The sequence below is a fragment of the Euprymna scolopes genome, chromosome 5, assembly GCF_053919585.1.
Source record: "Euprymna scolopes isolate OS-2025 chromosome 5, ASM5391958v1, whole genome shotgun sequence".
In the NCBI taxonomy this organism is placed as follows: Eukaryota; Metazoa; Mollusca; class Cephalopoda; order Sepiida; family Sepiolidae; genus Euprymna; species Euprymna scolopes.
The window spans coordinates 2272755-2344843 of record NC_136486.1 but is presented as its reverse complement, the minus strand read 5'-3'; the positions used below and the strand labels follow the sequence as shown (position 1 = coordinate 2344843).

The 72089-nt window shown below is 33.8% G+C and overlaps 1 protein-coding gene across 4 annotated transcripts; it reads right to left on the bottom strand.

The window, feature by feature from the left end:
- Positions 1 to 12482: 12482 nt before the first annotated feature.
- Positions 12483 to 71136, bottom strand: LOC145276689 (SAP30-binding protein-like). Of its 4 annotated transcripts, none has more exons than XM_080127870.1 (11): positions 70596 to 71136; positions 56645 to 56736; positions 46792 to 46834; positions 44964 to 45052; positions 41821 to 41912; positions 39561 to 39621; positions 36772 to 36823; positions 30827 to 30885; positions 24723 to 24777; positions 22825 to 22895; positions 12483 to 12581 (listed from the first exon to the last, which is right to left on the bottom strand). In XM_080127870.1, the coding sequence occupies exons 1-11, from the start codon at positions 70978 to 70980 to the stop codon at positions 12576 to 12578; spliced, it is 1005 nt and encodes a 334-aa protein (XP_079983996.1). In that variant the 5' UTR covers positions 70981 to 71136; the 3' UTR covers positions 12483 to 12575. The 4 variants fall into 4 exon arrangements, with proteins under 4 accessions (XP_079983996.1, XP_079983998.1, XP_079983995.1 ...); XM_080127872.1 differs by lacking the exon at positions 70596 to 71136 and adding an exon at positions 56908 to 57153; XM_080127869.1 differs by lacking the exon at positions 12483 to 12581 and having other exon boundaries at positions 22681 to 22895.
- Positions 71137 to 72089: the final 953 nt, after the last annotated feature.

The window sequence follows — 72089 nt, the reverse complement described above, 5'->3', positions numbered from 1 at the left end:
GGGTGGATCTACATAGCCCCCACCTCTACTTGTCCTGTCAATTCATACCCCCAGCATGACATCAAAATTTGTCAAGTCTTGTGAACCGTTCCTGATGTAATCATCATCACAGAATCGTCGTTACACGCTGCTGTCTTGGAAGCTGAAATTCATATAAGGGGATATGCCACTTTCAAATTTGATAGAGTCAATAGAACGGTGGCAGTGTTACATGAAATCATCCCTCAAACCAACCGAAGTCCCTTTCCATTCAGATGCCTGCCAGACAATGAACTACGATGCTTTCCTGTACCACAATTCTGTCGCTGCAGTTACGCTTCCCATACTGGCCATCTATTGATCTCCCAAATCTTAACTTACTGACGATCAACATCTCTTAGATGCCAAAGAATTAACTTCCTGAACACATGATGACTGTCTTATCATCAGTGACTTCAATGCACCTAGAATTGACTTGTTTGCCAGATCATGTATGCCCCAAGCAACTGCCTTTGACCAAAGTCTTTTGTCAGAGGATTGCTTCTTGTTCCAGCATGTAAACACCTGTTTTCTTGGTGGAAATCGACCACTGAATCTTGATCTGGTTTTTACGTCATACACCCGATCTCTCTCAAACGCCACCACCCTGCCACCTTTAGGGTTGGGGAATCACTGCATCCTGAGTTTCAGCATACTCACCTTCTTCTCCCCTCCTCAATCAAGCGTGTTCTCAGCTACCAATATACCAGCTCTTCTTGATGCTGGAAACACTATTGGTTGGCATGCCAGGAGCTCATTGACCTCAGTCGAAGACCTCTGAACAGTGTTTATTGATACAATTGCCTGGATCACAGAACTTACTGTACCTCTGAAGAATCTATGACAAGCCACAAGCAAACCATGGGTGACGAAAAAGGTGAAAACAAGGATGTAGCTTGGCAGGATTACAATCAGATACCACCTATGCATAATACAAACAACAGTGAAACCATGCTGCCTACACTGAGAGGCAAAAGCGCCTGAAGTTTGAAGAGCATATAGCCAACGACACTAACCGAAAATCAAAAAGCATTCTTTACACATGTCCAATGAAATGCCCGCCTAAACAACCAGATTGTCAAGTTTAAGACAGACTAAGACAGACCAAGCGATTGTTGAAGACCCTATTGAGCAATCTGCCATTTTCGCAGCAACCTTCTCAACTATCTTCAGAACAGATGATGGCAGAGAATCACCACCGTTTGACTGCGATGCTCCACCTTTGCCGCAAATCGAGTTTGACGAAGAAGACGTTGAGTCCTCAAATCACTTGATGCAACAAAGGGTCCTGACCCAGACAATGTCCACCCCTGAATCCTCAAAGAGCTCGCCGTTTTCATCTTTACTCCCTCACATGCGTTTTTAACCTGTCTGACTACCAGCATCGTTCCCAATGACTGGCGTGCTGCTACAATCAGCCTTATCTTTATAAAGGATAATAAAGAAGACCCGTTTCACTCACCTCAAGTGTCTGCAAAGTCATGGAAGTGTTCTGAAAAGAGCGATGATGTCTCACTTTCAACGGAGCGAGCAAATTTCTCAATCTTCATGCTGAAGAGGTCTTGCCTAATAAATCTTCTGGTCATGGAGGAGTCGCTGATGAGAATTATGGACAAGGGAGACACTGAAGACATTGTTTTTCTGGACTTTGCCAAAGCCTTCACCTCTGTAAATCATCGTTTACTTCTCGTTAAGCTCCGGGCATACAAGTTTCATCCTGAGGTTGTGTGGTGAATGGCTGCCTTTTTGATATATATAGTGCAACATGTGGTGTGCTACAGGGTTAAGTCATCTGGCCCGTGTTATTTCTCATCTTCGTCAATGACTTGCCTGAAGTGATTTCTCAGCTGTCTTTCCTCCTGTTTGCTGATGGTGCCAAAATTCTTTCCCCCCTGCAGCAACTATGAAGAGTTCCGGCGTTGCTTCCATGAAGTCTAGAGATGGTCACTGGACTGGGACTTGAGTTTAAACATCACCAAGTCCAACCATATTGCAGTGAGCAGGCATCCTCCAACTCCTCCATTCCCCCTTGATTTCCTACCTGATGACTGGCTGCTGGTGTTCATCAGTCAAGCCAAGGATCTTGGAATGATTGTGTATTCCACATATTCATGCTCTGAACACTGCTAACAAGGCCAGGGTTGTCATGTTCGTCATGTGTCATTCCTTTGTTCGTCTCACTCTCTCCATCTTCCATCCCCTCTACACCTCCCTGGTACACCCGATCCTCGAATACAGTATACAGGCCACATTGTTTATTACATGAGGAATGTCCAGCATTTCAAACAGGTTCAGTGCCTGGCAACGAGAATGGTGGCTGACCTCAGATGTCTATCCTATGAGTAATGTTTAATGGCTCTAAATCTTTTTTCACTTGAGCGCAGGAGGGTTCGAGGTGACCTCATCCTCACATATATCTTCCAGGGATGGTGCAGCCTAGAACGCGACCTGTTCTTTACCTCTACTCCAAATCACAAGTTCAGAACCATAGCACATGGTTCTTCCTCTGCATAGTTTCTCTTTGTACATAGCCCCTATGTACAAAGAGAAACTATGCAGAGGAAGAACCATCAGTGGCAAGAAGTCCAAGACGATTGGAAACAATGCCGAGATAAGCGGAGAGCACATACAGCATCTGGAAGTCCCAATTGGTGACCCATTTAGTACTGACCAGGTTCAACATTGCTTAACTTTGGTGATCTGACGGGAACCAGTATATCAACACGATTCTGCCATATGTTGGGGGACAGCTTGTTGCCATTTGAGTATGGTACCCTTGTTGTTCCGGTTACGAAAAGTAAATTCGTGTTATAAGAGGGAGAGAAGGAGTACCGAGTAAACCATTTACTTTTTATGGATGAAAGTTGTATGCAAAAAACGAAGACCAGCCAAGTATACTTGTGAGGACTGTTCAAATGTTCCGGAATGACAAAGATATGGAATTTGGTAGAAGTGTAGTACCTTGACATTGAAAAGGGGGAAAAATTGTTAAAAATGAAAGAATAAAGTTTTGAATGGGGAAATGATAAAAGAGGTTGGAGAATTAAACTATTAGGTTGTAATTTTGATTTCAAATGATGTATTTTCAAATAAGTTTTTGTTAGAATACCTTTACGTTATATATAATTTTAAAGAGTGTTTTTCGCTATCGTTTAAATTTCAATAATTTTAAAACAATTATGTCTTCTTTTCAGAACATTGAATATAAGATGGAAAAAAAGCAAATTCGTACATGAATGGTAATATTCATTACAAGAATAAAAAAGCATTGGAAATGCAAAAGGATATAGGGATGGTATGCCAAAAAGTATACAAACAAGATAGCTATGAATGGCTAGGCACATGGAAATAGAATTGCATCCAAAGTATAGCCCTATAGCTTTTCTCCAATCTTCATTCCGTGCCATCATTACGGTTGTAAAAAGCTATAGGGCTATACTTTGGATGCAATTCTATTTCCATGTGCCTAGCCATTCATAGCTATCTTGTTTGTATACTTTTTGGCATACCATCCCTATATCCTTTTGCATTTCCAATGCTTTTTTATTCTTGTTAATTAGTATTTTTACTTACAGTCTTATTTTTAAACTTACATTCATGATAGTATTGTCTTTTTTAGGAGGCGGCTCATTGCCACCTCCATTAGTAGCAGGTCGCTTCCTGCTGGGTTTTAGGTCTTTGGGTTTTGGGCCTTAGGAGTTGCCTCTTGGTCCTCCATCGGTTCTATATTACATAGAGAGTGCTACCGCCTCTCTGATAAAACAGTTAGAGTATTATAAAGTTCTAAAATGTTCATACCTTCACTATTAAATTTTTCTTGGTTCATTCTTTGGCGTTTTTGATATTTATAATAGTTTGTGCATGAGGCAGCTTTTTTCCCCTTGGGATCCCTGTTATACTGTGCTTTTGAGTCAGCACGTGAGGCAGCCTTCTTTTTTTCTGGTTCTTTGTTATAAAGAGCACGTGAGGCAGCTTTTTTTCCCTCGGAATCCCTGTTATACCGTGCTTTTGAGTCAGCACGTGAGGCAGCCTTCTTTTTTTCTGGTTCTTTGTTATAAAGAGCACGTGAGGCAGCCTTCTTTTTTTCTGGTTCTTTGTTATAAAGAGCACGTGAGGCAGCTTTTTTCTCCTCAGAATCCCTGTTATACCGTGCTTTTGAGTCAGCACGTGAGGCAGCCTTCTTTTTTTCTGGTTCTTTGTTATAAAGAGCACGTGAGGCAGTTTTTTTCCCCTCGGGATCCCTGTTATACCGTGCTTTTGAGTTAGCACGTGAGGCAGCCTTCTTTGCCTCAGGATTTGCATGATACTTAATTTTTATTATTTCAGCATTTTTCTGATAGTATTCTTTTTGCTTAGATAATACCTGGACTTTGTTTTTTTTATAGTCTATATTTCTCTGAGCTTTTTTACTACGTGCTGACTTTGGCATTTTTTATTAAATGTAAACATATAACACTTATGTGTATCTTACTATAATATCACTTATCTTATAGCAAGACAACTCTCGTAGAATTGAGATACTGCCCCGTCACCAATAGTTAAAGTGTGGAACGGTATATACACCAATAGTGTAGTTATCTTTATATGAAGTCTTAATCAGTGACAGTGTGAGGTTACTTGGTTAATTTATTGTAGTTTATTTTAGAAAACTTACTTGTTTTTATTAGTAGATTGTGTATAGCAGCCACAATATCTAGTTATTTTTGTGGCTAGGGCTTGGATTTTGATTCTTTTTGGTCAGCTTTCAGTGAGTTCTTAGAAGATGACTTTCTTGCAGTTTCTTTTGCGGTTAATTTAACTTATTTCCTTTGGCGTTTGGTGAGTTCTTAGAAGAACTGGTCTGATCTACTTTTCTTAGCGAGCGAAGAGATTCAGCTGCATTTAACAATGGTTGCTATAGTGTATTTTTGCGCATGCGTGAGAATTTCAAGTTTCCTCCTTATTTTTAAATAGTTTGACAGTAGTCATGTGTCTTTCTGCCAAGAGCGACAGACGTCAGTGTTAGCCGTGATCGTCTAGAGGTTAGGACCCCACGTTGTGGCCGTGCTAACCTAGGTTCGAATCCTGGTCACAGCATTGACATTTTGTACATATTTTACAGTCCAAAATCTGAAGAATTATTTGTTTTTATAACATTGTTTTTTGACGTCGTACTTGCTGATAGGTTACTCTTATAACAATTTTGATCAACTGAGATAAAGATTTCGTGGTTTCATTAACGCTGGTGGGTTACTGTTTAAAGAAAAAACCTTAACGTTCACCTCAAATATTCAGCGTCCAAGAAATATAGGCCACTGGCAAACTGGAACGTCTGTGAGCATCCGGTGTATTATTTGGAGCTGTCCCTTTTGAGAGAAGTTCCGTGTTCAAAGTGATCTGTCTACATTGGGTATATAGTGTTTAAAACTTGTTATTACACGTAATCTTATTTAATTATGGAGTTAGCTAAAAAGCGATGGGTCACTGCACTTCTCCGTGTAAAGAGCAGTCGATTGATGCTTGAACTGTTGTCAGAGACCGTTCGTACACCGAGATACATCGTCTCAAAAGAAAGAAGAAAGCAGAAGAAAGAAGAACAATTGGCCATTTTTGTACCCCTTTTTTTTTTTGCTCTCTTTTGACATTTTAACCGACGTTCTGACACTCGCTGGATTCGTAAGACGCTTCTCTGTAAGAATATGTGCTTTTTGAAACTTATAAGTTGATTTTAGTTGAGATTTGGATAGTTTTATTTTGTAGGCGTATATAGGCGTGTACGGGCCATCTCTATACAGAGAGTGCTACCGCCTCTCTGATAAAGAGTTTCTGTATTTTTGCTTTTGTTAATGAAGTTAAATTCTAAATTAATTATTTTGTCACCATTTTTTTCAGAACATCATATGGATCGGATTGTCCAAACTCTTTTCATCTCCAATGTGATTTGCACATTTCAGTCGATGTAACCTTTTTTCAGGCACATCTTATCAAACTCAGGAATTTATATGAAATTTCAAACTGAACCCTTTATTTAATTCACATGGACATGTGGAACAACAAATAAAGGTGTTAAGTAACAATTTTAAGCAAAAATCTTTTTGAGTAAATACAAACCAAAAATAAAATAAAAATTTGCTTAAAATTTCTACCTAGTCATGGCAGACACAATTATGGATTAAATAAAACCCAAGATTCCATATAGATTTCAGAGTTTGACAAGATATACCTGATAAAAAAGAACAAGGGTTACCTCAGCTGAACCATTGTGAATATATCCCGATGCAATTCTCTAACTGCATATTTTGCATTGTCGAATCTAGAGGAGGAGGAGGAGGATGATGATGATGATGGAAGAAAAGGAATCTGCGTTCTTAACAGATAATCAAAATGATTCCCCACCCCCTCACAAGATGGATAGCTGAAGGATTTAAGTGGAAACCATAAATATATATTTCCCAAGCAGTGAAAATTTGGCACTTATGTTTTAATTGAGAGACCTCCACAGAATCAAGGCAAGTGATCCGTCAAGTGGTCAGTTAAGTTGTAATTGAACGTGAGGTCCTTTGGGAAAAGCATTCCAGGACTGATGATAAAAGAAAGACAAAAGAGAAATGGTTATTTCAAGATGAGAACTGGGGCTCATAAAATTGGACTTAAAAGAAAACAGTTCTTGGGTGGCCCCTAAAGTGGTTGGAGTATATATAAATTCGGTGGGCCGAGACAGATCTGGGTGAACATGACAGCTGAAAGTGAAGAAGTAAAAGTTGCCATCCATGGGGCATGGATATTTATTGCTTTTACCAAAATTGTAATAGTTTTGTCATGACCACAGAAAACCCTTTTTTTTCCATTCGATAATTTTGAAGGTCGTCTTTTTATTCCTTTTTTTTTTTTCTCTTCTGCGTCAGGGCGTTCAGAGTTGGTGGGAAATACTTGAACCTTCCCCTACCTTTATAAAGTGGAACGTTACTGTACCCAGCAAAATGAATCAGCTCCGATTGGCTGGTGACCATTTGGGACCTGTATTGAGAAGGCGGAGTTACAACTATCCAATTCCAATATAACGGAGACATCTGAAGCAGAGAACGCACACACACTGCCACACATCTTCGGTGGGCATCCCCCCACCCCTCCCGCCGTTCCCATTGCAACCTGGTTGAGAGTGCCTGTTTTCTTTTCTAAGTTGATCTTTTTTCTCAAGTGTAAACTGACGATAACGAAGAACTTTGTTAGTAAACGAATGCCAGCCCCCCCCAGAATTTGTACGAGTGATTAATGCGTTGTGTACATAATATTTGTAAGATTTAATGCAATCATTATTTTACGTCATGAAAAAAAGTTAATCCTTGATTTTTTTTTGTTTGTTTCGGAAACGTCGTTGCTTGGAAGTGCAGTCTATTTTCATATCGGCCCTGTTGACAGTTTGGACGCCAGACCAAGACTGGAGACAAGTAAGTGAACCATGGCGACAGCGACAAATCCTACCGCTGGACAAAATAAAAGTGATGGCACGGGGATAGGAGCCAGTTGCACCCTTCTTTCAAGCCTGTGCATCTGTTCCGGTCTTATAGGGGTTACACAAGTACATCCAAGGATGGAGTGCTGTTGTCACATTTAAGCAAGAGCTTTTGGAAAGGTTTTATCCTGCCTTGACAGAGTCCAAAATAGACTCCATAGCTTGGTGAGGGATGCCCTTTTCTCTTCCCTGCAACCTCTTTCCCACAGAAGAGACATTGCTAGCCTGTCTCTGCTTTATCATTATTTTCATGGCAAGTGCTAATCTGAGCCCAATCCATGGTCTCCCTACTTACCAAACTTTTGTGAAAAACACTCGTCTATCTTCAACTACAATAAATAATTTCCCCCACTTTTTATCTGCACCTAAACCTAAAACGTATATTCTATGAACAAAGTTTAGAACTGCACACCGGTGAAATTCTTCCATTTCCCTGCTATCCAGCTGACAATATGTTTGTCTTCAAGTCTAATGTAAACAAGTTACTGATGAGCCGTCCCCTTAAGTAATTCAGTTTACCAAATTTCCACTACTAACAATTACTAAGATATTTTCCCATTGACTATCATACACTCATTAACCCTTATCCTTGAGTAGCCTCCAGGTCTTGATAAGTGGTGATTCCTTTGTAAAAAAAAAAAAAAAAATTCCCTATAATAGTATTATCAATCCTCATCTCAAAAATTATTGCAATAGTTTTACCATTACTTTAAGTGTAATGAGAATGAACCAATCAACAGTTTTAGAAAACGATTGAATCAGTATTTTTTCATGTCGAAACAAGAACTGAATGAAAAATCTTTATCTGGGAAAGCTTTTTTATGCTGCCATTCTTTTTTTGATTTTAAAGAATGATTTTTCATTAAAGAGGTTATGGATCCACATAATAGAATCGAAATCATTGGTAATTTCACCTGAGAGTTTTAAGGCATTTGCAGTTTTGGCACTTATAACAGTAATCATCTTGTCTTCAATACGTTTTAAAGTCGTTAGATATATATATATATATATATATATATATATATATATATATATATATATATATATATATATATATATAAGATTATTATAAGCTCTATCTCCTATTTGGTTTTATCAAGCTTTTACATCTGGTTGAGATTACTTTATAAATATTGATTCTTTAATATTTATAATTTACTTTAGTTTTGCCATCTTGGATCATTTTGGTAAACTTAACTGTAATTCATATATATATATATATATTTCAGAGGAAACATAATTTAATTTAAATCAAAAAGATCAAAGAAACAAAAAAAAGATTTGTAGACAAAAGATTTTGAAACATCAGTTGGAAATATTTACTGATTTAAAACCACCTGAACAGTGAGAATTATATATATATTTTTTTCTCTCACTGGTTTTCCAACTGAAACCAATTTCCCTCTTTCCTCATTCAATTCTTAGCTTTTAATTTATCATTCTGACGTTTCCTCTTAGAGGGTCAGACGATAAGGCCTTAAGGAAATTTTAACAATTCCACCTGCCCGTTTTTTTGTTTCTTTGATCTTTTTGATTTAAATTAAATTATGTTTCCTCTGAAATTTCTCCTTCCATTTTGCTGTACCAAGAATTTACTTATATATACACACACACCCACACATAATTAATTTTTGGTTTTCTTTTCAATAAATAATGCTTTGCATCCATCATCCAAGGCCTCTCGCATTATCAGAGACACGCTTCTATCACTAAACACTGTATTAATTCTGAAAAACGTTAATGCTGCAATATTTTTAGCATTATGTAAGAGTATACCACCATAAATTTGTGTGATTATATTTCTAAGCATGTGTGATAGAACAAAACAGTTTTGTAAAAATGATTAAATCTTGTTGAATTCTGCAGTATTTCTTGTTTTGTGTCAAAACAAGACGCCCATTACATTTCTGTTGATTGTGACTGAATTATTTGCCTGGAAAACTTTTCTGACCGAATTTATGCATTTTATTTTGCTTGGAACTACATCTTTGTATTTTATCGTACCAATTAAAACGGCACTCATCTTAGGCGACTTGAACCAGCTACCTCCAAGTCGCATTATTTGAAGAAAGACTTTACATTCGAGACATTCTATTTATAATTTTTTTTTTAATTACATTTTCACCCCAAACAAGGCAAATTGCCACTTTGGTGTAGGGGGCTACTATCAGGGGCAACAACTACTGGGGTACTATATAGGGATTTGGGCAGCAAGATGTCGGTTCACGTTACACTTGAACTTCTGCACGTCAGTACTGTTGGGGAAGCAGGGACCTGGAATGGAATTCCAGAGTCTAGCGGTTCTGGGGAAGAAACTATTGGAGTAAAAAGATCTTTTACATCTAGGGATCTCTACAGTGTGGGGGTGGGATTTTTCAGCCTGTCGGGTTTGTCGAGGGTGCTCACGTCGTGGGGGCACAAGTGATTGCAGTTCGTCAGAGCATTCACCACTAAAATACTTGTAGAAAAGGCAGAGGGATGCAACATTTCGTCGATGGGACAGAGGCTGAAGCTTAGATGCCAGTTCAGGGCCTATCAGGTTTGCAACTCTCTTTTGAACCTTGTCAAGGAGCGAGAGACTAGTAGCAGATGCACGAGCCCAAATGTGACAGCAATACTCCATACATGGGCGAATGGTGGCCTTATAGAGGTACAGGATACTTTCGGGTGTTAGTAGTTGTCTAGCACGGTAGAGAGAGCCCACCTTTCTTGCAGCGGCCCTAGCAATGCCTTCAATGTAATTGTTCAAACTCATGTTTCCTGTGAACGTTAGGCCAAGCAGTTTGAAAGATGTACTCTCAGATAGAGTCGTTGGCCATTGCTATAGGTGGTAGAGAAGGTTTCTTGTAATTATTGAATGAAACTAGTTTAGTCTTGGCGGCATTGAACGTGACCAACCATTTTTGTCCCCATTCCACTACAGATTGGAGGTCTTCCTCTAGTGTTTCTGCCATTTCTTTAGAAATGTGTTCATTCGTCTTCCTGTCGTGCCTGTTATAGAGTGTAGTGTCATCAGCATATATACCCATCTCAGAGGCAATTTTGTCGGGGAGGTCATTTATGAATATCAGGAACAATGGAGGTCCAAGGATAGACCCCTGGGGAACTCCCACATTTATATCATATTGTTTAGATGTACGACCGTCGAGGACAACCTGGATTTTTCTCTTATCTAAGAAGGATTTAATTATGTTAAGTATTCTACCAGTGATACCGTATGATCTAATTTTCCTGAGGAGACCCTCATGCCATACCCTGTCAAAAGCCTTAGATATATCTAGAGCCACCACTCTGCCCTCCCCCACTTTGTCCAGTGAATGGTATATACGTTCAGAGATTAGTTAGGACGTCTGCTGTGGAACGGGCTTGTCTAAATCCATATTGTTGGTCAGTCAGAAGTTTAGCATCTGTAAGATGACGGACTAGAGCATGGTTAATTAATGTCTCAAATATTTTGGCAAAAAGTGGGAGGAGGCTAATGGGGCGATAATTTAATGGGTCAGTCCTTTCGCCAGAATTCTTGAATACTGGTACAACAGAAGTAGTTTCCAACAGCCCAGAAAGCATGTCATGTTGAAATATGATTACAAAATATTGAAACAAAATTATATTTTTGCATCAAATTTGAAAAATGACCAGTATTTTCTCTACACGAATCAAAAATGACCAGTACACGAATCAAAAATGACCAGTACACAAATGAAAGCATTAATATATTGTCAAAATACAAATTACCAGTTTCTGCTGATCGTGACTGAATTAATTCTTTGCTTGGGAAAGCTTCTCTAACCACCATTTTTTTTTTTTGACTAGAAACTACATTTTATTTTGCCGATCAAAATGGCACTCATCCTAGGCGAGTTGAACCAGTTTCCTCCAAAGGAGGGAGTTTCATGGGAATATGAAATTCACAAGTGGCCCTCAGTCGCATGTATTATTTGAAGAAAGACTTTACTCTCAAGATATTTTACGTATAATTTTTCTGCCATGTTTAAGCAATTGCACTAAAATTATTACAATACTCTTCTGACAACTGTTAACGGAAGATAGAAAACAACCTTCATTCTCGAGTGGCTTTTGGCCTTGTTAAGAGATAACTCATTAATAGAATATTTTTTAAATTTGTTAAAATGAATGAATCCCCATCGTTTTTAAAAACCAAACTATGAGGTGCCTTCAATAAGTTTCCAGACTTTTTTTTCATATGGGCACTTTGATTGATAGTACACTCATGAAGTTTTAGTCCCCTTCAAAGTAATCTCCTCTGGCTGCAATGCACTTGTTGTACTGTTGTGTAAGTGTGTCAATGAACCTTGTCACAGTCTCTTTCATTTGGGACAAACTTTGTGCAAATCTTCCGCATCTTCAGTTCCTCATGATTAATTGTGTGTACAGTTTCCACACTAACATCAAACTGCGCACTTATTGACTCTATAGATACACAACAGTTCTTATCCATAAAATTCTTTATTTGGCCAATCAACTCTGGTGTTCTGACTTCCTTACTTCTCCCATACCCCTCATTATCCCCCATAGACTCCCCGACTTTCTTGAATCTCTTATGCCATTCAAAAACTGATGCTTGATTCATACAAGATGGTCCAAATGCAGTCTGAGGCATTCCATACGTCTCTATGGCATTTTTTTCCAATTTTAAAACAAAATTTTTTTGCATATCATTTTTCTAAAGAGTCCTCATGTCCAGATTTCATTTTTGAAATTCACCAGCTGTGACAATCAGGCTTTAGTAAGATGTATTCCAATTCCTTTTGTAGCTGTTCATTTTAACCTGAAATCACTTGCAAAAATGGCTCACAAAAAAGATGTATAGCAATAACATACTGAATATTCAAGAGTTTACGACAATTTTAAATGCTTGTACAAAAAAAAATTCTGGAAACTTATTGAAGGCATTTCATATGTGGAAATGAATTTTTTTGTTCATGCTTTTTTAAAAAAAAAAATGCTTAAAACGAACGTCAACTGTTTATTGTAACAAAAATGTAGACCAACTGATGTGGGAAAACTTCAGCAAAGTCTTTTGCCATGAAAACGAACAGGGCATTCATTTCTGCAAGTAGAAAGAAAATGTCAGAAAAAAAAAACCAACAAAAGAAAATGGGAACGAGGTAATGGGGAATCGAAACTAACATATTGTTTACAGCAAAATCATGTCCTCTCTCGATGCAAATACTGTTGGGTTTGTTTAAAAAAAGAATGCATGTTCACATGAAATAGAAAATTTATAGGTCCGCTATGCTTCCGTTGTTATTATTCCATAGTTTGTTAAAATTCAGTTAAGAATAGAAATTGCACAGGTTCATCACACTTCAGTTGCAAATAGAAATTGGATGCATTTTATTTATACTAGCTTGGGTACCCGGGTGTTTGAAGGGGTGTGTCGAGCAAAAAAAAAAAAAAAGTCGTAGTAGGCTGGCTCAAACGCGTGACGCGAAGGCGGAAAAGAAAGTGAAATAAAATCTGACATCTTACCACTACTTCATAACGCAATTGCAAGTTTGGAAGGTTAAAATTAGGCAAAGTGAATCAATCAATACGATCACTTGCAAAAATGGCTCACAAAAAAATCAACCCCTCCTTGTAGAAAATTGTCCAGTTGAGGGTGAAGGAATAAATGTGTTTGGCCAAATTTTTCGATATTTGCTGTCCGAGACATCGAACTTCAAAATGATACCAATCTCATGAAAATTCGTCGCCTACATTTAAACAGACAGGTGAGATTTATATTATAGATGTACAGTTATTTCAATTTGAGACTGTTTGTCGTTCGTACATTCAATGGGTGATATTTGTTTTAAATTGCATTTTTATCGCCCAACGTGCAGAGGAGATGACACATTTTATTTTTTTTAATCTTTCTATTCCCTTCATTAAGCGATGCTCATAAAACCGTCCGCAATAGACAGAGGCAATTAAGCTAATCAGCAAATGCATAAAAATTGAGCATATCACGTCGGATAAAACAGAACTCCGAAAATATGATATTGCTGCATACTCATCCACACAATTCTGAAGCAAATTATGATTATCTCATATTTTCTTTTCATTTAAAACACAATTTACATTTTTTATTTTTTGTTTAAAGCAAAAACCTTTAAATGATTAAATGTACAAGAATTAAAAGGCAATGCTCATTAAATTTGGTACATATTAGATGCCAACAAGTGGTTGAATAGTTTCTTGCAAAGAATATGAAAAGAGCAAACTGATTTCAAATCCAGTTAGAATTATATTTATGAACGTAGTAGGAGTAGTTTAAACAGTAATGTGTAGACACAGCAACCGAGGAAAAAAAATGGCGATTGAAGTTTTGTAAATGCTGTTTATGACAATGATTTCATGTGAATTGAAGAAATAACAATATTTGAACTTGTCATGAAGTTGGTTGACAATTTAGAAATTATTTAAATAGATTGTCAAGCATTGGTTAATAATTTGTGAAATTCTGAAATCTGTTGTATTGAACTTTTATTCACAGGCAATTGATGGTTGGAGATGAAAATGCTCAAAAGATAGATTTCATTGTTCAATAGAAAAAAATGTGCTTTCTGAGCGACTCAAACTTTCCCAACAAACAAATATCTTTAGAATCTAGAAAGGATGTAAGGATTTCTTTTTGTTTCAGTTTTTACTAAACTTTCACAAAAAAAAAAAAAAAAAAAAAAAAACACTCGTCTAGCTGAAAGCACTATCAATAATTTCGCCCACTCTTTATCTGTGCCTAAATCTAAATGTAGATTCCATGAACAAAAGTTTTTTTCTTAGAAGTGCAGGTCTGTGGAACTCTGTTCCATTTTCCTGCTTTCCAGCCGACTACAATATGGTCATCTTCAAGTTCAACATGAACAAGTTCTTGATGAGCCGTCCCTTACTTAAGTAATCCAATTTACCAAATTTCGACTAACAATTGCTACAATATTGTCCCATTGACTACTGTACACTCATTAACTCTTATCTGGGCTTTGATAAGCATGGACTCCTTTGTAAAAAAAATAAATAAATAAATAAAAAATAACCCACAGTGGCCATTTTCTTTTTAGGTTGCTGCATTTACACATTACTGTTCAAACCTAACGATGTCACTCCTCACAATGAATAACCCGCACAAGTGGACTATGTATAGGACACTCAATATTCCTACAACGCTGACATGCAGACCATCGCACACATTTTCATGGACTATCCCTTGAACAAGGTGTGTTCCAATTCAGAGCTTATCGCTACCACGGACACTGCCCGATTACAAATCCCGACACGGAACAAAAAGTTATAATGATGATGACTGACAGTGATTCTGTTGAGAAGGGAGGAGACTGATTATTATTTTGTAGACAACTGTATTATGAACCGCAGCGATCATTATGCTAATTAAATTAAGCTTACTGTTATGAAAATTAAAATTAAGGTTTAAAGTTAAAAAAATTATTTTTCAAGTGCGTCTCGAGTTTGTTTTATGCTCTTTTCAACCTTCTTTGCGTCGTCGTTTATTTTTTTATTAGCATGCAGCTTAAGGAGCATCATCGGAACTGGTAGATCCAAGCCTGGAATCTGAATGCATGGAAACATCTGTGAAGATTTATTTAAAGCAAAAGTTTTATAGAGGATGCCCACCCCTCGCCCAACACTTTTTCGTGATCAACACTAAGAGTATCACTAACCAAGGTCAACAGCACTTGACCTCTACCAAGAAATAAAATTTTTCATTTTTACAATTCAGCAAGTTTCATATTTGATGTCTTATAGCATATCAACCCTATTATTTTTTTAATTGTGCTGAAAACACAATTTTTAAAAGTGATGAAACAAGATCACTAGCAAACAATCAACTGAATATTTACTATCATTTTTACCTATAGTCAGGGGTTCATATCTACCATGACAGAATGAATATGAAAGTGAAAAATATAAATCTGACTGAATTTGAACAATTTACCGATTCATTTTCGGTAACAATTAGGAAACTCATCTAAAAGTGTAATCACTCAAGTATTAGTTTCTAGAGGTTATCAAGATTTGACAATAAAAAGTTCATTTTGTGAACAAAAAAAAAAAAATGGATATTTTGCATGGGAAAAGGAAAATTTGTGTTTGACCCTTTCTTTCTCTTTCAAATTGTAACAGAGAATACTTGTAGAATTTAAAAAACAAAAAGAAATTTGAACTTAGTAAGTGAACTGTGTGTATAATGATATACACTTGAGCATGTATGTAAACGTATATCGTAAAAGTCTGAGAAACTTACAATAGTAACGTTTCCCATTCATATGTCGAAGGCTTTGTCAGAAGAAAGGTTGACAAAGACATATGAAGTTTTTCAAGTTTATTTTCCAAATAGTCGATCATATATATATATATATATATATATATATATATATATATATATATTAGTGACACATGTTTTGTCATCTACGACTCATATGAGTGGCTGAATCTAGCGAGATTCGAAATCGGGACCCCGTGATAAGAAGCCTAAACCTCTTCCACTATCTCGCACAACTACTAATGTATCATGTTTTTACGTAGATGTTGTTTATTTGTTTTCGTTAGTGATACATTTTTGAACGAATTCAATTATTTATATGAAAGTGCATTTTTACCTAAATGCGAGTTGGGAATAATTTTCCCTTTGACCAATTTGGTACCCCCAAATGGGGAGCAGCATATGCATTGTTTTTTAAATATAATTATCCACTGAAATTATATTTTAAAAACAATAATATCACTCCCCATATGGGTGTACTAAATTGGTCAAAGGGAAAATTATTCCCAACTCGCATTTAGGTAAAAATGCACTTTCATATAAATAAATAAATTCATTCAATAAGTACCGCTAACAAAAACAAATAAACATCTATCTATCTATCTATATATATATATATATATATATATATATAAATAAACATTGTTAAAGACAACTTTTGTTTAGTTATACCTTTTGAAGTTTTTCTGATTTTTTTGTGTATGGATCAAAGGTAATTAACAAATGTCCCATAGTTAGATTTTCCTCTACGATCAGAGTTACTGAAGCATGTCACAATTTCTGCCTTCACCTCAAAACCGGACACTCCTTTCCTCCCCACTGTACAAAAACAGTCTCACATGCATCAACCATTCCTACTACTATTAACCACCATCCGCCTGTCAGCGCAATCAAGTTTATACATTTTCTTGATGATGTCTTGACGAAAGACGAAAAGCAAAAAGTTGCCATATGCTTCAGCAGCTCTGACAGAAGAGAAAAATCTAACTAGGAGACATTTATTAATACCTTTGATTCATAAACAAAAGCCATCATCAGAAAAAGTCAAAAAATAGTATAACTAAAGCTCTCTATTGTCTTTAGCAATGTTTGTTTGAATGAAAAAAAAAAAAAAAAATGCTGCCTAAAATAAATACATATATATATATATATATATATATGGCCAAAAAAAAAAAAAAAATGTCATGCACCATATTGATATTTTCCTAAATGATTAGAGCTAAATTCTTCAATATGAATTAGCGTGACATACTCATCATTCCACTGTAGACAAGATATCATAATTATAAGAAAAAGAAGAAAAAAAATCTATAAAAATATTATATGCTGAATTAATTCCCTTGATTTATAAAAATACGGAAACGTGAAGCACATATGTAACATAGTGCATATGAGCGCGTAGAAAAGTATCAGCAGCAGCAAAGGATGATTGGCTTGCGAAGAGATTAGCAGCAGCAGCAGTCGATAATGGCACATATGCCAATTAGGAAGTGTGCACGAGAACAAAAAGAACAAAAAGGAGAAAAAATATGCACCATGTGGTCAGAGAAAGAAAGTCGACATCAAAGAAAATGGACATGTAAAGTCGAAGACAATAATGCAGGCGGAAGAAAAGTGAACAAATGGTAAGATGGACGATGGCGAGAGACTAGAGAGTAGAAATATTTTTTTTAACGGTAATAAAATAAAAACTTTTCTTAAACTCAGATTTTTATTTATTTATTTCCTCTTGTTTGTATGTAACGGCAACGTTACAATATTATTATATTAAACGTTACAATATTATATTAAACGTTACAATATTATTATATTAAAGATTAGATCCAAAGGAAATAATGCAATAGAATGACAGTATAGATTTGGAATGGTTAATCATGTTTGTTTAAATTGTTATCTTTTAAAACAACGCATTTCAGGTGAAAACATTACGTACTTACGTGACAAAATTAGAGTAAATTCCAAAAGTTATGAAAAATGAACCACTAGAATGATAATTACAAGTAAAAATAGAATTCATTGAATTATGGAGTTTTATTATATGGTTTTATGAGGAAAAGTTGTGCAACTAATTCAGTATGATAAACAAGGGATGTAAAGCTTAATTTGAATCGACAAATTAAGAGTGCGCCATCTTTAAAACGAATGCATCACTGTAGTTGTCTTTTTTTAAAATACATCTTCTGTTGGATGAGTTTTTGTCAAATCTGTCATGACAAATGAGTTTAGTGTTGGGACGATTAATCGGAATCAGGAAAATTTATGCATATTTTCCAATGCCAAAAACGATTCTTTTAATCATCTTTTTTTATTTGATTTTGTTTAAAAACAAAATCTTCCACTGTTAGTAGTAATAAGAAAACAATAAATATTTATCGATTTTGAACGACTAATAATACTAAAATCTATAGATCACCTACCCCCACAAGTGTGTTTTTACGTTTGAGAAAATATATGCACACTTAACATGTATTTTTACGGTAATCAAGAAAAATGACTTTATGGTTAAATATTTAAAGATTTATAAAGAATTGGAATCAGTAATTGTATTGAAATCGGGAAAAATATTGGAATCGTTCCACCACTATGTATGTAATGTTTTTACCTGAAATGCGTTGGTTCAAAAGATCACCAATATAAATAAGCACCTGGTTAATATATGGAAACAAACTAGATTAAATAATGAGACACGTGTAAATTTATTAATATTTCAGTTTTTTGATTAAACAGTAATTATGGTGGAGAGCTTTACATGATTAAAGCAAAAAATATTCTGAAATTTTTTTTTTGATGATCAAATATGTTTTATCGAATTCAAAGCATACAATTCAATATTGTTTGGTTTACAAGAAACATTTGAATTTGGAGGCAAAAACAAATTTCTTCAGATGCTGAATTGCCTGACGTATGGATCATTCAAACTCCCAATTAGGTCTTCACATTGTGTACCGTGACCGTTACAAACAAATGAAATAAACATCTGGATCAGCATTTCTTTCTTTTTTAAAACATTTATTACCACTTCTGCCCCGGTTTGACACCACTTAAAGCCTCTTATTGCCACATGTCCATCTAGCCTGGCTACATTTCTCCTTCTTCCGACCATAACTGGCAAATTCTCGTCCTCAAATTTACACATCCATTTTCTTCGACCCGCACTTTGCTTCTGTCAACCATGTGGTGCATTTTTTTCCCGCCTCACGCACACTTCCTAATTCACATATGCACGTTTGTCAGCTGCTAATTTCTTCCCAAGCCAGTCATCCTTTGCTGCTCCTGATATTTTCCTATAAGCTCCTATGCACTATATTACAATTGGCTATCACCGACATTCGTCATTAGAACTCAACAATGAAGTAAGGAAAAAAAAAAAAAAAAGAAAATATTTGATGTAGACCTGAGTTGATCAAAATATTTGATTTGTAATATTTTCATTCACTGAAAAAAATATTAAATATGTTTTCAAATTGATTTCTTATATTTTTCAATTTTCCAATGTAGAAATATTGGATTTATTACTTATACACTGGTGACCAGCATTTTCTCTATGCAAATTAAGACATTAATATCCATCTCCATTTGACAAGAGAGGAGGATGGTGTTCATCGTTATAGCTTGACAATGAAAAAAAAAAATAGAAAAACAATGTCTATAAGTGATGAAGGCTCGAGTTGGCCAAAATCTTTAATTTATATGGTTTTCATTTATTGAAAAAATAAAATAAATCTAGCATCAAATTTGGCTTCAATAATGATTTCTTGTATTTTTTTTTTTATTAAACAATGCTTACCAATGTAGAAACATTGAAAAAAATATATATTTTTGCGTCAAATTTGGCTTCAAAAATGATTTCATATATTAGAATTATGAAAAAATTCAATTTCTTAGAAAAGTGTTTTTAAAATTGATGTTTTTTAATGTGTGTCAGCCATAGTAAAGCTCATTTTTAATACTAATTTAAGTCCGCACATAAACATAGTTTTATAGCATTAAGTGGAATTATTGGCTTGAACCTTGAATCATATTTCAAACAAGCTGAGCATGCAGAGTCCCCCTCCACGAGTGAAAAATTTACTTTCACCATGACTAATGTTTGTGCAAATTTTTTAAAAGTCCAAGGCATGGGTATTGAGAAAAGTATGAACGGATCAACAATTTGGGGGCAATTTTACCCTTATAATGCCTCCTTTGGGGGGGGGGGGCATTGGCGTAACCATAGTTACCCTGGAAAATCCATTTTGCCAAAACTTACTTTCACCATGACTAAAAAGAAAAGCATGAACGGATGAACGAAAGTAAATTACTAGGTTCAATCTCTCGTTTGTCAGGAGACCAACAACACACCTACGTGAAACGTTTGATTCACTTCATAATTCAGTGTCAGTCGACTCGAGATTCAAATTCAGCTCAGTTACACATCATAAAATGATTAAAATGGCTACAATTTTGAACTCGTGTTCAAAAATTCAGAGCATACTTTTTTTTGATCACTATTGTTCTAGGTCTATTTCATAAGAAATTTATATGGCAAAAAAATTTTTTCATTTGTATGGAAGGTAAAAAAAAAAATTTTTTCATTTGTATGGAAGGTAAAAAAAAAAATTTTTTCATTTGTATGGAAGGTAAAAAAAAAATTTTTTCATTTGTATGGAAGGTAAAAAAAAATTTTTTCATTTGTATGGAAGGTAAAAAAAAAATTCATGAGGATGAAAATAATAAAACGTTCATAATTTTTATCATTTGAAAATGTACATCCATCCGCACATTTTTACTCGTATATATATATATAATGTAAGTGTTAAGTTTTCTATTGAGCGGTTGATTGTGATAATTTATTGATGTACATGATCACGAAACAGATACTATAATACACCATCTCCAAAAATGGAGAAGGTAATGCCTGGGAGAATGGTATCATGAGCACAGAACAGATGCTACACTACCATCTCCCTATCTGAACCGAGAAGGAATAAAATAAGTACATTAATAGAATCCTATACGGCATAATCACGTTGACACACCAAAGTTAAGCAACATTGATGCTGGTCAATACTAAATGGGTGACCAGTTGGGACTTTCAGGTGCTGTATGTGCTCTCCACTCATCTCGGCATTTTTTCCAGTCGTCCTGGTCTTCTCCTTGCCACTGGACTCAAACAATGCCGATTCAGGAGAGGTGTGGTTGGGGAGTGCGCGACCCTTGCCTCACAATTACACGCGCTACTGCCCCATACAGGGGGCATCCTTTGTCTTTCGAGACTTAACGGAAGCATGGAATAGAATCCTAATCCAAGCCAAAAAAAAACATAACCTACAATTTTTTTTAATAAAATCATTTCCCCCATTTGAACTGAGTAAAAATAAATACATTAATAGAAGTAAATAACCCATAATTTTTTTCTTTTCTATTTCAGAATATAATAGAAAACCTTGTGGACAACATATTCTCCCGGAACATGTCATGGTCAACCAATGAAAAAACGTTTTGCATGAACACCTATTTTATCAAAAAGTCATACACTGTATTTTCAGAGAAAATTTCAATGTAGCTCTACACCATCAAAAAGCAAAATTTTGATCGGTTCAGAAATTCATAGCGTTCGGAATTGTGCAAAATCTAAATTATAAAAGTCTAAAAGACATTTATTTGGAGAATGAGTGTTGAAACAGAAAGAAACCTTGATTTTGTTCAGCGTTCAGTATCGATGTGTACAACTTTGCCTCCAACGGCACGGTGCCCATTTGGAGCATATTTCAGACAGAAAATTACTTTTATGCAAATCAATGAAGATAACAGAAACAGTGAAGAATTATCAAACCCACTTAGCAACAAAATCACACCCCTTCACTTTTGAGGTCCCTAAATGCCAGAAAGCTTTTTCACTCTAATAGTTTCTTCCCTCGAACAGCTAAACTTTGAAATTCCCTCTCTCCTACCCGTTTCCCTGACCGTACTGATATGCAAAAATTTAAATGTAATGTAAACCAACATCTTATCTTTCTCGGGCATCATCCCAAATAGTAACCCCTTATGTCCAAGTCTCTTTCTTGGATGACCACCTTGTCACGGTGAAGGAGCTAGTGTTTCAATGATCCCTAGAGCTATGCTGGCGGGAGCGAAAGCACCTGGCAGGGCCACCCTTGCTAGAAAGGTCGACAGAAACCAGACAAAGAGTGATCACTGGTCCTCCAGGTTGGGGGTTAAACATAGGGTTAATGACTCTTTCTTGTAAAACAAGTATGTTATGGAAATGGCATCAAAGAGAACCCCTACTTCAGTATGTGAGGGTGGGGGCATCTGAGTCAAGTGAAATTCGTATGAATGCTGGTGGCCAAAGTCAAGAAAAGGAGAGGAAAGCTATGCAGCATTCTTGGGGTTCACTGACTAGGCTGGCAGAGGTGAAGGGGGATTTGTTGCTGCCCAACACCCCACAGGGTGTAATGGTTGATGATGATGTGATATGCCTTGTTAGGGGTGAACGCAAGGAAAAAAAAATATCATATATAGCAATAAATGCTAAAGTTTAAGCCTAAAATGTTTCTTGAAATTTTATAAATGTTGATTAAATTAAATCAAGTTTATATGGGTTCTGTTCTTTCATGGGGTCACCCTGTAATAGTATAGTTTTGGCTTCAGACAGATACCAAATCTCCATTATTAAAAGATGTAGCTTAGTACCTAGTCTTTAGAAATCAAAAGAAATGCTGAAAATCTACATTTATGGGGGGAGGGGCTGTTAAAAAGAAGGGTGGAGCCAGACAACTATTGTGCTTATGAGTATCGTTGTTGTCACGATGATGAAAAAGCAAACGTGTCATCTCAGATCCGATGAATATGGTGCATGACATTTCGGCACAATTTGAGTAAAGATTAAAAAAAAAAAAAACTGCAATTTTTGATAAAATGACAAAATTTATTTTGTCTTCATTATATTGCCAAGGGCAGGTATAACTGTGCTTTTTGTACCAGTGGCAGTGGTGGTGAGGGCCCCCCGAGCCGGGTTTAAAATAGCCGTGGTAACACCAGGTTGACGTACAAGTGCGGCGGCAGCTGCCACAGCTGCAGGACCCTGTGGCTGGGCATCCCATTTCGTCTTTCGTTTTTTCTCTGAAAATAGACAAAAATAGAAGATTTTATTGATTTTGACTTTCTGTTGAACGAACAAGAATTTCTTTTAAAAAAGATGGTGCTCCTATATTATAATAACGGAAAAAAATACTGAATTTCAAGTAAAACTAATGTTATCTATGTAATAGCCATATCGCAAAAAGCAAGAGATCCAAAAATTATTGAAAACGGCAAGGTAGATAAATAATTATTCATGAAAAAAGAAATTGGTAAAATCTAGCGATTTGGTTTCAAAATCTACCAATTTGAATTGGAAAGTTAACAGTGGAGGTAATTAAGATTTAATTTTTCGCATATTCAAATAGTTATTAAAAAAAAATCAAAATTACAAACATTTAAATTATTTTTTAAAAATTCACAGATTATGCATAAGTTATGTTTATTTTTGTTTTCTGAATAAATTGTCGGTTTTCAACTGAGTTACCTCCCCTTTTGCTTAAGTCACATGACCCAATATGTCCGACCCAGCATATAAGCTTATTGAACGTTTTTTTTTTTACCCTTATTTGAACTGTTTTTCATGAACAATTACATAGGTACCAATTGTTTTAATTGAAGTTAAATATTTTTTCGTTATTATAATACAAAAGCACCAAAAAAATATTCAATAAAGATGATTTTTCTTAAATCTATGATCATCTGTAAAGCTTTTTTATAATGTTGAAAATAGATTCACATTCAACCTCTAATTTGCATATTGCATTTAGAACAGGACATTTTATTAATTATTTATTTAACTGTGACTTCTTTGCCAGCTTTTCCTGGACCTCCTAATTATTTTTATCAAAACGACTCCAGGATGAAAGACCACTGCCTTCCCAAAATCAACTTCTATGGCGAACTTTCCATTGTCACGGCCACAAAGGAGCACAAAGAAAATACAAAGATTGAAGAAACGTCTTGGTGCCTGTCACATCGACTACTGCCTGTAAGTCAACCCTTGCAGCAAATAAAAATAAAAATGGAGTCACAAAATATTGTCCAACAGTTTTAAAATACCACTTGATTAAATTAAATACTGGTAGTAAAGTTTATAATTTAACATAAGGTTGATACTCCGACTGTTCACCTTAATCGAAGTAACTCCAGTATCTTACATGCTGACTAGCAAATCAGTGTACTAAGATGGAAAACATTGGAGTTTAACAGATCCAAAATTTCATATCAAAGAAAACTTTGCTAATAGTTCGACAAAAAAGAACTTTCAAAATTTAAAGACAAGCAAAACGTAATTTGTTATTTAACCATAAAATGAAAACATCTTCCAAAAATCATCCAATTTTAACAAAAAATTACTATTAAAAGGAAAACAAAATTCTGTTTTAGGTTATTTCAATGACTTCATTCCCCATTGCCTTCATTTCAATGTTGAATTAAGTTATTATTATATCCATAGTTGAATTAAGTTATTATTATATCCATAGTTGAATTAAGTTATTATTATATCCATAGTTGAATTAAGTTATTATTATATCCATAGTTGAATTAAGTTATTATTATATCCATAGTTGAATTAAGTTATTATTATATCCATAGTTGAATTAAGTTATTATTATATCCATAGTTGAAATAAGTTATTATTATATCCATAGTTGAAATAAGTTATTATTATATCCATAGTTGAAATAAGTTATTATTATATCTATAGTTGAAATAAGTTATTATTATATCCATAGTTGAAATAAGTTATTATATCCAAAGTCAGAATTCAGTTACCAATAAAAAAAATTAAGACAACTCTTAATAATAAAAAATGATATTAAAAAAAATAGAAATTTAAATGTTAAAATAAAGTTGACCACTTACCAACAGGTCCGTCAGTACTTGATGGTGCCTTTTTTGTGCCAGTGACAAATTCAATCTAGAAAAATAAAACATTTAAAGTCAATTTAGATTTCAACGACTCAATGTTGGGTAGGTATAGCAAGTAGATAATAGATGTGACTTAATTTATTGCAGTTTCACAGAACATCCAAAGTGATTTCCTTATGCATCTAACCCTTTATGACTTGGTTGAACTAATTTGTTCAATCGTAAATAGATGAATATAATGGGAATTGATTCAAACACACATTGTACGTATTAGTTCAGTATCAGGGTAGATGCCAACTACCTCCAGATTGCAACTGTCCATTGCTTACATTCAGTATGCCGTCATCTGTCTCAGAGAGTGGAGGATTTTGTTTGTTGACAAACACTTTTTTCAAGCACTGTGGATAATAATCAACGTAAGTTTATGAAATGCAAAAATACTCAGTGTTAGTTTAACAATTGAACTTTATAATTTTTTCAGTTTTAAGACAATCATAGCATCATTACCCTTAAAACTAAAACTAGCCTGGGTGTCTGGTGTTGCCCGGGTGTTTGGAGGTGTATGTTGAGCAAAAAAAAAAAAGTGGTAGTAGGCAGGCAGGCTCGAACCCTTGCCACGAAGGAGGAAAAGAATGTGAAAAACAAGCTGTGTGTGCGTGCTCCCCCTCTGTTGCAGCATGTGAGATGACGCCACAAAAAATAGTGAAGAACTGATGAATGTGAGAAGTGTGAAGGGCCAACGTTGACTTCACGTTTTCGCCAAGTTTCAGAAAAATCTAATAAATGGGGCAAAAGTTATGGGTTAAAAAGTGTAATTTTTTTGCAATTTGAGGGCATTTGTGACAACTTTTGAGCTCCTTGGAATGACGAATCCCAGTGAAAATGGACGAATGGTGCAGTTTTAGGCCTTAACACATATATATTTGAATTCAGCACCATGGAAAACCACGATATAGACATACATATCAAGTTTTTGAATAATATGAAAAAAGAGCCCCAAAAAGGCATGTTTGTTTTAGCCTTAAAAGTCCCAGAGGGACGCAAACCAGATTTTTGCCAGGGTCACCCATACTAAATTTATATTAAGAACAATGGCCTACACATTTTGGCCAAGTTTCAGGAAAAGTTTTTGATCCATCCTTTATATTTTTCTTATTAAACTTGGCCAAAATGTGGAGCCCATTGTTCTTAACATAAATCCAGTAAGGGTCACCCTGGCAAAATTCTGGTTCGCGTCCCCGGGGACTTTTAGGGCTAAAAACGCCTCTTTTTGTGGCTCTTTTAATATTTCTCAACAAAATCTTGATATGTCTGACTATATAGTGGTTTTTCACAGTGGTCAACTCAAATATACATGTGTTAAGGCCTGAAACTGCACCGTTATCCATTTATACAGGAATTCGGCGCCCCAGGGACTCAAGAGGTCAAAAATGCCCCAAAATTACCAAAAAGGAAGGGATTTTTTTTTAAGACACTTATATATAGCTTACCAAGGAACTTTGTTTGGTGAGGAGCTTGCTACTTAGACTTAGCGTTATTGTTAGGGCTAAAGAAGGCTTTAAGAGGAGGAGGCTTGCCACTCATACCTAGGGTTAGAGGTAGAATTAAGGGAGTTTTTTTTTTTTTTGTTTTGATTTTTTAAGAAGGCGTTTGACCACCATATTTATGGTTAGTGGGTCATAATTATTGGCTTTTGAAAATGCTTAGCCTTAGATTTTGGACATCAAATTACTTTTCAATATGAAATTTATTTTTGTTTGTCGTAATTTATGTTAAGGGGTGTGAAACTTAAGAATTACGACAAATAGACAAAAATAAATTTCATTTAAAACAAGCGACGTCACGAACAGAAAATGTGACATTTGGAAAACTTAAGTATTTTTGCCCACTTATTTAAAATATATTGGAAGTGTGGGGGGGGGGGTACTGCTCGCACACGTGAAGCAAAAAAAACAATCATATTTCACATTTTTGTTTTTTGGGGTTTTTTAAAACAAAACACTGTTTAATGCACCGTTATAAACGAATGCAATGGATAAAAGTGCACATGTTACATATTTGTTTTTCAATTATATTTTTAAAATTTGCCCCAAAATAACATCGGGTTGCTTCAAAATTATATATTCTGACAACCGACTAGCTCTAGTTAAGCTAATTATGTTCTGATAATATGAGCTCCAACTAAATATGTAAGAACATTTTTTTATATTCATATTTTCATTTTTTTTAATTTTTAATTCGTTCTGGAATAAAAAACAAAACAAAAATGTTTGCTTACTGTAAAGTAATTAATATCAGCGATAGTATTACTGTCAGTAATACTATCGCTGATATTGCTGCTGTTGCTTCTACAGGTCGTTTTTAGATACTTTTTAAAAATAGAATGATTTTTTTTTCCAGTTATCATGATTTTAAATTGCTTGGTACCACAAGAGAAAGCCAGTTACATTTTTATTTTTAATGGATAAATGTACTAAAAACATTGATATATTTAACAGTGGGTGTCCGAAGAAATTATTTTTTTTTTAATTTTCCAAACTCGTCATGTTGAAGTCTTTTTTTAACACAACAAAAAAATGAGTTGTCAAAAGAATTTCGAACAACCGAATCTATTAAAAGTGATATCTCTTCTAGTTAATTTCCAAATTTCATGATGAAATTCTTAAGAGAAACGTGGTACGACCACTTACAAATGGGGGGGGGGGGGTCATTACAAAATTTTACCGAAAACGTTGTTTTATGATGCTAACATTTTTATCACTTTATTTGCTTAAAACTCTTAAAATATATAATGTACATTATTATTTATCAATTTATTTGAAAGTATATTCATTTTCGAACAAAATGTTGGTATTTTGAGGACAAAAGATGCTTTAGTTTTTAAAATATGACGATTTTAGAAGAACCCCCTTGAAATCTGTGATTATCCAAAGCATTTTTATCGTCCGTGTGCATTGCTAATTTTATCATTCATTACTACGAGCAGTGGAAAATTTTGCTTTAAACAAAATCAAATAAAAAAAAATACAATTAAAAGAATTGTTTTGGCATTGGAAAATAGACACAGATTTTGAGATTTCAATACCTCCCAAATTTTCAATTTTTCCAATTCCTGGTTCCAATTAATCATCTTAACACTAATATATATACCGTATAGTTTGGTATGTAAGGCGACCGTCAGATAAGACGAGGTGCAAAATTGGAGCAAATTTTCATAAATTTATCATATATCAGTTGTATAAGACTGCTGAATCATAAAACCATGTTTTTTTGTTTTTTTTATTGCATTTTCACCCCAAACAAGGCACATTGCCACTTTGATGTAGGGGGCTACTATCAGGGACATAAGTTACAGGGATACTGTGTAGGAAGTTGGGCAGCAAGATGTCGGTTCATGTTACACTTGAACTTCTGCATGTCAGTACAGTCGGGGAAGCAGGAACCCGGAAGGGAATTCCAAAGTCTAGCTGTTCTGGGGAAGAAACTACTGGAGTAGAAGGCTCTCTTGCATCTAGGGATCTCTACTGTGAAGGGGTGGGATTTAGCTGTTTGTCAGGGATTTACGTCGAGGGGGCACAAGTGCTTGCAGTTTGTCAGAGCATTCACCATTAAAGTACTTGTAGAACAGGCAGAGGGATGCTACATTTCGTCAATGTAACAGCGGCTGAAGTTTAGCTGACAGTTCAGGACCTATCAGATTGGCGACTCTCTTTTGAACCTTGTCTAGGAGCGAGAGACTAATGGCAGATGCACCAGCCCAAATATGACAAAAATACTCCATACATGGGTGAATGATGGCCTTATAGAGGTATAGGATACTTTCAGGCATTAATAGATTTCTAGAGAGAACCCAGCTTCTTCGCAGCGGTCCTGGCAATGTTCTCAATGTAATTGTTCCAACTCATGTTTCCTGTGAACGTTAGGCCGAGGAGTTTAAAAGATGTACTTTCAGATAAAGTCATTTGCCATTGTTCTTGGCGGTAGGGAAGGTTTCTTGTAATATTTGAAGGAAACAAGTTTAGTCTTGGGAGCATTGAAGGTGACCATCCATTTTTGTCCCCATTCCACTACGGATCGGAGGTCTTCCTCTAGTGTTTCTGCCATTTCTTTAGATATGTGTTCATTTGTTTTCCTATCATGTCTGTTATAGAGCTTGGTGTTGTCAGCATACATACCCATCTCACAGACAATTTTGTCAGGGAGGTAATTTATGAATATTAGGAATAACAGAGGTTCAAGAATAGACCCCCTGAGGCACTCCCGCATTTATATCATATTGTTTAGATGTACGACCGTCAAGGACAACCTGGATTTTTCTCTTACCCAAGAAGGATCTAATTGTTATGTGTTCTTCCAGTGATGCCGTATGATCTGATTTTCTTGAGAAGCCCCTCATGCCATATCCTGTCAAAAGCCTTAGATATATCTAGAGCTACCGCTCTACTCTCCCTCGCTTTGTCCAGTGACTGGTATGCTAGTTTAGCCTAGGCTAGAGATTGCAACACCTGGTATCTTATGAAATATTGGTTTTTAAATATGATTTTTAACTTCAAGGGTTGTCTTATATGCTGAAATACGATTATATATATAATATATATACACACTTATATGCTGAAATACGATTATATATATAATATATATACACACTTATATGCTGAAATACGATTATATATATAATATATATACACACTTATATGCTGAAATACGATTATATATATAATATATATACACACTTATATGCTGAAATACGATTATATATATAATATATATACACACTTATATGCTGAAATACGATTATATATATAATATATATACACACTTATATGCTGAAATACGATTATATATATAATATATATATACACACTTATATGCTGAAATACGATTATATATATAATATATATATACACACTTATATGCTGAAATACGATTATATATATAATATATATATACACACTTATATGCTGAAATACGATTATATATATAATATATATACACACTTATATGCTGAAATACGATTATATATATAATATATATACACACTTATATGCTGAAATACGATTATATATATAATATATATACACACTTATATGCTGAAATACGATTATATATATAATATATATACACACTTATATGCTGAAATACGATTATATATATAATATATATACACACTTATATGCTGAAATACGATTATATATATAATATATATACACACTTATATGCTGAAATACGATTATATATATAATATATATACACACTTATATGCTGAAATACGATTATATATATAATATATATACACACTTATATGCTGAAATACGATTATATATATAATATATATACACACTTATATGCTGAAATACGATTATATATATAATATATATACACACTTATATGCTGAAATACGATTATATATATAATATATATACACACTTATATGCTGAAATACGATTATATATATAATATATATACACACTTATATGCTGAAATACGATTATATATATAATATATATACACACTTATATGCTGAAATACGATTATATATATAATATATATACACACTTATATGCTGAAATACGATTATATATATAATATATATACACACTTATATGCTGAAATACGATTATATATATAATATATATACACACTTATATGCTGAAATATGATTATATATATAATATATATACACACTTATATGCTGAAATACGATTATATATATAATATATACACACACTTATATGCTGAAATACGATTATATATATAATATATATACACACACGTTTCATTTGATTTATTTTGGAAAGATCCCTAGATGCTGAAAAGAGTCTTCCAATGTGAAAGTTTCTTCTCTTGAACTGATAGACTTTGGAATTCCCTGCCTTTTCCTGCTCATACTAACATGCCGAAATTTAAATGTAATACAATCAGACATCTTGTTGCTCCATTCCTTACATAATTCCACTGTAGACATGGTTCCAAATTGTAGTGCCTTACATCAAATTGGCTATGAGCATTGTTTCAAGCGAATAAGAATTAACAAAAGAAAAAAAGAAAAAAGTGTTCTCAACCTTTTTTAGTAAAAGATTTCAAGTATTTAAACTTACTTTTGTGCGTTCTTTTCTTTCTTTTTCACGTTTTTCCATATCTAATTTCTGCATTTTATCTAAAAGAAAACAAATCAATTAAAAAACATCTTTTACCAAATATTCGAAAACTCTTTGGTGCATCGTTAGAGTGAACATGTTTTATTACTCATTCAAATCATCTAACGGTAATGTTTACAAGATTTATTAAATAAAATTATTTAACGGTAATGTTTACAAGATTTATTAAATAAAATTATTTAACGGTAATGTTTACAAGATTTATTAAAAAAAATCATTTAACGGTAATGTTTACAAGATTTATTAAATAAAATCATTTAACGGTAATGTTTACAAGATTTATTAAAAAAAATCATTTAACGGTAATGTTTACAAGATTTATTAAATAAAATCATTTAACGGTAATGTTTACAAGATTTATTAAATAAAATCATTTAACGGTAATGTTTACAAGATTTATTAAATAAAATCATTTAACGGTAATGTTTACAAGATTTATTAAATAAAATCATTTAATGGTAATGTTTACAAGATTTATTAAATAAAATCATTTAATGGTAATGTTTACAAGATTTATTAAATAAAATTATTTAACGGTAATGTTTACAAGATTTATTAAAAAAAATCATCTAACGGTAATGTTTACAAGATTTATTAAATAAAATTATTTAACGGTAATGTTTACAAGATTTATTAAATAAAATCATTTAACGGTAATGTTTACAAGATTTATTAAATAAAATTATTTAACGGTAATGTTTACAAGATTTATTAAATAAAATTATTTAACGGTAATGTTTACAAGATTTATTAAATAAAATCATTTAATGGTAATGTTTACAAGATTTATTAAATAAAATCATTTAATGGTAATGTTTACGAAATTTATTAAATAAAATCATTTAACGGTAATGCTTACAAGATTTATTAAATAAAATCATTTAACGGTAATGTTTACAAGATTTATTAAATAAAATCATTTAATGGTAATGTTTACAAGATTTATTAAATAAAATCATTTAATGGTAATGTTTACGAAATTTATTAAATAAAATCATTTAATGGTAATGTTTACGAAATTTATTAAATAAAATCATTTAACGGTAATGCTTACAAGATTTATTAAATAAAATCATTTAACGGTAATGTTTACAAGATTTATTAAATAAAATCATTTAACGGTAATGCTTACAAGATTTATTAAATAAAATCATTTAACGGTAATGTTTACAAGATTTATTAAATAAAATCATTTAACGGTAATGTTTACAAGATTTATTAAATAAAATCATTTAATGGTAATGTTTACGAAATTTATTAAATAAAATCATTTAATGGTAATGTTTACGAAATTTATTAAATAAAATCATTTAATGGTAATGTTTACAAGATTTATTAAATAAAATCATTTAATGGTAATGTTTACGAAATTTATTAAATAAAATCATTTAATGGTAATGTTTACGAAATTTATTAAATAAAATCATTTAATGGTAATGTTTACAAGATTTATTAAATAAAATCATTTAATGGTAATGTTTACAAGATTTATTAAATAAAATCATTTAACGGTAATGTTTACAAGATTTATTAAATAAAATCATTTAACGGTAATGTTTACAAGATTTATTAAATAAAATCATTTAATGGTAATGTTTACAAGATTTATTAAATAAAATCATTTAATGGTAATGTTTACAAGATTTATTAAATAAAATCATTTAACGGTAATGTTTACAAGATTTATTAAATAAAAATCATTTAATGGTAATGTTTACAAGATTTATTAAATAAAATCATTTAATGGTAATGTTTACAAGATTTATTAAATAAAATCATTTAATGGTAATGTTTACAAGATTTATTAAATAAAATCATTCAGCTGTAAAAATGGAGAGGACATCAGATCAAGTTACACCATCACTACAAGAGCACACGCTATTTTCATCAGTTTAGAAGGATGAAATGACCGATAATTGCCTAAAAAAATCTGCATCCTAAAACTTGCAAAATTTTTAAAATGTTGGTAGTTTGGTTGAGGTGGATGAAATAGCAAGTATTTTTAATGCTCTTAATAGAATTAAATAAATAGGAAAAATTTATTTCTTACTTCATTATATATACAATTTACTTTTTATGTATTTAATAATATTTAACAAAAAACAAAAAAACAAAAAAAACGAGTTGATTAGGGAATCTTAAGTAAGATGCGCCTGCCCCCAGTGAGTTTGTGGATTATGGTGAGTGAGAACTCTAGTTATGATTAGCATTGACCTACCAAAGATGCGGTGACGAGGATTGTCAGACCCCCTTTCCAATTTTTGAGTGGTTTTGCGCCTAATATTTTGTTGTGTTGTACTTTTCAAGAAAAATAAAAAATATATAACTTAAAGCTAAAAAGTTTGTTTTTTTTAAATAAAACATTAAAATTAAAAATGTTGTAACTTTAATATTAACTTTGATTAAGTGATGTTTTTTATACACCATATCTATTTTTTGAATATAAATGTTCTGTTTAATCAAACATTTTTTTGGGGGGGGGCACTTGTCCCCATGAAACAACAAAAAATAAAGAAAGATTTACATGATGTACATACTCGTGATGGAAAAGACATTGTATCCCAACAATCACATAAATTGATCAAATAGTTTTATTTTTAAATAAAAAACAAAAAATGTTAAGGCTAAGGCTAACCAAAGAGTAACTGCCTCGCGATGTAATTTGGAAATCTGTCACAAGAAAAAAAGCATTTGTCCCCATGAAAAACAAAAATAAAAAAACTGTATAATGTGTGTACTAATGACATAAAAATACCATCATCAAAAATCATGTAAATTGGTCAGTTTTATTTTTATAAAGAAAATCATTTTAAGCGAATTTGAGTTTTGCCAATTACCCCCCCCCCACCTCTCCATGTAAATTATGGCTTTTTAAAAAATCTTGCAAGTTTAAATTATTTCAAGTCATCTCCCTTTTTTCCTTCAATCTGTTTTCAAAATTGCTCATACTTTAGCCATAAAATTTGATTTTCTTATCTATATATCTATAAAAGTGAGAATATGCGTGTGTGAGGATACTTCTCAACCTATATACTCAACGAGTTTTTAATCTACAGACTTGAAATTTGGTATATAAGGTATTCAGACATGTGGAAAACTTTTTAATCAGTTTTCATCTGAAAAAAGGGATGCTAAGGGGTCAAAATTTAAAAATTGGTACTGGGGGGGGGGGTTATAGGATTTTTATCTGTTTGTCAACTGTTTCACGACTCTGCATGTGCGAATCGTTCACATTATGTTAAGATTAAGTAGATTTGAAAACACTTTTTAAAGATAGGGACAAGCTGACATAATGGTTATCGTACTTGACTCAGTCTTTGAGCTTTACTTTCGATCTTAGTTTGAGTATTTTTTTTTTTACTTACAAGTAGTAAACTGTTTAGAAAAAACTTAATACTCGCACAAGTTTCAGTTTATTTCCGTTTTTCTACTTTGTTTTTTAAAAGAAATTTAATGTCATTTTTTTTTTTTTTATTACATTTTCACCCCAAACAAGGCACATTGCCACTCAGGTGTAGGGGGCTACTATCAGGGTCAGCAACTGCTGGGGCACTATGTAGGGATTTGGGTAGCAAGATGTCGGTTCACGTTGCACTTGAACTTCTGCATGTCAGTAAAGTTAGGGAAGCAGGATCCTGGAATGGAATTCTAGAGTCTAGCGGTTCTGGGGAAGAAACTACTGGAGTAGAAAGATCTTTTACATCTAGGGATCTCTACTGTATGGGGGTGGGATTTAGCTGCCTGTCGGGTTTGTCGAGGGTGTCTACGTCGTGAGGGTACAAGTGCCTGCAGTTCGTCAGAGCATTCACCATTAAAATACTTGTAGAACAAGCAGAGGGATGCAACGTTTCGTCGATGGGACAGAGGCTGAAGCTTAGATGCCAGTTGAGGGCCTATCAGATTGGCGACTCTTTTTTTAACCTTGTCTAGGAGCGAGAGACTAGTAGTAGACGCACCAGCCCAGATGTGACAACAATACTCCATACATGGGCGAATGGTGGCCTTATAGAGATACAGGATACGTTCAGGTGTCAGTAGTTTTCTAGCACGGGAGAGAGAGCCTACCTTTTTTGCAGCGGCCCTGGCAATGTTTTCAATATAATTGTTCCAGCTCATGTTTTCTGTGAACGTTAGGCTAAGCAGTTTGAAAGATGTACTCTAAGACAGAGAGACACTGGCCATTGCTATTGGTGGCAGAGAAGGTTTCTTGTAGTTATTGAAGGAAACAAGTTTGGTCTTTGCAGCATTGAATGTGACCATCCATTTATGTCCCCATTCCACTACAGATTGGAGGTCATCCTCTAGTGTTTTTGCCATTTCTTTAGATATGTGTTCATTTGTTTTCCTGTCATGCCTGTTATAGAGTGTAGTGTCATCAGCATATATACCCATCTCAGAGGCAGTTTTGTCGGGGAGGTCATTAATAAATATCAGGAACAATAGAGGTCCAAGAATAGACCCCTGAGGCACTCCCGCATTTATATTGCACTGCTTAGATGTTCGACCGTCAAGGACAACCTGGATTTTTCTCTTATCTAAGAAGGATTTAATTATGCTAAGTATTCTACCAGTGATACCGTATTATTTAATTTTCCTGAGGAAACCCTTGTGCCATACCCTGTCAAAAGCCTTAGATATATCTAGAGCTACCGCTCTGCCCTTCCCCGCTTTAATACCGAGCAATGCTGGGTACATCTTCTGGTTTAAAAATAAAATTACTTGATCAATTTATGTGATTTTTGGTGTATGATATTTTCATTTTATTAGGAGTACATATATATCATACAGATTTTTTTTTTTTTTTTTTTCAGGAGGGGTGATTCTGGACAAGCACCCATTGTTTTTTTTTTTGTTAAACAAAGGTTTTATACTAACAAAGTATTTTGGTTAATAATTCAGTCAACAAAACAATTTTGAACCATGTTTATATCTCCCGATGAAGATTAAAATCAAGAAATATATGCTAATAAAACTTATGCCTAGAATCCTTACTGAAATTTTGAACAAAATCCACTAAACAAGTCTGTGAATCTTATGGGATCTTCACAAGAAAACTGAAATTCAGGAAATCTCATTTAATTATTGTTAAATAAGTACAAACAAAATTATGCACAAATGATAAATATTTTAATTTTCGGTGCTTGTCCAAAATTCTCCCTATACAAAAATAAAATAAAGATTTTCATGACAAAAAGAAGATATTCTATTCCAACAATCACATAAACGGATCAAATAGTTTTTTTTAAATAAAAAACACAAAAAAAATGTTAAAGCTGATCAAAGAGCAACTGCCTTACAATATAATTATGAAATCTGTCATAAGAAACAAGGGAGATAACTCAACATAATTCAAACTTGCAAGATTTCTATTATAATGTTGACAAAGTTCTATTAATCACTTAAAAAGTAGTTTTATTTTTATAAATAAAACTACTTGATTAATTTACATGTGTTTTGAAATGCAATAATTTCTTTGTGTCACGGGTACATATTTCATACAAATTTTTCTTATTTTTTTTAATATAGGAGGAATTTTGAACAAACACTTTTCAAATTACATTCATATTATTTCCGCTAACAAATTTCTAAAGAAACTGAAATATTGGAAATAGTTATTAATTGATGTTAAAATCTGATCAAAATAGGAGATAGTTGAATTTCCACAATGGGCCTCTCGCCTCTCTTTGTATAAGACTAAATTAAATATAGCCCACATTACCCACCTTTAAACCCAGCAGATGTGTTCCAAAAGATATAATTTAGATCAGAGTTTACAGTACAAAAAACATATAAATATACCAAACTTTAATTATGTAGAGATAATACAGTTTTTAGTATAAATATATGAAAAAATAAATAAATAAAAATAAATATATGATACTTACCTAAAGAATCGTATAATGATTCAGAACCCCACACTAAAGGATCAAAAATTTCCTATAAGACAAAAAATAAATCACATGATGAAGAGTTCAAATTTTATGTTTTCGAGAAAAGAAAAATTGATCCATGAATCAAAACTATATACAGGTTTCCCATTTCATTTACTTAGACAACATAAATTGGCAAGCAGTAATACTGCTGCTAATTCAATCCTCTAAATTTGGAGTTGTATGTAATCTCTCGATTATGAGACAACTTCTTGTCTGGTTTTCAACTCTGCAACACAATTTAGTCGTAATCAAACCAAAACTATAAAAAGTGTAAAATAAAACAAAATTCTTAACATCTCATTAAAAAACATTTTACTTATAAAATTAAATCCATCACAATGCATTTTGGTTTCTTTGCATGGAAATGCCAGTTTCATTTTTTGTGAATTGAAAAACATTTCTTTGAAATGAATTACTTTGTGACATTTTGAAATTTGGAATGAATTTGAGAGCACTTAAACTGTCAAATAAAAATTCATTTCTGATTTTATAATTATTAGCAAATCCACACGTATTAAATATTTGAAAGTTTCCGATTAAGATTTGCATCAAAGAATTTTATAGCAATTTAAATATTAACTTGATAACAAAATTAATAACCGTTAAATGACAGACTAATATTTAAAGTTTATTTCAGCCATAGGTTCCATTTTACAAATTAAAAGAAAACATGTGTCACATTAAAGAAGCTCCCTTTTGGGGGAAGCTGGGGCCTCTACATTAATAAACCTTGTGCCTAACTGTGCTTGTGGGGAGGCAAGAAAGAAATGTGTTATTATTGAAAAAAAAAACAAAAAAAACCTAAAAAACACAGCTTCAGTAACTATTGTCAATCAGGTAGGATTCAAGGCAAGAGGAAGAGTTGTTTATAATATTCAACCAAGTCAAATCAAACTGAGACCCGAGATTCAAAAGGTCAAATCCAAAAGAACTCGTCATCTTTATGATACTATCGCCTCCCCGGGAGGGTTACTTGGTTGAGAAACGTCTTGGGAACGCAACCAGCTCCTCGGGGAATAAACGATATCCAACGACAGGCACATGTTGGAAACATCAACAAAAAACGGGCCGATATGTCATATGTCTGGCATAGGTTGCTTGTTGTGTGTTCATTGCGTCGGTACAGGCAGCTTTCTGTTGTCGCATTAATGGGAGGAACCGCAAGCTGAAATCGAACACTTGTACAAAAATAGCAAACAAATGCATTTTTATAAAAAATATATTATTTATTTAACAGTTAACAAGTAGGAAGCATATTTAGTTGCCAAACTACTATGTCCCGCGCGTGCGGGGTGCAAGCTTCAACTGTTTTTACAATACAATCATATTTCAATTCTCGCTTTCTTCATTGAAAGAGAGAGAAATAGTGTGAATGAGAGAAATAGAGAAAGAAAGAGAGAGAGAGAGCGAGAGAGAGAGAGAATGAGAGAGGGACATGAAAAGAGAGAAGAAAGGAGTGAATGAGAGAAATAGAACAAGAGAGAGAAATATGCGTTTTACGCAATATTTTATCAAATTATAATGTCAACATAGTTTAACTTTTGTGGTGCACTGGACTCATAAGCACCTGCCAATCTTCGTGTGCCGACAGTTTTAACTTTTAAAAAAAATGTGTCCGCACTGAAATGTGTGTGTGTGTTTGCCTCCACATAAGTGCAGGCCAAGTTAGGCATAAGGTTCATTAATGTAGAAGCCCCCCAGCTCCCTCTAAAGGGGCTATATCATTGTGTCCCATCTTAACAAAATTAAACAATGTTCAAACGTAATGAATGAATGTCTCTTTCTTTCATTCCCTTTCTCTTTTTCTTTCGTTCACTCTTTTTCAATGAAGAACTGAATTATAATTGTATTGTTTTTAAACAGTTGAGGCGTTGGACTTCGTCGAAAGCAAACATATAGCAGTTTGGTCTGGTCACAAGTGACAACGAACGTGGGTCGACAATCACCTAAGTTCAATATGCTCCTCCAGTGTTAAATAAAAGAATATTTTTATAAAAATGCCTTAGTTCACTATTTATACAAGCGTTTTATCTGCAGCAACAGCACTCATTTCAGGAAAACGGTCCTTGCCATTTAATGCCAACGATGGAAATGCTGCCTGTAACAACGCAACGAAGACTAAAGAAGTGATCCATACCAGCCAGTTATAGCCGATGCCATCTTGATCCATTGATGTTTCTATCATGACATCGTTTGATATCATTTATTCCCCTGGGGAGTCCGTTGCCATTCCCAGGACGTTTCTCAAGTAAGTAATTCTCCCCAGTAAACAAATATGAGATATAAGAAACTACAGATTGTTGTGAATTTTAATTTTTACTGTTGCCACATCTGGGCGGGAGCTGCTTGGCACGCCCTATCCTGCATGTTTTCCAAGATGGCAACCAACATGCCTGACAAAGGTCAATGATTACATTGCCCAAAACATTGCACAAATAACTCAAGATGATAACAATAGTCCAATCAAAACAATATTAACAAAAAAGATGTTTTTTTATTAACATGCCAAGCATGAGTGAAAAATTTACTTTCACTTTGACTAATGTTTGTGCAAAATTTTTAAAAAATCCAAGGCATAGTTATTGAGAAAAGTGCGAACAGATGAACAGGAGTAAATTACTAGGTCCAATCCCTCCTTTGTTGGGAGAATCTTTAGGAAAATAACAAAAAAATAAAGAAATGAAGAAAATGTCAAAATAACAATTTTCATTGAAAGCAATAAAAGGAGTTAAAAAACTTACTGGCGGATAATTCGTTCCCTTTTCGTTGATTTGACAAAATTCAATTAATTTCTCATAAATACTGCAATAAAAAAAACATTTAATAAAATGTTAATACTTAATATTTTTTATAGTAAAAAAAAAGTGTTTATAAATGTCTTAAATATTAGATTAGTAAACTTGTTACTATATAAAACAGGTGGTTAAAAAAAACAGAAAAAAAAAACAGGAAATGTAAGTTCAGTCAGTGTTAATTTTCTGAACTAGAAGTTAAGAATACTAGACTGATTTCTACAAGTGGATATGACATCGTATGGTGAGAGTGAGAGAGAATAGTTTCTTGTTTTTTTAAATTTGATAATGCTAGCATGAAGAGTTAGAAATTATTTAAACTGATTTTTGGAGTCCGAATCTAAGATTTGCTCCCTCATATTACATTCTTGGGTTATTGTTAAATACAGACAAGTAAACCCACTAGTATATAAAACGATTCGTTAAAAAAGACAGAAATGAAAGTTTGGGAGGCCAAAGTGGAGTGTTGCAACTGATATCTTTAATTTCCCTAGATATCAGTTGCTCAGCCACCAGGATCCTTTTCTGAGTCATTACGGGTCGCAACCCACGGCCAACAGGTGGCCCCTTTGAGAGGCTTTTACTCTCTGCAGGGGGACAGTCGGTATTCTAATGCCCCACCGACGGGGTTGGGAAGTAGGGAAGAAAGAAAAAAAAAAGGGGAGGGGAAGGGGAAAGGGGCTGTTGTTTTTGTTTTTGCAGAACACAATTAAGTTTTACAAAAGAGAAAAAAAAACAGAAATTTAGTGTAGGTGCATTTCATTTCAGGAAGCCACTAGACAGCCCAATCTGGTAGTACCAGACATTAGTGTTTGAATGAGATTATATATATATATTGAACAGCAGGAATGATTCTTGTTTGTTTTTCTTGCAATCCATTTTTTTCCATCTGACGGGCTAAAGTTTGAACGTTCTGTTCAAGTGTAAAAGGATATTTACCATAGTTGCAAACGTTTTTAACTTCCATGAGTCGTCTTCAGGCAAGTGATGAAATTAAAAATTATGTTTGGCAAATTTATCGAAAAATCGTTTAAAATCATTAAAAGTACTTAAGTGTGCTTTCCCTCTCATATTGAGCCTGACAGATGGTCGGTTTGTTCATATGAATGAGCAGGATTTCAATGATTAGGAGGCGTAGGTTACAATGTGAGACGCTTAAAATGGCAGTGTTTTTTGTTTATATATCCTTTTCTTTTCCATGTTTAAGCTTAACCATATTACTTTCATTTTTGGGGTGTCATGTGCTACAAGGGGTTCGTAGATAGAACTGTGATGACAACAGGTGACATGTTAGCCATCGAGATATACAGGTTCTAGTCATGCTGATGTAAGAGTTGTTTTTGAAGACACATTCTCTTATAGGACATTTTAAAACATACACGATGTTGCTAGTTTTTAGTAAATTGTCGTCAGGTGTAGAATTATTGCTTATTTGTAATTGAGTTGCTTTAAATTTTTATAACAAATGATAAATCGAAGTTTAGAATTTTTGTTCAATGGTGGAAATGTGTTTATATACTATTTTTTTTTCATCGATTTTATAATTAGTGTACGTTCTTATTTTTTATTACTATCATTATTATTATATTTATTATTATCATTTTGTTTTCCTTTGAAGATTGTAATGTTGGGTATGGGGCAGTAAAACCAGCTGCCAACATTGCCCTGCTTTTTATTGAAACCAACCGAGAGCTCTTTTTAGTATCCTCGCTGTTCCCTTAAGTGCAAGTGTTTTTGTTATGGCGACTAAAATGTGTTTAATTTGTTGATCAACGATATAATTTGGGAAGTTGTTATTAATCATTTTTATGTCAGAGTGTGCCTTATAAAATATTTTGTTAGTGGATATATATATTACAAACACATTGATAACTACAGACGAGATACAGTCTGTAGAGCTAAGACAGGTGTCTTCATGGAGTCATCTTGAGAATTTAGTCACAACTAAACTAGCCTTTACTAAAATAATGTGAGAAATGAACATAGCAAGGGAAATAACTGTTTAAGACTCATAAAGAGTTATGTCCCTTTCCTGATAATGTAAACTTACCATATATTTTATTGCTTAAAATTGTATTTCTTTTGGATAAAAACTTCCAAACACTTATCTTTTTTAACCAACCGACAATTCACATAAAAAAATGAAAACACAAAGTAAACATTTCAACAACACATTAGAATTTATATACAAAATCTCAAATAGAAATACCTGGGATTCCTAAAATCTTTTCGTTGCTGTATTGCTTGACTTAAATTGTGACCTTCTTGTTTTGAATTAATGTAGTAGTTTGCAATTTTCTCCTGGAAAAAAAAAAAAAAAAAAAAATTAAATAAAAATATTGTCTAGATTTTAATAATTATTAAAGTCGGAGAAAAAAAAAAAAATTTAAATCAGTTTTGTTTGTGGAAATTTTACCTCTAATTATACACACACATACTAGCAGGCCGCCTGTCATTGCCCGGTTGTAAAATACGCTTTAATATGATGACTCGTGCACCACCACTGAGAATCAAAACTAAAACATTTATCTTGTGATTTACTTTTTCCTTTGACGTTAATGCCTCAGCTATGAAGATATGTTTGCTGCAAGGCTAAAAATTAAAATATGAATCAATAGCCATTACGTTATGCATGCATATTCGTAATGCCATCGTTCAACCTTCACCTGGCAAATTCCATTTTTTCAATTTTCATACTTTTGCACAGATTTTCCCCTGCTAATACCCTATATATTAAGTTTCATGTCTGTAGACCAAAAACTGACAGGAGTTTGTTAGGCAAAACTTTTTAAACAAATATATATACGAATACATAAAAATATATAGAAAGAGTTTTGTGTTTACGATAACCTTTTTACGCAAATATTACGCAAGTATAAATCATGTAGAATATTTGCATGAATATAATTACACGTAATAGTTAACTAAACATGATCATCCCATAAAAAAACAAAAAAAATACTAATAGGGAATTAATTAAAATGAATGTTTAAAAGAATATGCAAATTAGATCTTTCGCAGATGAATGCAATTCCACGACCCATATATAACAAAGTTCTATTTTCTTCTTAAATAAATAGAAAAAAGGGTTTTTAATATGAATATCAATACATAAAATAAAAATTATAGTATAGATAGATATTAGGTTGATGTGAAAGTTCTTGCAAAATTTTTATTTTCAATATCAACTGATGTATTTTCAAACAAGTTTTCATAATAATACCTTTACTTTATATATCATTTTAAAGAGTGCTTTTTGCTCTATCTAATCGTTTAAATTACTATTGCTTTAAAAACATTGAGTCTTCTTTCCAGAATGTTGAATACAAGATAAAAAAAAATCAAATTTGCACAATTCTCTTATTTCAATTCAAGCTAGGCTGAAAAGCCGCTGAAACAGCTTGTGATACCAATGAAGTGTTTGGCCCAGGAATCGCTACTAAATATGGTGGTTTAGGAAATTTTGTGGCGGTGACCAGAGTCTTGAAGATAATGAGCATAGTGGTTGGGCATTAGATGTTGACAATGATCAATTAAGAGCCTGAGTCAAAGCCAATCCACACACAACTGTTCGAAAACTTCTGAATTGGACATAATGTATACAACAATTTCCAACCTCTTGAGAAAGATTGGAAAGACTAAAAAAAAAAAATTGATGAACGGGTGTTTCACAAATTGAACAGCAACCAAAAGAAACGTCGTTATGAAGTGTCATGTTCCTTTTTTTTTATGCAACAAGAACGACCCGTTTGTCGACTGGGTTGTGACTTGCAACGAAAAGTGGGTTTTTTATAACAACCAGCGATGCTCAGCTCAGCAGTTAGATGCGGACGAAGCTCCACAACATTTCCTACAGCCAAAGTTGCATCAAAAAGAAGGTCATGCTAACTGTTTGGTGGTATATTCAACCAGTTTTATCCACTAGTTTTTTGGAAGCAGGCAAAACCATTACGGTGAAGTACTGTCAATAAATGGATGAAATGCATCAGAAACTCCAACAACAGTCAGCATTAGTCAACAGAAAAGGCCTCTTCTCCTGACCATGCCCAGGTTTTAAAACTCTGCCTCATTCCCAATACTCTTCAGACCTCTAACTTACCATCACTTTTTCAAGCATCTCGACAACTTTCTGCATGAGAAATGCATAACAAACCTAAGCAATATCAAAAACGCTTTCAGCAACTTCATCGCCATCAGAACGCAATATTTTTTCATTACTGACATACACTTGTTTTGCATTGGCAAAATTGTGTCGATTCTGATGGTGCTTATTTCGATTGATAAATTTTCGTTTGAGCTGAGATATGTTCATCTGAATTTAAAAGTTAAAAACTGCAAGGACTTTCTTGTCAATCTTATATATGTACTTTTTATTTGTTTTACATTTCTATGTCGCTACACATTCATGAACATGTTTCGGTCAATTAGTTATAAGTGACTAGTGACCTCTTCAGGCGACATTGGTTATACAAAAGTAAAGTCCATAATCTTGCTCTAGTTCGGTATTAAGCAATCTTGTATAAACCTTGTTAAAACTTCATATATATATATATATATATATATATATATATATATATATTTATTTATGTTGTTTTAAGAAAGAAAAACCGAAGAATTTATAAAATGGTGATCAACGTTTCGTCCCTATTGCAGGGGACATCATCAGGATATCAAAAAGGAAAAATGCAGAAGATATCCTGATGATGTCCCCTGCAATAGGGACGAAACGTTGATCACTATTTTATAAATTCTTTGGTTTTTCTTTCTCAAAACAACATAACATCAACCATCGCTGATATTTTTATTTTATTTTTACTCATATATATATATATATATATATATATATATATATATATACACACACATACTCGGGTTTTTTTATATTCAAAAGTAATGGACTAATGAATTCAACGAGGTTGTTAGATAGTGCTCAATAAAAAGAGCTGATAATACTTGTTTATTGTTATATAAACATGCTCACATCCCGCTGCTACAAATAGCCACTTGTTTCAATCAAACAACAGATATCATCAGGCAGCGACTTGACTATTCAAAAGTTCAACGAATAAAGATTATTCATTGAACTTTTGAATAGTCAAGTCGCTGCCTGATGATTGTAGCAGCGGGATGTGAGCATGTTTATATAACAATAAACAAGTATATATATATAAGGTTTGAGGAAAAAGAAGAGATACAGGTTATAATCGAGATATAGAGAAGAATAAACTGAGATCTAGAAATTACAAGATACAGATTGCAATCATCATATTGTGAATGTAAAGAGGTTGATTTTTCAACATGTATCACAGAAATGAAAAAATAACCCACAAAATCTAAAATGGTTTGATTTACCTGCAACGATCGAGAACATCGTCCAGCTGGTTCGGGTGGTATCTGGATATCCTCAGCTAACATATTTTGTACACTCCGCGATAAAGAAGCTTTAAATAGAAAAAAAAAATGAATAACAATGTGACTTACACATTTTTTTATTTACTGCTGTCTCTACTTGGTGTTTTTTTTTTTTTACATAGACAAGTTGAAAGTTATATTTAAATGCTTCAAAATTTCTATTAGATTTGCAAGAGTCGATGTAATTCAATATTTTAGTTAACTATTAAGCAATGATTAAAATGGCCAACATCATCATCAGCATCATATTCAGTTGAATGACCATTTTACATGTTGGCATGTGTTGGACAGCTTTCAGAAACTGACTTCCAAACTAAGATATCTTTTTTTTTACTCAGGTTTAACTCTAACAAGGTATATCACCACTTGGACGAAAGGAGCTACTATTTGGGATCATGTAAGGAAAGATTAACAAGATGTTGGTTTACATTACATTTAAACTTCTGCATATCAGACAGGCAGTGAAGCATGTAGCAGGAAGGGAATTACAAAGTCCAGCTGTTTAAGGAAAGAAACTATTAGAGTAGAATGCTTTCTTGCATTTAAGGACCTCAACAGTGAAGGGGTATGATTTTGTTGCTAAGTGGGTTTGTTAGAGATATGTACGTTGAGGGAGCACAAGTGCAATGAGTTATGACTTGTTTACAAACCAAAATGCATTCTTGATGATTTAATTTTGTAAGATTTTAATAACTTTACATTGTTGCATAAAGTTAATAAAAAATCAAGCTTGAATATCTCCCCACCCCCCAAAAAAAACAAGTTCATTTTTTTTTTTAACTAATGTATTTGTGAATGTGATTAATAAAAAAAAAAAAAAAAAAACATTTTTTATATATTCATAATCGAAGGCCAACATCAATCCAACGACTTTTAGCTCTTCAGACTAATGTCCAACAAACTGAGTTATTTGTCTGGCAAAATATAAAAAAATATCCAATGAATGCTTGTATGACAGATGTTTCTGCTGGCCGACACAGATACATCAGAAAAATAAAAATCAAGATAGTGTGGAAGGAGAACGACAGATAATAGAAGTGATGAATTATTTTATTTTCAAAGTCCATTTTATGATGTGTATATAAAAGAATGACAAAAATGGATTAATGATTTTTATGCTGAATAATGAATAAAACTGATGCAGATGAAAGCTGTTTCTTCCAAAATAATCAAATAATCTATCAAATTAAATATGGAAATTTTTAAAATCCAAAGAAAAATATTTCTTGATAAAAAAAACAATCATATGGAGACTATGAACAATAAAAATAAATGTAAAAATTCATATCAAAACAGATTTAATTATTCGTATTATTTGGATTCTTCGAACTACCGTTCTCATCTTGAGTGTTATTTGCACATTTTAGTTGCTGTAACCTCAGACTTTTTTCCGGTGTATCGTGTCGAATTCTGAAAGATACATGGCATAGTGGATAAAGTACTTGGTAAAATTCAGTTGTAAGTTACACTCTTCTGAGAAATGAAGGTTAAATCGTTGATGTGAGCAACATTCAAAATACAAGTGCAACTTAAGACTTCTATCCAGTCGTGGCTGTCAGAATGAGAGCATGTTACCCCCGTAGATTAAATAAAGGGGTTTGTTCAAAATTCCATGCAGATCTGCAGGTTCACTGAGACACACCTGAAGATCGTCGGAGGTTACATCAATTGAAACATTGTGCAAATAACACCCAAGATGAGACCAGAAGTCCGAAGAATCCAAATAATCCAAATAATCAATGCTTATCTGGAAAATTCACAAACTTACACGCTTGTTCTGGTTTGAGTACTGAATCTTTATCTTGACTTATCTGAAGAAAAAAAAAAATTAAAATTAAAATGTCAAGAAACAAACGATGAATTTGATGTCTATTTAGAATTCAACTTTACTAAAAAACAAAAAAAACAAAAAAAATATGGAAAAATGTTTATGGCATACACACCCATCACAGAACGAAGATGTCATATTCCAAAAATCACATGCATTGATCAAGTAGTTTTATTTTTAATTAAGAAAATCAAATTTAATGAGTATCTGAGAAGTAACTGTCTCACTCGCCATTATGAAATAAAAAAAATGTCAAGAATCATAGGGAGATAACTCAACAATAATTCATATTTACGACCAACGAATTTCCATTAATTGCTTCAAAATGATTTTCTTTATAAAAATAAAACTACTTGATTAATGTACATAATTTTTGGAATATGACATTTCTATTCCGTGATGAGTATATACATCATAAAGATTTTTCTTTAGTTTTTTTTTTTTTTTTTAATTAGGTCGAATTCTATAAAAAAAATGAATTTTGTTTAAAATGTTTGTTTTTAATAAACAGAACAACTGAAAAGGAAATAGTAATATATTTCTAAATCATATTACATTTTTATTTATAATTTTAAAATATATCTTTCATGAAAGGTTGCCTAGAAAATGAAATAAATTCTGTAAGAAAATACATTTAATCTATGCTGGGATGAGGTTTAGGTTTCTTAACTGCTAATAAAATAGAATCGTAATACATAAAATTAAAAAAGCCAGGTCAAGACATATTCATTTCAAAAATAAAGTAAATAAATATTTTGTTCCTTTTCAGTTTGGGATATAGAAAGAAAGAGAAAGAAAGGATAAAAAATAAAAGGAATGTGTCCGTGTACATCGGTGACGGAGTTATGAGTAATCGAGCACAACCAAACCTAACAGCATCCATTTTGCCACCAGAAAAAAAAAAAAAAGAAGGAAAAGACAAAGAGTTGGCAGGCGACATACAGAGAGACAATTTAGCAGCTTATGTGGAGTCTCAAATCACGACAGAACAGCCGAACGAAGGAAATACATGCAAATGTTCTGTGCATCGCATGACACCAAGTATAATACTGAGGAAATCTATACCCCACAACAAATTATACAACAACTAACGCATATTCTTGTATATATTTGTTAAACGCCCTGCCTATAACAACTTTGATTTTTTTTTCTTTTTATCTTACCCTCATATCTATTGTAAAATAAATTTTGTCTATTTTTAGATATTCAATATTGTGTTGGTCTTCGGATTTTTTTTTTTTTTTTTTACAAATGTTCGTCTTTTCATATTTTACTCACGTCTTCTGGAAGAAATCCATCCCCTTTTTGTTCGATATACATGTATGTTAGACCTGAGGATCGATGTCTTCTTTTTATTCTTTTTGTTACGTAACGATCTTCGCTGCTTCTAACAAGGCAGGAGTGTAACAACATACACACACAGAGAATATCAATTCCTTGCACGTTTCAAAAATGCATGAAAATGTAATTTCTAACTATTTTCGACATTTTTACATTTACTATTCAGAGTTTTTAAAATATATTGTCATGGCAAATATTAAAAATTAAATTTTAATGTTTTTGCTAATAAGTAATATATACATATATATACATAACATTTGCCAATCTTGTTCAGATGTGTCCATCTAATTTAGAACTTCTATGCCAAATTCAGGAATCTGTATAGAATTTTGAATAGAACTCTTTATTTAATATTCAGGGGAAGCTTGCTCTTGTTCTCAGGCATTACCAGGTAAGCAGTTCATAATTGTTTTCTAATTCAGCTTGAGTATTTTTTTACTTACTGTTAAGTTTGCAGGTTGAAACAAGTAACGTAGAAAGCAATACAAATGACGACTCAACAAACAAATGTAGATCAAATAAGAAGTGTATTAGGAAAAGATATATTTACAGGATATTTACATAATGGTGTCAAATAAGAGAGTCTTTGCTGGAGAAACATATCTGCTCTCAGCGGCCTTCGGTGGCTTCTGGTGAACACACACTCAGACTAACCGAGTCTTCCTATTTATGTGTAATTACTATCCACATATGCAAATGAATGTGTGCAACCACAACACTTACAAAAAGTGAACTATTTAGAAAAAACATAATACTCGCATACACGTCTCAGTTTCTTTCCGTTTTTCTTATTGTTTTCTTTTTTTACTTAATTTCTTTTTAAAGGAATTAAACGTTACATTCAATATTCATGGCATAATAAAAAAAAAATTTGCATCAATTAAAATATAATATTTGTGCATATCTTATGACCAGGGTCATGCTAATATATATAAAAAGCAAAGATTATATGTACAAGTCTCTCCATATCAGTTGACAAACAACTTATTTAAAAATTTGCAAGTTTTTATGCAAGTTTTGAAATGATTACCAAATTTTGTTGTTATTTACACATCAGTAAAAAAAACAAGATTCCCTATTTATTTATCTTCTCAGAAAGACAAAGTTATATACCAAGTCAATTTTTAACGTAGGTGAAAATGTAGCTCCCAAAGAAAGGATACTAGATTGTGACAAAAATTTTAATTGCCTCAGTCTCAAAGGATTTCTTTTTCACTAAAAACAGAAACAAAGTGTAATATAAAACAGATCCTACACTTTGCTTTGAACCAAGAGTTTTTCCTAAATATAAAATCCAAAATAACAATATAAACAAGAAGAATGACACAGTAAAATTCTAATAACAAACATTATTTTATTAATAAACTAGCTGAGGTACCCAGTTTTGCGTGGGGAATACTTACCAATAAAATATCAGAAAATTTTAAATAATTTATTTGGACGTAAAATAAATAATAGATATATTGGACAATTCATTTAAAATGATTAGTATTGGGACAATTAACTGGAACTTTTAGGGGTACTGGAATCAATATTGGAAAAATTTGATGCTGAAAATGATTCATTTAATTCTTTTTTATTTGATTTTGTTTAAAGCAAAAAGTCCCACTGCTAGTAATAATAAAATAATTATTTATTGATTTTGTTTAAAGCAAAAAGTCCCACTGCTAGTAATAATAAAATAATTATTTATTGATTTTGTTTAAAGCAAAAAGTCCCACTGCTAGTAATAATAAAATAATTATTTATTGATTTTAAAAAACCAATAATAGAAAAAAATCTATAGATCATCCCCTACAACTTTGTTTTCACACTTGAGAAAATATTTGCACATTTAACATGTTTTTACTGTAATGGGGGGGGGGGGGCATAACAACTCTATAGTATTATATTAATGAATCTTGCTTTCTTGCCTGCTGGAAAACTGCTTCTGTGGTACCAGTTTTCAAGAACTCTGGCGAAAGAACTGACCCAGCAAATTACCGCCCCATTAGCCTCCTCCCACTTTTTGCCAAAATATTTGAGTCCATAATTAACCAAGCTCTAGTCCATCACCTTACAGATGCTAAACTTCTTACCGACCAACAATATGGATTTAGACAAGCCCGTTCCACAGCAGACATTCTAACTGTAATCTCCGAGCGTATATACCATTCACTTGACAAAGCAGGGGAGGGTAGAGTGGTAGCTCTAGATATATCTAAGGCTTTTGACAGGGTATGGCACAAAGGTCTTCTCAGGAAAATCAGATCATACGGTATCACTGGAAGAATACTTAACATAATTAAATCTTTCTTAGATAAGAGAAAAATCCAGGTTGTCTTCAATGGCCGTACATCTAAACAATATGATCTAAATGCAGGAGTGCCTCAGGAGTCTATCCTTGAACCTCTATTATTCCTAATATTCATAAATGACCTTCCTGACAAAATTGTCTGTGAGATGGGTATATATGCTGATGACACCACGCTCTGTAACAGACACGACAGGAAAACAAATGAACACATATCTAAAGAAATGGTAGAAACACTAGAGGATGACCTCCAATTTGTAGTGGAATGGGGACAAAAATGGATGGTCACATTCAATGCTGCCAAAACTAAACTTGTTTCCTTCAATAACTACAAGAAACCTTCTCTACCACCAATAGCAATGGCCAAAGACTCTTTATCTGAAAGTACATCTTTTAAACTCCTCGGCCTAATGTTCACAAGAAACATGAGTTGGAACAATTACATTGAGAGCATTGCCAAGACCGCTGCGAAAAAGGTAAGCTCTCTCTACTGTGCTAGAAAGCTACTAACCCCTGAAAGTATCCTGTACCTCTATAAGGCCACCATTCACCCATGTATGGAGTATTGTTGTCATATTTGAGCCGGTGCATCTGCTACTAGTCTCTCACTCCTAAACAAGGTTCAAAAGAGAGTTGCCAGCCTAATAGGTCCTGAACTATCATCCAAGCTTCAGCCTCTGTCCCATCGATGCAATGTAGCATCCCTCTGCCTGTTCTACAAGTACTTTAACGGTGTATGCTCCGACGAGTTGCAAGCACTTGTACCCCCTCTACGTAAATACCCCTGACAAACCTGACAAGCAGCTAAATCCCACCCCTTCACAGTAGAGATCCCTAGATGTAAGAAAGCCTTCTACTCCAGTAGCTTCTTCCCTAGAACCGCTAGACTTTGGAAATCCCTGTCAGATTCCTGCTTCCCCAACTGTACTGACATGCAGAAGTTCAAGTGTAACGTGAACCGACATATTGCTGCCCAACTCCCCACCTAGTACCCCTGTAGCCTGTGTCCCTAATAGTAGCCCCCTACATCAAAGTGGCAATGTGCCTTGTTTGGGGTGAAAATGTAATAAAAAAAAAAAGTTAAATATTAACAGATCTCTAAAGAATTGGAATCGATACTTGTATCAGAATTGAAAAAAATATTAGAATAATCGCATCACTAAAAATGGTCATTGATTATTAATCAATTGATATTAATTGAATTAAAAGACAGTATCTCTTGTGTGTGTGTTTCTCGCCTATACCTATACATAACTATTTTTTTTGCTCCCCAAACAAAAGGAGGGTGCACCTTTAAAATCACCCTTGACCATTTGTACGTTTCTTAATAATTACGCCTTGGAATTTTAAAAAATTTTGCACAAACATTAAACATGATATGAGTAAAAAAGTAACGAATGGATTTTCCGGGAAAACCCCAGTTCCCCCCCCCCCCCCCCGGGGTGCCTTTTGGGTTAAAATGGCTAAAATTGACACTTTTGTGCTTATTAAAAAACATTGATGCCTTGGATTTTTATAAAACTTTCTGGAAAGTTGTAACTAATTTCTATATAATTTTGTTTGTCTATACTTTGCAATAACTCTTGGGTGTGATCTAAGGGCTATTCTAGGGCTAAAAAAAGCACTCCATTTTTGGGACTATTTTACCATATTTGTCCAAAATTTTCTGTGTATGTCTATTTAGCAGTTTTGCAATATGTTAAGGCCTTGACAATTTGGGGGGCTAAATGGGGGGGGGGGGGGTTGGCAATGATAGCACAGATTTCTTTTTTGCATGGTGCAAAACTCAAATTTAAATATGTTAAGGCCTAAAACTGCACCGTTTGTTCATTTTCATTTTAGGCCTTAACATCTGTAAATTTAAATTTTGCACCAAAAGAAGAAATAACAAAACATATGTCTAGCCCAAGGGAGGTAACTTCACAGAAAAAAAAAACCTTCTTCCCTTGGAGTGGTCTCCCTTGCATTGTGTTTTTCTTTTTAAAAATGAAAATAAACGTGGGTATCGATCCTCTGTTTCATAAAACATATTTTTTCACTAATATTAACAATTAGTATAAATATCCCGAATAATTGAGTTATAGGAAAACCCTAAAAAAATATCCTAGTGATCCCTGAAATTGAACTTTCTTTATGATCTACAGACCCACCCTCAAAGCCACAGTTCAAATTCTTGCAATGCAGAGCTAACCCCTCTTTTGCTTAGTAGAGAAAAGGAAACATGTATTCAACACCGAAGCAATGAAAAGATTAAACTCATTTTTTGTATAATTTTGTAGTATTATAATTTTATACGGTTTCCACATTGAATATTAAAGATGAGGGTACCGGATTGACAGTTCCTGGCTGCTGTTTCCGACTGATAGTACAGCGGCCCTAACTCTTTGGTAGCGCTTAGAGCGGCTGCTCCATCAACAGTTGTAAAATATCGGGATGTTTGTAGTGCCATGTCGCGCATGGAAAGGGACCCTGCACTCATTCCCGGTGGGCTTTCCTGAGGCCACAATCCTGTGGGTGAGGACAGCTGATAGTCTACTTGTATTGCATGTCTGGTATTCTGCACAACTACTTGTCCAGCACCCCCTCACTCACTCACCCTAACTGAAACTTTTAAATAAAATAAAATGAAATGACAGCTCAAGCAAAAGTTACGTTTAAACCAGGACCAAACTCAAAGAAAACCAACCTGCCTCCTCCCTTGAGGCTTGCATTTACTAATATCCGCGGGCTTAGAACTAACTTAGATGATGTTGAGTCATTTCTCCTTGTAAACACCCCGGATATCTTAGCATTGTGAAACTAACCTTCACTCCTCCATTCCCTCTAACCACTTTAACATGCCTGGTTATCTCCCACTCTACCGTAAGGACTCTGACAGACATATGCATGGACTTGGAGTCTATATTCGTAACACCCTCCCCCAACTAGAGAAATAAAACTAGAATCAGAGGACCAGGCCTTTATGTGCTTCAGACTAAATATGCAACACAATATTAGCTACTTGTATTTTCTCTACCGCTCTCCCTCAAACCAAGACTGTACCCTAATAAACAAAATCTCAGACAGCATAGATATAGCACTCTCCCTCGATACTAGCGCACAAATACATGTATTTGGTGACTTCAATGTCCACCACAGTAACTGGCTAGGATTCTCTAATCACACAGACGTAGCTGGTAGCGCAACACATAGCTTCTCTATATCCCATTCCCTATCTCAGTTGGTTACATTTCCGACACGTTTCCCAGACCAGCAAGATCAACATGCCTCACTTCTAGATCTCTTTCTGACAACGGTTCCCAATGACTGTACAACAAATGCCCACAGCCCACTCGGGAATGCTGATCACGCTGTGATAATGGTAGAAATCACCCTAAATTCTCGCCCTAAAACTGAAGACCCACTACTCAAAACAACAAGGTATTACAAAAAGGCTGATTGGGAAGCCATCAGGGAGCTCATCAGAGATGCCCCATGGCAAAATATCTTTACTCTTCCAGCGGAACAGTGTGCAAATGAGACCACTGAATGGTTCAAAACTGCTATTGAAGCACATGTTCCCACAGGGAAATTCTTTAGCAAGCCCCACTCTCCCCAATGGTTTACTTCTGCTTGTGCAGCTGCCATTTGTCAAAGGCAGCATGCATTCCGCAGATTCAACCGACATAAGTCCAGCTCAAATAAACAGAAGTTTATAGAAGATAGAAATAATTGTAAGAGAGTGATAGAGACAGCTAAGACAGATTACTCTGAAACCACCAGAAAACGCATCGAAGCACAGAAATTAGGAACCCGGGATTTTGGGAAAATCTACAACAGCGTAGTAAATAATGGACAGTCAACTATTCTCCCACTATCAAACGATCATGAGGTTGCTTGCACGGCAACTGACAAGGCTAATCTGCTTGCCAGTCGGTTTGCCTCAAACTCCACACTGAACTCGGTACACCACTCACTCCCTGATTTTTCTCTGCGAACAGACGTCTCACTAGACGATTTGAAATGCTATTATAAAAAACCTAGACACCTAAAAAGCGTGTGGACCAGATCTCATCCCGGCTGTGCTATTAAAAATATGCTCTGCTGAGGTTGCTCCAGTTCTGTCCAAACTTTACAATAAATGCCTTAACGAATCTTGTTTTCCGACAACTCTATAGTATTATATTAATGAATCTTGCTTTCTTGCCTGCTGGAAAACCGCCTCTGTGGTACCAGTCTTCAAGAATTCTGGTGAAAGAACTGACCCACTAAATTATCGCCCCATTAGCCTCCTCCAGCTTTTCGCCAAAATATTTGAGTCCTTAGTTAATCAAGCCCTAGTCCAGCACCTAACAGCTGCTAAACTCCTGACTGACAAACAATATGGATTCAGGCAAGCCCGTTCAACAGCAGATATCTTAACTGTAGTTTCTGAACGTATATACCGTTCATTGGATAAAACAGGGGAGGGTAGAGCGGTGGCCCTTGATATATCTAAGGCTTTTGACAGGGTATGGCACGATGGTCTTCTAAGGAAAATTAGATCATATGGAATCACTGGAAGAATTCATAATGTAATTAAATCCTTCTTAAGTAATAGAAAAATCAAAGTTGTCCTCGACGGTTGTACATCCAAACAATACGACATAAATGCGGGAGTACCTCAAGGGTCTATCCTTGGACCTCTATTATTCCTGATATTCATAAACGACCTCCCTGATAAAATTGTTTCAGAGATGGGTATATTTGCCGATGACACCACTCTCTATAACAGATATGAGGGGAAAACAAATGAATACATATCCAAGGAAATGGCAGAAACACTAGAGGATGACCTCCAATCCGTAGTGGAATGGGGACAAAAATGGTTGGTCACATTCAATGCTGCTAAGACTAAGCTTGTTTCCTTCAATAACTACAAGAAACCTTCTCTACCACCAATAGCAATGGCCAAGAACACATTACCTGAAAGTACTTCTTTTAAACTCCTCGGCCTAACATTTACAGGGAATATGAACTGGAATAGATACATTGAGAGCATTGCCAAGGCTGCTGCAAGGAAGGTTGGCTCCCTCTACCGTGCTAGAAAACTACTTACGCCTGACAGTATCCTATACCTCTATAAGGCCACTATTCGTCCATGTATGGAGTACTGTTGTCACATCTGGGCTGGTGCATCTGCTTCTTGTCTCTCGCTCCTAGACTGGGTTCAAAAGAGAGTCGCCAACCTGATAGGTCCTGAACTGTCATCTAGGCTTCAGCCTCTGTCCCATCGAGATGTAGCATCCCTCTGCCTGTTCTACAAATACTTCAATGGTGAATGCTCTGACGAACTGCAAACACTTGTACCTCCCCGACGTAACTACCCCCGTCAAACCCGACAAGCTACTAAGTCTCATCCCTTTACAGTAGAGATCCCTAGGTGCAAGAAAGCCTTTTACTCCAATAGTTTCTTCCCCAGAACTGCGGGTCTTTGGAACTCCCTTCCGGGATTCTGCTTTCCCAACTGCAACGATATGCAGAAGTTCAAGTGTAATGTCAACAAACATCTTTCTACTCATCTCCCTTCATAATGACCCTGCTAATTAAGTCCCTGATAGTAGCCCCCTGCTTCAAAGTGGCACTGTGCCTTGTTTGGGGTGAAAAAAAACAAAAAAAAAAAACGAAGGAGTCATCACTTTATGAGACTTTAAACATTTATTCATAGACAACTAGCAGGCCACCCAGCATTGCTCAGTCGTAAAATATGCATAAATATTATATTTTAAATGATACCTCTTATCGTAAATTGAACTCATTAATAAGAAAAAATTAAAATAAAATGGTGAGGTACACTGGGGCTTGGACAGAGAGATCATTTGATCTGTAGTCAAATGATCAACCACTAAGATATATCCCCAGAATATAATAAATCTTTTTTTTTTTTAAGAATTAATTTGCTGAAATTTTATTATCTCCCTTGGGCAGTGTAACGTAAAATATTACCATGTAAAAATTATTATTTTTATCTATAAGAGAGAAAAGCTTTTTTTAAGAATATATTTTTTCAATTTATCAGATGGATTTCTGTACAAAACATATTTAAGAACACTGCCAGACATAAATTAGCTTAGTGTGAACTTTGAAAAAAGATAAGAGTAAAGATGAACAGAAGTGTGTTTGAAAGGAATTTCAACTTACAACTAAAAACTTTTCCGGATCAGGATCTGCATCACTGTCGTCTTTCTCGGATTCACTTTTATCTTCGACATCTCCATATGATACTAAGCGGGCTGGAAAGAAAAAGATTTTCAACAATTGAAATCAATCAATAACGCTGAATAAATTCTTTATTTTATCTTTAGAAACAGCAAAGCAGATATTACTCCAATTTTCAGATCATTTTATTTATCAGTAACGCAAACTGGATTGTTTTTAATAAGCGATAATCATTAAGAACGTACCAAACATTTTGTAGCTAACGATTTTCGCCAACGAGTTGATGTAAACAGATGTTAACGTGGCAGAATTAACTGTTTATAGATTTGAAATTAAGCCGACTGAAATATAACGAATCTGGTGATAAAGTAAACCATATTTCAATATGTCGTTTTATTGGCAGGAGTTGGGCGTTCAGAAATGTCTTAATGGCGCTTTTTACATGCATAGAATGAAGGAAACTTTGCGTACAATGTTTATTCATATAATACGATATGAAAAGAAACGTCATTCAAGAAACAACAAATACATCAATCATCTTTGAAGTAACATCTGCAGTGAGTTTGGATTGCAAACATTTTGTTTCACATTCGTTTAAGCATCTAATATTAATTTATTTGTCTGTACGTCCAGTGTCACAAAAAACATTGCGAATATTAATGAGAAACGAATTACCTACCTTTATAGTTGCTCTTTATCAGTTAAAAATCATTAAAATCATTTCCTTTTCAAAATGTAAAAAAATTGGCTGCCTATTTACGGTTTCAGAACAGAAAATATCTACAAAGAGGACATTTTGTAAAACAGGGAGAGATAGAAAAAAGACAGATAGATAGATGGATAGATAGATAGATAGATAGATATAGAGAGAGTGTGTGTGTGAATTTAGGCAGCATGTTTTCATTTAAACACACATAATATAGCATCTAACATTTTCATTTAACTTTCTTTTTTTTTTAAAGTTAATTCTGCTTTTCGTATAATCATTCTTATCTGTTAAATTGTTGTAGAAAAGATCTGTTGGTGTCTTTTTGCATTACATTTTTTTGCAAGTACATTCAACTATTTTATTTTTTAATTAAAAAAAGTCATGTTGAGAGGAACTAAGTTTTTTATTATATTTTCTTTTTGAATTTTTAAAAAATGTGAGTGCATTGAGATCTGCTCCTTTAAATTTATATTTAAAAAATTATTAAAAAAAAAAAAAAATAATATATTGTGCGTTGAATTTAATTTAGATTTTTTTTTTTTTTTTAAATCTAAATTTTTTAAATCAATTCTTTAAAACTTTAAAAAGTTAAAAGTTTGCCCATTCATCTGTCCGCAGTTTTCTCAATAACTACACTTTGGAATTGTTTTAAAATTTGCACAAGTATTAAACATGATACAAGTAAAAAAGTAACAGAACGGATTTTCTGGGAAAACTCCTGATGCCCCCCTAGGAGTGCTTTTCCGGTTAAACAGTACTGACGTGCAGAAGTTCAAGTGTAACGTGAACCGACACCTTGCTGCCCAAATCCCTGCATAGTACCCCAGTAGTTGTTTCCCCTGATAGTAGCCCCCTACACCAAAGTAGCAATTTGCCTTGTTTGGGGTGAAAATGTAATAAAAAAAAAAAATAAATAAAATAAAAAAAAAATACTTAAAAATGACACTTTTGTGCTTATTAAAAAAAAAATTGATGCTTTGGATTTTTATAAAATATATATTTGGGAAAACTTGCATTCTAAAAAGTGAATCCATCTTTTAAAAAAAAAAATATATATATATATATATATATATATATATATATATATTAGATTTTGGAATCTAATTATCATAGCCTGCCATAAAAAAAAATTATATATTCAAAAGAGTCGCCAACCTGATAGGTCCTGAACTGTCATCTAGGCTTCAGCCTCTTTCCCATCGATGAGATGTTGCATCCCTCTGCCTGTTCTACAAATACTTTAATGGTGAATGCTCTGACAAACTGCAAACACTTGTACCTCCCCGACGTAACTACCCCCGACAAACCCGACAAGCTACTAAGTCTCATCCCTTTACAGTAGAGATCCCTAGGTGCAAGAAAGCCTTTTACTCCAATAGTTTCTTCCCCAGAACTGCGGGTCTTTGGAACTCCCTTCCGGGATTCTGCTTTCCCAACTGCAATGATATGCAGAAGTTCAAGTGTAATGTTAACAAACATCTTTCTACTCATCTCCCTTCATAATGACCCCGCTAATTAAGTCCCTAATAGTAGCCCCCTGCTTCAAAGTGGCACTGTGCCTTGTTTGGGGTGAAAATTGAACAAAAAAAAAAAAGGAAAAAAAAAAATATATATACACTTGTGCCCGATATTATTCATACCCCCCCCCTTGAAAATTGAGTTTATTAGGTGTAACTTTGTAAGAATTTATTGTTTACGTCCATATTGATACATATTCTTAATAAACCTCTTCTGATCATTTTCGTCATTTTAAAATCTCGGGATACTTGTAATAAAAGAAATATACAGCTATTTATAAAATCTGCAATGTTCAAAAATAATCATACCCCTTATTTTTTCAGTATTAATCGAGTTTCTGACTGTTTGTTTCCTGTTTGATTCTTATTTTGAATGCTTTTATACAACCTTTGATTAATTTCATTTCGTTTTTTGCATTTTTCAGAAATTAAAATGATATCAACTGAAAACCAATAAAAGAATAAAAATTATTAGAATGGGGAAGAAAAAAGAGCTTAGTAATGATCTTAGGACTAAAATTGTGAATTCAAATAAGGATGGTTTAGGTTACAAGTCAATTTCCAAGAAATTTGAGGTCCCTACAGCAACAGTACAGAGCATCATCAAAAAATTCCAGAGCCACCACGCAACAAACAACTTGATTGGTAGAGGAAGGAAAAGGAAACTGTCTGCTAGAGCCACCAGGAATATTGTAAAAAGTGTTAATGCAAATCCAACCACCACTACTAAGGACATTTTAGAAAATCTGGAGTCTTCTGGCATAAAAATATCAAGGCAAACATTGCAAAGGACTCTGCATGAAAATGGTCTGAAAGGAAGAAGACCAAGAAGGACTCCATTGCACACCGGAAAACACCTTGCAGCACGTCTAAAGTTTGCTAGGACCCATGTGAATTCTCCAGAGTCCGTTTTCTCAAGTATTTTGTGGACTGACGAAACAAAAATTGAATTGTTTGGCCATATGGATGCTTCTTATGTTTGGAGGAAGAAAGGAGAAGCTTACAACCCAAAGAACACCATACCCACGGTGAAACATGGTGGTGGTAGCCTAATGTTTTGGGGCTCCTTTTCGGCTAGTGGTCCAGGTAGTTTGGTCAAGATAGATGGAACCATGAAGAAGGAGCAATATTTGGAGATACTCCAGAAAAACATTAGACAGGATGCGGAGAAGCTCCATTTAGGACCAAACTGGGTCCTTCAACAGGATAATGATCCAAAACGTACTGCCAAAATAGTCAAGAAATGGTTTGAGGATAATCAAATTAATGTTTTGGAATGGCCTAGCCAGAGTCCCGACCTGAACCCTATCGAAAACCTCTGGCACATATTGAAAACTGAGGTTAAAAAGCGGAAACCTAGAAATTTGAGGGATTTGGAGAACTACTGCATTGAAGAATGGTCAAAAATCAGTGTTGATGCTTGTAAAAACCTTGTTGATAAATATCCAAAACGGTTACAGGCAGTTATTAAGAATAAAGGACATGCTATTGACTATTAGTAAGAGAGGTATGAATAATTTTGAACTAGTGCCATTATTGTTTTTCTTAGTATAATGCTTCAAACTTGCATAATTTATTTATTTGTTGAGTTTAAATTGAATGCTTATGCTTGATTTATTGTTTGAAATCCCTTTAATATTGTCTACCTTCTGGTTTGAGCAATATTCTTATAGAAATCTCAAAGATCCGAGGGGTATGAATAATATCGGGCACAAGTGTATATATAAAGAAAACAGAGTTTCTGAATTTTCTTGGTTATTCTTGTTTTATGTAGTAAGATACTAGACTTGATCGAGATGTTTTAGAGAGTTGAGCCACTCCTGAATACTGTCCTAATATTATATGAATTAGGTGCCTTCAATAAGTTTCCAGATTTTTTTTTGTATGGGCACTTTTATAGATAGTACATTCATGAAACAAGTCCCCTTCGAAGTAATCTCCTCCAGTTGCAATACACTTGTTATACTGTTTCAACAACTTTTGGAAAGCGCCACAGAATTCTTCTTGTGTGAGCGTGTCAATCACCTTTATCACAGCCTCTTTCATCTCCTCAATTGTCTCATAATGACAAAGGCTGTTTGATTGAGAAGCTGAAAGAGGCTGTGATGAGAGTCCCTGACATGCTTAGGACTTCCAGAAGTTGAGTGAAGGGCATCCCCCACCAGGTCACAAAGTTTATTTTGAACTCTGTCAAAGCAGGACAAGGCACTTGTAGCAGCTTCTGCCCAGATGTGGCAACAGTACTCCATCCTTGGATATACTTACTTTTACTTTTAGAATTCCCTCCCTGATTTCTGTTGCTCCCTGACTGTACCAACATGCCAAAATTTAAAGGTAATGTGAATCTTGCTACACAACTCCCCCCTAAGGATGACTCCTAATCACATTTGTACCTCGCGTGTCAGTGGCCGTGGGCCTTGTTTTGAGTGGATAAAAAAAAAAAAAAAAAAAAAAAACAATAACTCAAGTTTATAGTTTACTATGACAAAATCAGGACAGGGAACCATTTTTACGGGGCGGTGGAAGGCAGAGAAAACATAAAAAAAAAAGAAAAACATTTCATAATTTGTTAAAAAAATAAATTAAAAAACGGTTATTTTTACCCGTTTTCCACCTTAATATTTTCTTTTTAAATGACGCCGACTTTAAAATTTATGCTGAACATGAATGTTGCATTTAAAATTTTCGAAAATAAGTAATTTTCCAGATATTAATGCTAAATGTCATTTTTTGTATTATTGCTGGTAAGCATCTTGGAATGCGTGCGTGCAACCCCGAGAAACTATGCGCATACGAAGATGGCCACCAGCAATAATATAAGAAATGACATTGCTTAATATCCGGAAAACTAAATATTTGCGGAAAATTTAAATCAGAAATTCGTTTTCAGCATACCCGAAAAGTGTTAGCAATTGGACAATTAAATCTTGCTTCCTATTGTATTTGTTTTGGACCAATCAAATTGGCCGATTGTATTTGCTGCAGTTCGCTTTGGCGGGCTTTTTGCATGCGTGCCTCTTCTTTTACAGTTCCATTCAAGCAGCCATACAAGAAGGATGGAAACGAGTTCTACAAGAAACAGTCATGATAAAAAACTGGAACTCCCAACTTTCTGAACGAGGATCATTGTGCGCCTCTTTCTGTTTGTCTCCTCGAGATTTTTATTTTAAGCCTAAATGATTAGACTCAACAATTATTGTTTAAGTCCGCCTGTGAGTTTTAGGTCTGAATTGTTGACCTGTTATCAAAGACCTTTCCTTCCATGAACATTAACTATGAACTTCTGTAATATCATCTTAATGCGAGAATTGAATCCTTTTCATCAGAAGACATCATATCGACCCCCCTTCAAACGGCTATAAACTCATATCTTCGAAGACAGATGAACCGGCTTCCAGTTCCTGTTGAAGATGAAAGACTATCGCCTTTCGAGGTTGTTAACAGCTCTGTTAATTGAGTATTCATTTTTGTAACCGAAGATTTAATAAAATTTGTATTGAATTTTAAGGTAGGCCTTGTTGTGAGTCTTATTTTGCCACTGTAATGGAGCAAAAAGCAATTGCAATAAAATATCTTGCAAAACCTGTAAAAGTTGGCATTTTAAAGGAAAATGTTCAGATGGAAAGCAGGTAAAAATTTACCAATAAAAACAATCTTGAGTTATCGTTTTTAGTTTCTTACTAGACTTGTTTATAAAGATAGCGACTATATTTTTTCCGGACGAGTTTTCATTTCGGTGTTTCATGTGTAGAATGAAATTTGAGGCATTTTGACATATTTCTCGAAACATTTCACTGTTGCATTATTTCCCTGTTTTCTAGATGGTGGCAGATGATTTGGCGTCCCCGACGAAACATTTTCTATCAGATATTTTTTTAACTGAAGAAGTTTATCACATTTTTAGACAATTTATTATTAGTAGTAGTAGTAATATTAAAAGAAGTTTGGCGTAAGCATAATACTTTTCTGTAAAAAATATTTATTTTTAAAAATGTTTCACATAAAAAGATAACAATTACAAAAAATAAAAATTACACATTTATTAAATAAAAAAATTGTCCACTTATTTTCATATAAAAATTTTTTAAAAATAGGGTTTGTATTATTATACACATAGATTCGAAAAAGTTGTCAAAAAAACAAATATATAACAAATAAATGTGATCAAAGGCAAGATAAGTTACTTTTCTACCAAACTGGATAATTTTTTAGTGTTTTTATTTAATGTAACGTGTTTATTCAGCTTAAAAAACAGTGTTTACCAATGTATTTGAAAAATGCAAATGGCAGCGGACTTCGTGTTGAATATGCAATTCGGGAAAATTAGGCACCTCCAAAATTCACACAGAATTACCCTCCTATATGTAACACGGTGTAACTTTAATGTGAGTTAATATTATCAATATAACTTTATTATAAATTAATATTATCAATATAACTTTTGTACCATTTAAAAGAAGGGCAAAATAAACTAGTAATAATTTAAAAAAATTTTTTTCATCGAACGAAAATAATAAAATTGCGAATGAAAATCGTGTTTACATAATTGACTCTTTAAAATAACGTTCCCATGTAGTAAGCATTCCGAACGTGAAAACATACTCGTGTTTAATAAATTTAGCAAAAATCAACTAATGGTCAGATTTTCGTGAAATTTTCGATACTTATCCATTTTAGAATGAAATTACATATAAAAAGCAGTTTCCGTAAACTATATGAGGTGAAAAATTTTTTTTTTAGTGCGTGACCCTCCCTATTTATTTTTTCAAAATTTGAACAAAATATATTCAGATCTATCAAAAATTCTATTTATTATGAAACATAAGAGTTCAAATAAGTAAAAAATATTTATTTCTTAAAAATTTAAATACACATATTGAACAAAAACTTGCCTTGAAGTTGCAATTTAAAAATTGACATAAATTTTATATTATTGTTTTCTTTTAAAGTAACGTTTTTTTCTAATAAATATAGACTATTATCGCAAAATCGTAAATATAGACTATTATTGCAAAGAAAAAGAAACTTCGTAAAAATTAATTAATTTTTAAAAGATTAAAACAATTAAAATTCCATTATTTCAAAATGTTCCCTTACAACATAGATTTTTAATTGTGTTTAAACTGTTTTTAAATATTAAATTTTAATATAAACATGGGTCTTGTCAGCTATTTTATCGCCAGTTTAAAACCGATTAAAAATATTATTGCACAAAAATTAAACATTTTCTGACCCCCCCCCCCCCTCACACAATATCTAATTTGTCTCTTTTTGCCACACAAAACTTCCGACGCGTTTCTCAGACCAGCAAGATCAACATGCCTCACTTCTAGATCTATTTCTGACAACAGTTCCCGATGATTGTACAACAAATGCCCACAGCCCACTCAGGAATGCTGATCACGCTGTGATAATGGTAGAAATCACCCTAAATTCTCGCCCTAAAACTGAAAACCCACTACTCAAAACAACAAGGTATTACAAAAAGGCTGACTGGGAAGCCATCAGGGAACTCATCAGAGATGCCCATGGCAAAATATCTTTTCTCTTCCAGCGGAACAGTGTGCAAATGAGACCACTGAATGGTTTAAAACTGCAATTGAAGCACATGTTCCCACACGGAAATTCTATAGCAAGCTCTCCCCAATGGTTTACTTCTGCTTGTGCAGCTGCCATTGCTCAAAGGCAGCACGCGTTCCGCAAATTCAACCAACACAAGTCCAGTTCAAACAGACAGAAGTATATAGAAGCTAGAAATAATTGTAAGAGAGTAATAGTGACAGCTAAGACAGATTACACTGAAACCACCAGGAAACGCAATGAAGCACAGAAATTAGGAACCCGTGATTTTTGGAAAATCTTCAACAGTAGTAAATAATGGACAGTCAATGATTCCCCCACTATCAAACAATCATGGGGTTGCTGGCACAGCAACCGACAAAGTTAATCTGCTTGCCAGTCGGTTTGCCTCAGACTCCACACTGGACCTGGCACACCATTCACTCCCCAACTTTCCTTTGTGGACAGACGCCACACTAGACGATTTGAAAATCATCCCTTCTCAAGTGCATGGTATCATAAAATCAACCCTTCTCAGGTGCATGGTATCATAAAAAACCCTAAACACCTCAAAAACATGTGGACCAGATCTCATCCCAGCTGTGCTATTAAAAAAATGCTCTGCTGAGGTTGCTCCAGTTCTCTCCAAGATTTACAATAAATGCCTTAACGAATCTTGCTTTCCCGACTGCTAGAAAACCGCTTCTGTGGTACCAGTCTTCAAGAATTCTGATGAAAGAACTGACCCACTAAATTATCGCCTTATTAGCCTCCTCCCGGTTTTCGCCAAAATATTTGAGTCCTTAGTTAATCAAGCCCTAGTCCAACACCTAACAGCTGCTAAACTCCTGACTGACAAACAATATGGATTCAGGCAAGCCTGTTCAACAGCAGATATCTTAACTGTAGTCTCTGAACGTATATACCGTTCATTGGATAAAAGGGAGAGTAGAACAATAACCCTTGATATATCTAAGGCTTTTGACAGGGTATGGCACGATTGTCTTCTAAGGAAAATTAGATCATATGGAATCACTGGAAGAATACATAATGTAATTAAATCCTTAAGTAAGAGAAAAATCCAAGTTGTCCTCGACGGTCGTACATCTAAACAATATGATATAAATGTGAGAGTACGTCAAGGGTCTATCCTTGGACCTTTATTATTCCTAGTATTCATAAATGACCTCTCTGATAAAATTGTTTCGGAGATGGGTATATTTTCCGATGACACCACTCTCTTTAACAGGCATGAGGGGAAAACAAATGAACACATATCTAAGGAAATGGCAGAAACACAAGAGGATGACCTCCAATCTGTAGTCGAATGGGGACAAAATGCTGCCAAGACTAAACTTGTTTCCTTCAACAACTACAAGAAACCTTCTCTACCACCAATAGCAATGGCTAAGAACACATTGCCTGAAAGTACTTCCTTTAAACTCCTCAGCCTAAGATTTACAGGGAACATGAACTGGAATATATACATTGAGAGCATTGCCAAAGCTGCTGCAAAGAAGGTGGGCTCTCTCTACCGTGCTAGAAAATTACTTATGCCTGAAACTATCCTGTACCTCTATAAGGCCACCATTCACCCATGTATGGAATATTGTTGTCACATTTGGGCTGGTGCATCTGCTACTAGTCTCTCACTCCTAGACAAGGTTCAAAAAAGAGTCGCCAACCTGATAGGTCCTGAACTGTCATCTAGGCTTCATCCTCTGTCCCATCAACGAAATGTTGCATCCCTCTGCCTGTTCTACAAATACTTTAATGGTGAATGCTCTGACGAACTGCAAGCACTTGTACCTCCTCGACGTGACTACCCCCAACAAACCTGACAAGCAACTAAGTCCCACCCCTTTACAGTAGAGATCCCTTTTACTCCAATAGTTTTTTCCCCAGAACTGTAAGTCCTTGGAACTCACTTCCGGGATTCTGCTTTCCCAACTGTACTGATATGCAGAAGTTCAAGTGTAATGTGAACAAACATCTTTCAACTCATCTCCCTTCATAATGCCCCTGCAAATTATGTCCCGGATAGTAGACCATTAGGGTTTGTATTACTGTACACATAGATTCAAAAAAGTTGTCAAAAAACAGATATATAACAAATAAATGTTATCAAAGGCAAGATAAATTACTTTTCTACCAAACTGGATATAAGTTTTGTGTTTTTATTCAATTTAACATGTTTATTCAGCTCGAAAAACATACAGTGTTTACCGATGTATTGGAAAATTCAAAATGGCGCCCTACTCTCTCTTTAACGCGGTAAGTTCGGGAAAAGGTGTTATAAATAATAAACTAGACAAAATACTGTTAGAAATTCGCTCAATATATGTTACAGTGACATAACTTGACATATATTCGGTGGTTTTCTAATAGTATTTTGTCTAGTTTATTATTTATAACACCTTTTCCCAAACTTACCATGTTAAAGAGAGAGTCGGGCGCCATTTTGAATTTTCCAATACATCGGTAAACACTGCATGTTTTTCGAGCTGAATAAACATGTTACATTGAATAAAAACACGAAAAATGTATCCAGTTTGGTAGAAAAGTAACTTATCATGCCTTTGATAACATTTGTTATATATTTGTTTTTTGACAACTTTTTTAATCTATGTGTACAGTAATACAAACCCGGTGTTTTGTACCTATTCTGTACTTTAACCTTACAATTGAATAAAAAAAAAAAACATATCATAAAACTTTAATTAAACTTGGAAATACGATTTAAAAAATAGCGCAGATCAGTAAGTGCATTAGCACCCAAAATTATAACAAAGCTTAATTATTAATTGCAGTTTGAAGAAGATAAACAAAGGGTTTAAAATATCATTAAGTTGCTTCTGCTTTTCCATAGTTCGTACAGTTAACACAAATCTGACGTCACGGAATCATGCATATTTTTTTCACAATTCTTCACATTCGTTTGGTGGTCCCTAGTGGCATAAGCTGACATATATTCAGTGAGGTTTTAACAGTATTTTCTATAGTTTTTTTTTTATTTTTTACTCCTTTTCCCAAACTTATCGTGTTCATCAGAGAGTTCGACGCCATTTTTAATTTTTCAATACATCGCCGATGTAAAACCATACAGAAAACCATACAGTGTTTACCGATGCATTATCGGTAAACACTGTATGGTTTTCGAGCTGAATAAACATGTTACATTAAATATAAACACTAAAAACATATCCAGTTATGTAGAAAAGTAACTTATCTTGCCTTTGATAACATTTGTTATATATTTGTTTTTTGACAACTTTTTTAGTGCTAGTGCACTATTTTTTAAATCGTATTCCAAAGTTTAATTAAAGTTTTATATAGGCACCGCCAAAAATGGCCGAAAAATCAAGTTGTTGTTGTTTTTTAAAACGAAATTACATTTAGCAAAATCCATTATTTCTGAGTAACTTTTTTTTTTCCAGAAAGATAAAACCCTAAATTTTATATAGAAAATAGAATAATGTAAAACTTTTTCTATTTTTAATTAAATTTTAAATGTTAAATTTTCCCAAAAAGTTAACAATTGATATTTTTTGTCTTGCACAAAAAAACGTACATAAATATTTTTTAAAAAAGGTTTTTTAAATAATTCATTTATTTATTTGTTGTCTAACTAAGATTTAGAATGATTTTCTATGAGAATATGCAAAAATATTATAATATAAGTACCTGGATTTCAAATAATTCCACTTATTCATATAGGCAACCAGTTACTTCGCGTCGATCTAGAGTCTAGATCGACACTGTTTACGTTTGTATTCGATAAAAAGCAAACTATGGAAGACCAAACAGGCCAAAAAAACTTATTTTTCAGTAACGAAAATTTCAATGTATTATTAACGCTGAGGCTGGCCAGTACTAGATGGGTGACCATTTGTATGAGTTTGGTTTTTAATGTGTATGTGTGTGGGGGCCAGGCTCCCCAAAATGGGGGGGGGGATTTAAAGCAGAATAAAAAAAAAAAATATTTCAGCGCGTTTGGTCCACCGACTCCACCGTAGTCGAAAGGCGGCAAACGTTTTCAAACGGGATCGAAAAAATGATGCTATTTTTAACACAAAGGGCACAATATTTATCGAATTTTTTTTTTTTTGTATCGATTCTTCAAAGCATGCCCTGTTTAATAATGGTCATGCATTATTCAACTCGCTAAAAAAAATTGTTAATTTATTTATCAAAGATTTTAAAATGGCTTTTTTCGTATAAATATTAACATTTTTTTTTTGTTTTGCTTAACTTTAATTATTTTACTTAACATATTCACCGAATTTCACACTTCAAAACTCAAAAGAGGGATCCATCCTGGGCCCAACTCTTTTCCTGATCTACATTAATGATCTTCCAAATCATATCCTTACATCATTTGTAGACATTTATGCTGACGACACTACCATTTATGGTAGCACATCTAAGACAGTAAACGACCAAGTTCTCTCCAATTCTCTCTCCTCTGATCTTGAGCACGTAGTACAATGGGGAAAGGAGTGGCTGGTTACTTTTAATGCATCTAAAACCAAGCTTCTCTCTTTACATCATCAACATTCTAATTCACATTTGTCATCAATTGAAATGAATGGCTCTCGTCTTCAAGAGGCCTCAAGTTTTGACAAGCTTCTGGGCTTGACCATTACTCCTGATCTTAAATGGAACACGTATATCAAATCTGTTGCCAAGGCCGCTGGAAAAATGGTGGGATCTTTCTATCGATCCAGTAGATATCTCACTGCTGAAGAGCCAGGTACGTCCAAGGATGGAATACTGTTGCCACATCTGGGCAGGAGCTGCTAGAAAGGACTTGTCCTGCCTTGATAGAGTTCAAAATAGACTTCGTAGCCTCGTAGGAGATGTCCTTTTCTCCTCCTTGCAACCTCTATCTCACAGAAGAGATGTTGCGAGTTTGTCTCTGATGTATCGTTATTTTCATGGAAAGTGTTCAACTGAGCTTCAATCTATGGTCCCCCCTCGCCAAACTTTCACAAGAAACACTCGTCTAGCTGTAAACACTATCAATAATTTCCCCCACTCTTTATCTGTGCCTAAACCTAAACGTAGATTCCATGAAAAAAGCTTCTTTCTTAGAACTGCACGCCTGTGGAATTGTCTTCCGTTTTCCTGCTTTCCGGCTGACTACAATATGGTTGTGTTCAAGTCTAAAGTAAATAAGTTCTTGATGAGCCGTTCCATATAAGTTATTAAATTTACCAAATTTTCATTACTAATGATTACTATATTGACCAATTTCTACTGTACACTCTTTAACCCTTATCCTTGAGTGGCCTCTGGGCCTTGATAATGTGGTGATGCCTTTGTAAAAAAAAAAAAAAAAAAAATTAAACACAATCGAAGTTCTGATATTCAGACGTCAAAATAAGGTATGCAAACAATTTTTTTTTTTTTTAATCCATATTTCTGTCCCTTACAACAACACAATATGTTGTGTTCAGTTTCAGATGATTATTTTAAGCATATTTACCACCTCAAAACAAGGGGGGGGTTGTAAGTAAAATAAAATATATGTATAAATATCGTTTATGAAAAATAAGTCCAGTTATAAAGTTCATTCATCTCTTAATAATCGCTGAAAATTTCGTATTGATAGGATAATTACCTGATTTTTGGTAGATTTTTAAAAAGACGGTCCGTCAAAAAGTACTTACCTGCCCCTCCCCCCCCCAGTTTTGACGGTGCCTAGTTTTATATGTTTTTTTTATTCAATCGTAAGAATTGTAAAGCACCCTCTCCTCCCCATGTTAAGAATGGCTTTTTAAATAATAACGTTATTTCAGCACGGATCAATAAGTGCACTACCACTTTTTTTTTTTTATAGTAATACAAACCCGAGATTTCGGTACTCATTGATCCGTGCTGAAATAATAACGTTATTATTTAAAAAGTAATTCTTAACATGGGGAGGGGAGGGTGTTTTGTACCTATTCTGTACTTTAACCTTAAAATTGAATTTAAAAAAAAAAAAAAAACATATCAAAACTTTAATTAAACTTGGAAATACGATTTAAAAAATAGCGCGGATCAATAAGCGCAATAGGCGCCGAGATTTCTAAATGTTATTATTTCAGCACGGTCCATAAACTGATGAAGTAAAGAAGAAAGAAAAATTGTTGTTTATACTTACTTTTGGCTTTCAAAAGTTTCTGATCTTTGTCGTCTTCTGTTTTCTTACTGATTTCTCTGTCGACAGGACGATTGGAAAACATTCGGGGTATTTGTGTTGTCAAATCCACCCGGGAATTTTCTTCATCGGAAATATTGTCGACCGCAGATTCCGGTCCCAACCTCTCCTCACTACTATCGTCATCGCCGGTCGTATTGTTATGAATTCCACTGTTATTATCAAGATTGTTAGTTGCATTATTTGCTGAAGTCAAGTTCTTGTTTTCTCCATCTTCTTCCACTTTGGTAACCTCATCCTCATCTTCGGAAGAATGGTGTTCAGTTTCTTCTTCATCGGAATATTCCCCGTAAGTACCGATAGACAACATACCCGCGGTACCAGCCATTGTTTACAAATGCCTTCCTCGTTTTCTGAGAGTTTTACAACAAAAAATCGAGCTATTTCAGTCGCGAGTTCTAGTTTCTATATTTGTAAATATAAGATCGGGTAAAACACATTCAAAAATGGTGACCGGAAGTAAAATAAGACATGTTGATACCGCACTAAATATTTAGTGCGGAATAAAAATACAGATCAAAATAGTTCTTTTTAGATATATATAATTTAAACTTTAAAATAATCAAATATAAAAAAAAAAAGATTTTATTTTTAAATTATTTCTTACCGTGTAAAATTTTAATAGTGTAATATATTTGGTATTATTTCTTTTCGATAAGGCTGATGGCAGTTCCGGTTCGACTCTTTCCGTAAATTGACGGAAAAGAACGATAATAGGCGAAACAAAAAGAGACATGAATTACAGACAATTACTATTGAATATTTTGTTGAAATTTTTTTGTCCCTTGTATTTTTTTTTTTTTTTTTTTTCTTTTTTAATAAATTTTTACTTTCTTTCCACCACCACTTACTTAACACAATGGCGACTTTTCTAGGTTTCGGGTATGCTGAAAACGAACATCACATTTAAATTTGGCGCAATCAAGTAGGTTTCGAGATATTAAGGCATTTTCTTCCAATTTATTACTTATTAAATGTCGATGGTGTTCGCCATTCTTAACATGGGGAGGAGGGGTGTTTGTAACACGCATGCGCATTAGTACTTTTCAGTTGGGAAAAACATAAATTACATTGGATAATAAATATATCCAGAAAACTACTTGTCTGTGCCAAATTTAGACGTGATATTCGTTGTCAGCATACCTGAAAACCGTTGAAACTCGTTAATTTAACAGTGAATGGGGTGCAAAGAAATTTTTTTTAAATATTCCTTTTTGTTAAAACTTCTGTTAAGATTTGTTAAAATCTGTAAATACGAATGAGGCCGTTCTACAAAAGTTATGTTATTTGTTGATGTTGCTAAATTGGCCAAAGATTTTTAGTTTTCAGACAATATTTACCTCCCTTTTGTTACGATTAGAACGCTTTGATTTTTTTTTTTTTTTTTTTTGCAAAACTCAATTGTCTTGGAAAACTATTTTCATTAATAATTAATTT

Coding starts and splice junctions, on each gene's coding strand:
- LOC145276689 (XM_080127869.1), bottom strand. CDS start 70,980: ATGGCTGGTACCGCGGGTATGTTGTCTATCGGTACTTACGGGGAATAT. Junction 56,737..70,595: donor GAAACTTTTGAAAGCCAAAA/GTAAGTATAAAC, acceptor TTTTCTTTCCAG/CCCGCTTAGTATCATATGGA. Junction 24,778..30,826: donor AAAGAAAAGAACGCACAAAA/GTAAGTTTAAAT, acceptor TTATTTTTCTAG/ATTGAATTTGTCACTGGCAC.